At 40.2% G+C, this 72,089-nt stretch overlaps 1 pseudogene; it reads left to right on the forward strand.

Moving 5' to 3' along the window:
* The first annotated feature begins 49,440 nt into the window (after positions 1–49,440).
* Positions 49,441–54,996, forward strand: LOC101436504 (phosphorylase b kinase regulatory subunit beta-like; annotated as a pseudogene).
* The last annotated feature ends 17,093 nt before the right edge of the window (positions 54,997–72,089 follow it).

Genomic DNA, 72,089 nt, shown 5'->3' on the forward strand with positions numbered 1-72,089 from the left:
ACTCAGTCCTTAGTATGTCCATGTGTTCCTATTTTTCACTGGAAACTCCCCAGGTGTTTTCACACTGTAGTGTCCATGTGATTTTCACCACCTGTCTATAAAGGGAACACAATTGGATGATGTAGCTGTGAGCAGAATTTGTACAGTTTGTTTCTCTGTTGGAAATTAACATTTCTAACAGTGAAGAAAGTTTTTTTCTTATGTTTTCCTACTCACAGTACAGATATGAGCAGCTTCTTTATGCATCTGGATCTTCCCTGGAAACTGGAGTTTGGGGAAACCATGAAGGCCTCAACTTTCCCAAAACCACTTCGACATTCTGGATTCCCACTGCTCCCATTGCATGTGGTTCTTTTTTTTTTTTTTTATTGACTTTGTAATAATATTACATTAAAAATATATATGTGAGGTCCCATTCAACCCCACCCCCCCACCCCACCTCTCCCCCCCCCCCCCAGCAACACTCGTTCCCATCATCATGACACATCCATTGGATTTGGTAAGTACATCTTTGGGCACCTCTGCACCTCATAGTCAATGGTCCACATCATGGCCCATACTCTCCTCCATTCCATCCAGTGGGCCCTGTGAGGATTTACAATGTCCGGTGATTGCCTCTGAAGCACCATCCAGGGCAGCTCCATGTCCCAAAGCCTCCACCTCTCATCTCTTCCTGCCTTTCCCCATACCCATCAGCCACCATGTCCACTTTTCCCAATCCAATGCCACCTCTTCTATGTGGACATTGGATTGGTTGTGTCCATTGCACCTCTATGTCAAGAGAAGGCTCAGATTCCACATGGATGTTGGATGCAATCCTCCCACTTTCAGTTGTAATCACTCTAGGCTCCATGGTGTGGTGGTTGTCCTTCTTCAACTCCATCTTAGCTGAGTGTGGTAAATCCAATAAATCATATTGTAGGTGCTGGAGTCTGTTGAGGCTCAGGACCTGGCTATCACATTGTCAGTCCAGAGATTCAAATCCCCTAAATATATCTTAAACCCCAACGTTAACTGCACCTCCAGCACATTAGCATGAAAGTCTTATGAAGGAAGATCCCATCTGAGGCCAGATTCATCACACATAAACACCAGTTCCAAAAAGGGGCCATCTGACCTGGTAGTTAACCCCATCGGCCATGACCATAACTCCCATGGGTATCTTTAGCCCTCGAAGGAACCGATATCTGGGGGTTGTATCTGCTTTATCTGTCTCTCTGACTCTGCTCAGTTGTGCATGAGGGCAATCCTTCTGCCAGCCTCCAGACTCTTTTTTAGAAACTCGTAGCCATATAAACTCATTTCTCTTTTCCATTTCCCCCTTACTTTAGGTCAAACAGCATTTTAAAGTCATGTTATTTTATGTAGACAGGGATATTCTGCTGAACCACATTGAACCTTCCGTATATGGTAATTTTCCAGTTGCATCATCAGTTGGTAGTTGATAGTGGTCCCTCGGTGCCAGGGAGGCTCATCCCCGGGTGTCATGTCCCACGCTGGGGGGAAGGCATTGCATTTACATGCTGAGTTTGGCTTCGAGACTGGCCACATTTGAGTAACATGAAGGCTGACAGGAGGAAATTCCCAGGCACAATGTTGCTCTAGGCCTTGTTCTTATTTTAGGCTTATCAGCTCACAAGCATAGTCATTAGCATCAGGGGCTCACCGTTGAACCCTCACTCCCTCCCGGTCCCCGCCGCTGTACCTGGGAGACTGTTGCTGCTCCCCTAGGGACCACGACAGAGCACCACTGGCCAGGAACCCAGTACCCCCCCTGCTGTGGATTTTAATTGTTGCCACTATGAGTATATCCAAACATTACCATGCACCCTGGACATATGTTCTGTACAGCTCCCTGTCAGCCATATATCACCTGTCATTGGTATCCCATACCAGTATCCCTCCATTGCCATTGTTGAAACACTCTGTGATCCAGAACTCCCCAAAATTTGAAGCCCAATATAATGTCATGGTCCCTTACTAGGGAATGGCATATAGCGATGGATTTAAAGGTTAGATAAAGAACTTGGATAAAGTTAGATAAAGAACTTAGATAAAGAATGTTGACTTGAAAAAATTCCACATCCTATCTTTTTTTTTTCCCCCCCTAATTATTCAGCTTCTCTTCACAGGAGTCCTAGACCACAGCAATGCATATATATAATATACAGCACTCCCATACATCCCCCACAAAACCTTTTTCCTTCCACAGCAATACTCTTACACCCTATTCACATCATATTTACTTAACGTGATGTACAGAGTCTGAGACATTAGCTTTCTAACAAGGTGACATCTGTGCTTACATTATGGTGCATACTTTAGGATACACAGTTCTTTACATTCTTAGTTATCCTATGTTTTACATTATGGTTTACATTATCATTCTGTCATCTCCTATATGTTATGGTGTAATATTTCATGTTTTATATCCATCCTTGTGTACTCTCAAGAAACTCCTCTCTTACCCCCCATTTACCTTGGTTCCACACATTTAACGTCCATTTTCCCTTCCACCTTGGTGCCCACAGTGACAGCCAACCTCCGTTTCCTGAGGAGCCACTTCCAGGGATAGATGGAATAGTGTTCAGGGCCTAACTTGCTCAACTGCCCCAATGCCCTGGGAGCCACCCTTTCTCTCGAGGGATACAGTTCCCTCTATTTGGTGGCATCAGTCCTCCCCAGGATGTGGGTCCACCCCCACTCTCACTACTTGGGTTTCTACCCCATGGTGACACCCACTCTGGCAGAATGAGCATTTAGACATTCCCCAGGAGCCCGTCCTGCATCAGACCCTCCCCTCCGAGCATTCTAAACAGGTAACCCTCTTTATTATATTTTGATATGATTTTCTCGGCATTTTACTCTCCACCAACACCTAACCCTCTCCTGTGTTCGTATGCTACCCCTCCCTCCCCCCACTTTTGGGCAATGTTACCCATCCGTCCCTCCCCAGCCACCCTCAAACCCGCAAAGCCCCAACCAAAGGCAACCCCTTGCCCCCCTTTTATCTCTTCTTTGTGTTCATACTTACCACCATCTCGTCTTAAATTCCACCCCTGCAGACATCGGCTCATATCCTTCCTCCACCCTCCGATTTCCTGTAAGCCTATCTTTCAGTCTCTTGCTATCTAAGGCAGCTTGTTTATTTCATATCATTGAGGTCATGTAGTATTTGTCCTTCAATGTCTGGGTTGCTTCACTCAACATAAGATTCTCAAGATTCATCCATGTTATCACATGTGTTTGTAGTGTGTTTGTTCTTACAGCCGAGTAGTATTCCATTGTGTATATACCACATTTTATTGATCCACTCATCTGTTGATGGGCATTTGGGTTGATTCCAACTTTTGGCAATAGTGAACAATGCTGCTATGAACATTGGTGTACATATATCTGTTTGTGTCCTTGTTTTCAGTAATGCTGGGTATATACCCAGCAGTGGTATTGCTGGGTCATATGGCATATCTATGGCTAGTTTTTTGAGAAAACGCCATACTGTCCTCCAGAACGGTTGGATCCTTCTGCATTCCCACCAGCAGTGGATGAGTGTTCCCCTTCCTTCACATCCTCTCCAGCACTTGTATTCTTCTGTTTTTTTCATAGCTGCCAATCTTATGGGTGTAAGATGGTATCTCATTGTAGTTTTGATTTGCATTTCCCTGATAGCTAGAGATTTGGAACATTTTTTCATGTGCTTTTTTGCCATTTGTATTTCTTCTTCAGAGAAGTGTCTGTTTAAGTCTTTTTCCCATTTTTTAAATGGGTTGTTTATCTTTTTATTTTCAAGATATAGAAGTTCTTTATATATGCACGTTATAAGTTTCTTATCAGATATATGATTGCCAAATATTTTCTCCCACTGTGTGGGCTCCCTTTTTACTTTCTTGACAAACTCCTTTGAGGTGTAGAAGGCTTTAATTTTGAGGTAGTCCCATTTATCTATTAGTTCTTTTGCTGCTCGTGCTTTTGGTGAGATATTCATAAATCCATTTCCTATTTCAAGGTCCTGTAGATGTTTCCCTACACTGCTTTCTAAGGTTTTTATGGTCTTGGCTCTTATATTTAGGTCTTTGATCCATCTTGAGTTGATCTTTGTATAAGGTGTAAGATGGTAATCCTCTTTCATTCTTCTACATATGGCTATCCAGTTCTCCAGACACCATTTGTTGAATAGGCCACTCTCTCCCAGTTGAGAGGGTTTGGTGGCTTTATCGAATATTATGTGGCTGTATATGTGAGGTTCTATTTCAGAGCTTTCAATTCGATTCCATTGGTCTATGTGTCTCTCCTTATGCCAATACCATGCTGTTTTCACCACCGTAGCTTTGTAGTATGTTTTGAAGTCAGGTAGTGTGATTCCTCCAATTTCGTTTTTCTTTTTCAGTATGTCTTTGGCTATTCGGGGTTTCTTTCCTTTCCAAATAAATTTCATAGTTAGTTTTTCTAGTTCCTTAAAGAAGGCTGCATTGATTTTTATTGGGATTGCATTGAATGTGTAGATCAGTTTTGGTAGGATAGACATCTTAATAATATTCAGTCTTCCTATCCATGAACAAGGAATAGTCTTCCATTTATTTAGGTCTTCTTTGATTTCCTTGAACAATCTTGTATAGTTCTCGGTGTATAAGTTCTTTACCTCTTTAGTTAGATTTATTCCTAAGTATTTGATTTTTTTATTTACTATTGTGAATGATATTTGTTTCTTGATTTCCTCCTGATCTTGCTCATTATTAGTGTACAGAAATGCTACTGATTTTTGCGCATTGATCTTATAACCTGCGACTTTACTAAACACATTTATGAGTTCTAGAATCTTCGTTGTAGATCTCTCAGGGTTTTCTATGTATAGGATCATGTCATCTGCAAATAATGAAATTTTGACTTCTTCCTTTCCAATTTGAATGCCTTTTATTTCTGGTTCTTGCCTCAGTGCTTGAGCATGTACTTCTAAGACAATGTTAAATAGGAGCGGAGACAGTGGGCATCCTTGTCTTGTTCCTGAGTTTAGAGGGAAGGAGTCTAGGATTTCTCCATTGTAAACAATATTGGCTTTAGGTTTTTCATATATACTCTTTATCATGTTCAAAAAATTCCCTTGTATTCCAATCTTTTGGAGTGTTTTTATCAAGAAAGGGTGCTGTATTTTGTCAAATGCTTTTTCTGCATCAATAGATATAATCATGTGATTTTTTTCCTTCAATCTGTTTATATGGTGTATTACGTTGATTGATTTTCTTATGTTAAACCATCCTTGCATACCTGGGATGAATCCCACTTGGTCGTGGTGTATAATACGTTTAATGTGTTGTTGAATATGATTAGCAAGTATTTTGTTAAGTATTTTTGCGTCTAGATTCATTAGAGAAATTGGTCTGTAATTTTCCTTTCTTGTGATGTCTTTGTTTGGCTTTGGTACTAGGGTAATGTTGGCATCATAGAAGGAGTTGGGTAATGTTCTTTCTGTTTCGATTTTTTGGAATAGTTTCAGCAGGATTGGTGTCAGTTCTTTCCGGAATGTTTTGTAGAATTCACCTGTGAAGCCATCTGGCCCTGGGCTCTTCTTAGTTGGGAGATTTTTAATAACTGATTCTATCTCTCTGCTTGTGATTGGTTTGTTAAGATCATCAATTTCTTCTTTCATCAATATGGGCTGCTTATGTGTTTCTAGGAATTTGTCCATTTCCTCTAGATTGTCATTTTTGTTGGAATATAGTTTTTCAAAATATCCTCTTATGATAGTCTTTATTTCTGTGGGGTCAGTGGTGATATCGCCTTTCTCATTTCTTATTTTGTGTATTTGCATCTTCTCTCTTTTTTTCTTTGTTAGTGTTGCTAAAGGTTTGTCAATTTTGTTAATCTTCTCAAAAAACCAGCTCTTGGTCTTGTTTATCTGTTCAAGTGCTTTCTTATTTTCTATTTCATTTAGTTCTGCTCTTATCTTTGTTATTTCCTTCCTTCTTCTTCCTGTTGGGTCACTTTGTTGTCGTTTTTCTAATTCCTTCAAATGTGCAGTTAGTTCTTCAATTTTTGCTCTTTCTTCTTTTTTGATATATGAATTTATGGCTATAAACTTCCCTCTCAGTACTGCTTTTGCTGTATCCCATAAATTTTGGTATGTTGTGTTATCATTATCATTTGTTTCAAGGTAGTCATTGATTTCTTTTGAGATTTCCTCTTTGACCCACTGTTTTTCTAAGAGTGTGCTGTTTAATTTCCAAATCGTGGGGTGAAATCTGGGCTTCTGTCCCTTGCAAATCTCCAGCTTGACTCCACTGTGGTCAGAGATAATGTTTTGTATGATTTCAATCTTTCTGAATTCGTTCAGCCTTTCTTTGTGGCCTAGCATATGATCTATCTTGGAGAATGATCCATGTGCGCTTGAGAAAAATGTATATCCTGCTGTGTTTGGGTGTAGTGATCTATATATATCTATTAGATCCAGCTCCTCTAATATACTATTCAGATGTTTTGTTTCTTTGGTGATTCTCTTTTGAGATGTTCTGTCCAGAGTTGATAGTGGTGTATTAAAATCCCCCACTATAATTGTAGATGTATCTATTCTTTCACTTAGTTTTTCCAGCGTTTGCCTGACGTATTTAGAGGCACCCTTGTTAGGGGCATAGATATTTATGATTGTTCGATCTTCTTGACAGATTTTCCCTTTCACTAAAATGTAGTATCCTTCTTTGTCTCTCACAATTGTTTCACATTTAAAGTCTATTTTGTCTGATATTAATATAGCTACTCCTGCCTTTTTTTGGTTATTGTTAGCTTGTATGATTGTTTTCCAGTCATTCACTTTCAATCTCCATGCGTCTCTGGGTCTAAGATTTGTCTCTTGTAGACAGCATATGGATGGGTCATATTTCCTTATCCAATGTCCCAGTCTGAATCTTTTGATAGGTGAGTTTAATCCATTGACATTCAGTGTTATTACTATCAAGGAATTATTTGTGTTAGCCATATTTTGATTGGATTTGTGTTTGTCATATTTTGTTTGTATATTTTTTTTGTCTTTTTTGTTATTGTTGTTGGTCTTATACTCTCCTCCAACTCTGCCTTTCCTGTTTTTTCCTTTCTTCCTGTAGAACTCCCTTTAGAATTTCTTGAAGGGGAGGTTTCTTGTTGGTATACTCTTTCAGTTTCTGTTTGTCTGCGAATATTTTGAACTCTCCATCATGTTTGAATGCTAATTTAGCTGGATAGAGTATTCTTGGTTGGAAATTTCTTTCCTTTAGTACCTTGACTATATCATACCACTGCCTTCTTGCCTCCATGGTTTCAGAAGAGAAATCAGCACTTAATCTAATTGAGCTTCCCTTGTATGTGATGGTTTTCTTTTCTCTTGCTGCTTTTAGGATTTTCTCTTTGTCTTGAGCCTTGGATAATTTGACAAGTATATGTCTTGGGGTGGGCCTGTTGGGGTTTATGACTTGTGGAGTGCACTGTGCTTCTTGGATATGTACATCTGTCTCTTTCAGTAGATTTGGGAAGTTTTCAGCCATTATTTCCTGCAGCACTCCTTCTGACCCCTTTCCCTTCTCTTCACCTTTTGGAATGCCTATAATACGTATGTTTGAGCATTTTGCATTGTCATTCAGGTCCCTAAATCCTAATTGGATTTTTTCTATCTTCTTATTGACCCCTTCTACTATCTGTTTGATTTCTGAAGTACTGTCTTCCACATCACTAATTCTCTGCTCTGTCTCTTCTAGTCTGCTGATATTTGCTGCAAGTGTATTTTTGATTTCTTGAACTGTGGTGTTCATTCCCATCATATCTATTATGTTTTTTCGTATGTCTGCAATTTCCCCTCCAAGTGATGTCTTCATGTTGTTAACCTCTTTCATTACTTCGTCAAATTTGTCGGTGATAAATGTTCTGAGATCTTTCATTGCTTGTGCCAAGTTTTGCTCCCCTTCGTGATTATTGGTTTGTTGATTGGATTCAGCCATGTTTTCCTGATTACTGGTTTGATTTGTAGATTTTTGTTGCTTTCTGGTCTTCTCTTTATCTTGACGGATTTAATCAGTTCCTTAGCTTCTTTGTCTGCTCTTGGAGGTTAATTAGCTGTTATTTTTGCATAGGTGTTATATCTTCTCTTTGTCACTTTTTTCTTCTTATTCTAGTTTCTTGTGGTTGGTTAAGTTCACTTTAAAGGAAAGTATTAGTGTTGGGGGAAGGCAATTGTGTAAGCAAGGAAAAAGTGTAAAGTAATATTGGTGATATATGTTAACAAAGCAAGAATATGAGATCTGGGAGGATGGAGGTTAGATTTATGTAAATTGTGTAGAGTTATAGCAGTAGGTAGAGTACCTATTATGAGGTAGGTGATTGAATATAGGAGGATTATGGTATGAGCTAAAAAGCTATTGATTTCGTGAGAGAGGGAAAGAGAAAAAAAAGTGGTAATAGTTTCAAGCGTGGATAACAGACAGAAAACAAAACATAGGTATTAGAAATTAAGACTTAGACCCTTCGTGGATCAAAGAAAGGGAGGTGGGAGGTGGAATATGGGAGAGCCAGTAGATGGTGGCGGATATCAAGATGTAGGGGAAAGAGGATAGTGCAGGTAGGCTAAATCAGTTCACACAGAAATGAGGCAGTGTAGGATGGGAAAACCCAGCAAATATGAGGTGTTCCCTGTAGCACCTATTGTGTACTTGAATTAAAATAAAATAAGTGGAAAATGAGGGACAAGAGGGAAAGAGAAAACCGAAAAAAAAACACTAATTATAATAAAGAAAAAAAGAAAGACAAGAAGAAAGGAAGAAAGAAAAAGAGGATAGGTACACGGTGGGGAACAGACAGGGGGAAGAGAGATACAGGTATACACGTGTCACAATTACAACACTATCTAAAACAACAAGCAAAAAAACCCCTAAATAACTGTATAAAAAAAAAAAGGACTTTGGGGGGCACGCTAGGAGAAAAGACTAGGGGATAATGCAATTTTAGCAATCAGGGCGTCAAAAAGAGTAAAAAATAAGATAAAGTGAAAATAAAAACAAAACAATATGAACCAATAAAGATAAAACGCAAACGTTAAGGTCCAGAGCACTCAAGGACCCCAGGTAGACCCCAGGGCGTGATGGATTCGGGGGTGGAAAGTCTGAGACACTGAAGACTCAAGAGGTGTGAGTCTGGGGTGTGGACCGCCAGAGTCCAGGGGACCCAGACCTGGCAACCTCAAATCTGTTCCACAGAAAGCTTAGGAGCCCCGCAGTGCAACACAGCCCTCAGGGATCCCCGTAGCTGGGTGCCAGCCCCGTGGGGGAAGCCAGATCGGCGAATTCTATATTGAATGTCTGATCTCTGAAATTCACCTAACTCCTCAGGGTATCAGCCTTTGGACAGCTCCCTCCCTGTGCTCCCACGCAACGGCCACTTGAGGGCGCCTCTACACCACGGCCAGTTCAATGACCCAGATCCCAAGCCCCGCCGGGTGGGGTGGGCTTCAGCTGGAAACGCCGAAAACAGACTCTAAGATCCGAAATCCCAAACTTCGCAAAATATTCCCCAATCAGCTTCCAGACGTGTCTTCCTCCCTCACTGCACCCTACAACAGTCTCCCAATTGTGTCCCCTTATTGTCCAAAATCCAATTCCGTTGCAGATCGGCAGCTGGACCTGTGGGGATGGGGCTCCAGGCGGAAGCGCTACTCGCCCCCTGTCCGGAGACCAAAACGTCCCCCGCTTCACAGGGAAACACCGTCTGTCTCCGCAAATCAATCTGCAAAGGAGTCTTGTCCCAACAATCCCTCACCAGCCAGCCCAGTATCCGCGAATTTCTCAGCACCACAAAGCCTCTAGAATAAGGAAAAAAAAAAAACAACCAAAACCCTGGCTGCCGGCTCCGGAGCTGCAGGAGCGCCCGCTACCGCAGCTCCACCCACCCAAGGAGGGAACTTCCCGCGCCCAGCTGGGACCTCTGTTTATATATTATAAACGTATCCTCTCTGTTACCTTCCCACCGAATTGACGTCCAGACACCTTCCAACCAGCAAAAATCCCCGAAACAGCGCGGTCCCAAAGAGCCTTCAACGCTGCCCAGCCGCTCCCTGCAGAGACACTACCAGGCAAGCTCACGCAGCCACCATCTTGCCGAAATCCTCTGCATGTGGTTCTTAAACCATACATCTTTGTGGGCAGTGCGGCTCTTATGCCTAACTAATTAAATTTATACAACTGTCAGTGAAAAATATAGGGAAGAACACATTAAAATGAATGTATACAGCTGTGCACCATAGTGAGTGGAAATAGTTTGATGATGCTCTTTCATAATCTGTAACAAATACTCCACAACAATGTAAAGCATTGGAGGAGGAGTGGTGCATGGACCTCTATACATTATGCATGACATTTTGTAAGCTCATAACTTCTCTTATAAAAATAAAAATTAGGAGCAGCAGTAGCTCAGTTGGTTTAGTGCCTGCTTCCCATATATAAGGGCCTGGGTTCAATCCCCAGTATCTCATAAAAAATAAAAAAATAAAAATTAAATTAAAGATTAAAAAAAAAAGAATGCAGATTACCCTGGGACAAAAAGGAAGTATACAGTACACATACAGTTGTGTAACTGTTCGTTATTACACAGCATGTCTGAAACTCATATCCTCAGATTTTGCAATGTAAAGGTATATGGTGGAGTCAGAGTTGAACCTCAGAGAGGAGAGGACTAAAACTATCAAACTTTCTGAAAATTCTACAATGTTGCCTCACAGATCATATTAGGATAATCCCATGTCTACTACATTTTGATATTCATATCTCTACCTCCACTAACCCAATATAGAATGACTACAATACCTCCTTGGAAACCAGACACCTAACAAGCATCATGGGATTCCTGGAGCTCACCCAATGGCAAGGATATCAAGTCCCTTCGGTACAAGAATGGAAGAGACTGGACACTTATCACAGGAGCTTCCTCTCCTGTCTATTGCTATCTTACTTAATTCCAATCTAGGTGTCATTCTTCAGGTCTCATATCCTAGGCCTGGGTCCACCCTAGAAATACAGAGCTCCTCAAGGGACAGCACAAGTGCAGCTTTCAAGGTCCAGCTCCAGGGAATGAGTGAGGCAAGTAAGCCTGAACCTCTCCTGAGGAAGAAGTCAGCCTGTCAGCCAAGAAACTAGGGCTCAAACAAACCCTGCCCTGCATTTCTTCTCGTTTCTCTGAGGAGAGTTGCATACCTTCCTCACAGGTGCTAGCTCAGGAAGAACTTCCCAGGGCTCCTGACAGTAGAGGAGGCTCTGAGGCATCCACCAGCAGTTAGAAGTGGGCAGTTGTTTCAGGTTCATCAGATTAGCTGACCTCTCATATTCACTCGGTTTTTCATTTGGATCATTTACAGCCACAGTAAGCCCTGCCTATGATGGAAAAAACAAGATAAGACCTGGACAATGCAGCCTAGGATCAAGCCAGCCTGCATCTTTTTTCTGTTCCTTTACCCTGAGGTCATGGGACTGTACATTGTGGTGGTGAGCTGAGCCAGCTAATACTGAATAGCTGGGAGAGAAATGATATATGTATATACATATTGGGAAAGAAAGCAGGATCTTTACATTTCAAATCAGATAAAATTGTTCTACCATGAAATAATTTGGCCCAACATTGACTAAACAAACATGGAAATTCAAAAGTATTATTATTATTATGATGATGATGTTTTGCCAGGGCACATCAGGACGTAGAATTAGAAATTGGAATTAATCGCATGATGTCAAGAAAAAAAGCTGTTTCACACTTCCGGGCTAATCCAAAAGAACAAAATGATGAAAACTCCTAATATGTGCGTATAAATTAACATATAATATAAAAATATCATTGCAAATATATTTTCTCTGTTAGAAATGTGGAAACATAATGGCATTCTTAGAATAGATGTAGTGAAGGATCCCTAGAGATTGAATGTTTATAAGTAAGAAAGAGAAACATATTACTACAGGAACCTGCAGTTTCCACAAATCTTGAAATTGAGTCTCTGCTGGGGTGGGCCATGAGCACTCCCTGCTGTCAGCTTCTTCCTGCATGATGAGGTTTGTGTCTTGGCTCACCCTGACATCCCCTCACTGTGTCTCTTGCACAGTAATACACAGCTGTGTCCTCAGCAGTCACGGAGGTCAGCTGCACAGAGAACTGGTTCTTGGATGTGTCTCTTGAGGTGGAGAGTCGGCTCTTGAGGGATGGATTGTAGTAAGTGCTACCCTCATAGCAAATACTTGACAACCACTGCAGCCCCTTCCCTGGAGCCTGACGGATCCAATCCCAGCAGTAACCACTGGTTGTGATGGAGAATCCAGAGACAGAGCAGGTGAGGGACAGGGTCTGGGAGGGCTTCAGCAGTTCTTGGCCTGACTCCTTCAGCTGCACCTGCGACAGGACACCTGAGGACAAGGAGAAAAGTCAGCCATGTGCTCTGAGGCATCATCCCCATTACCTTCATGTCTGAATCCTGAGGCACTCACATCTGGGAGCTGCCACCAGGAAAAGGAAGAACCACAAGGATTTCATGTTCCTTTGTATGAGGCCCATGAGTTGTAGACAATATTTTCCAATTTCAGGGGGTCCTGAATTTAAGTCCATGTGTGCTGTGTCTTCATCAGTTGACCCATGTGGTGATTTGCATGTGGGAGGAACTTTTTATGTAAAGGTGAAAGGGGGTAGGGGAGTTCCTTGTCTCTGGGCTTCCTCTGTGAGGAGGATGCTGGTTGGTCCCTAGGAGAACACAGTCCACTCCCTGAGGCCCACTTCACTAAGTACAGGGATTTCTTTATCTAGGCCATGAATATTTCCTGAAGGAGCTGATAAGAGAGTGGATGCAGCCAAGGAACAAGGATGTCATAGGTAATATTGTCAGTGCGTCTCCACTCCGATGCATAAACATTTTTATCAAATACTTAACACAAATACACAGCCAATAATCTGCTTAATAAATATTATTATCCATGTATATCTTCTGCTATTTGATTTTTATTGCACATTCTAAAGTTCTGAAGCAGCCATGAAGCAGCAGCTAAATGTAACACACTGAATTCAGACAAATTGCATCCCATCCAATATATGCCATAATTCAGAATGAGTTTGACTCACTTAACGTGTGAATATTTCAACTTAGGAAAGGACTTTGATAAAGCAACTCAGTAATTATCATAGAATTAAAATTGCTCAAGTCAACCTCTCATGCAGTTTATTTTATCATTCCTAGCAGTAACCTAAACATGTTTATTCCCTGTATGTAACTGAGTTTGCAGGGACATCCTGTACCTTAGGACACTCTCCTTAGGTAAGACTTTAAGGAACATAAACCTTCCTTTGATTTACCATTAGAGACAGCCAGTGGAGGGTCATCAACACACCGATTTGTTAGTTCAGTCTTATTGACTGAATTCTGTCTCTCAAAATATATGTTCAAGTCCTAATGCTAGTGCTGTGAATGTGACCTTGTTTAGAAATAATTTCTTTAAAGATGTTATTAGTTAAGGGGAGATCAAATTGAATTACATTGGGCCTAATCCAACATGATTTTTGTCACTGATAGGAGGAAAGAATTGGGCACAGACAAGACTGAAAGAAGTCACCATGTGATGACTGAGTTAGGAACTGCTGTTCCAGGATTTTGGGCAAAATACCAGAAGCAAGGAGGAGGATGTGAATTATTCTCCCCTAAGGACTATAGATTCATAGACAGCAGTACTACAAGACAATGCATTTATATTGCTTTAAGGGGTCTTTTAATTAGTAATTCTTTTTTACACAAGTCTTAAAAATTCAGTCATGGATCTCAGAAATTCCAACTCCTCCTTTCTGACAGTAAATCTTTCTGTTTTTTTAAAAGATTTATTTATTTATTTATTTATTTATTTATTTATTTATTATTTTATTTTATTCTCTCCCCTTCACCCCCACCCCAGTTGTCTGTTCTCTGTGTCCATTTCCTGCATAATCTTCTTTTTTTTCACTGCTGTTGTTGTCAGCGGCATGGGAATCTGTCTCTCTTTGTTGCGTCATCTTGCTGCTTCAACTCTCTGTGTGTGCGGCGCCATTCTTGGGCAGGCTGCACTTTCTTTCGCACTGGGCAGCTCTCCTTATGGGGTGCACTCCTCACACGGGGGCACCCCTGTGTGGCACGGCTCTCCTCGTGCACATCAGTACTGCACATGGGCCAGCTCCACGAGGGTCGAGGAGGTCCCAGGTTTGAACCGGGGACCTCCCATGTGGTAGGCAAACGCCCTATTCTCTGGGCCAAGTCTGCTTCCCACAAGTGAACTTTTAATACAGTGAAAATATTTCTCACTACATCTGGGGAAATAACATGCAGCTTCTAGTCATGATAGCAGCAAAGTGAATGGTTTGCAGGAGGGATGTGGTCACAATGGCTACAGGTAACTAACTCCTTGCCCAGGTAGTCCTCTTGACTACCACCTGGAGCTGCCCTCCTGAGGCCTGTGACACATAAGCTGGGGTCATAGCTGAGATCATAGTAGTCAAAGGGACAGAGAGCCCAGCAGAGCTCCATCCCTTCTTCCCCTGTAGCCCTAAGAATTTTACCTTATACCTATGAACTTCCGTGTGAGAAGACACATAATAGGTATCAGAGCATAAACTTTGTGAATTTTAGGGTAGGAACCCAGAGCTATTTACTACTGTCAACAGTTATTGGTGTTGGCATCACCCCAGGAACCAGAATGTGGGAGTCTATGTTAGCCGCACCTCTCTTCTCACCTCTGTCCTGTACAATTCAACAAGGGACGCCTGCCCATATCCTGCCCTTGGCATGTCACACCTGTGTCACTGGAGCAGGTCAGGTCCCTCAGCCTCAGTGAACTCCCTGCATATTGACCAATTTTGTTCCTGTTGTTTCTAAAATCCCCTTTTCCTTAATCATTTCAGCAACACAGCTTTGAAAGCAGCATGCAGCAACATGACACTTCAGTATTATTCAAGTGAATTACATACCAAATAACCTCAATATCTGCATATAGTTAACTGAGGCAGGATGAGACAGATTAACAGGGCATAGCTAAACCTTCTGTTTAAGAGCGGGAATGTGGGCTGATCTGAGGTGAGAAAGCAGAAAATGTCCTCAGCAGGCTTCATGATCATGGATGGCTGAGCTACAGTTGTGGTCAGTGTGGCTGATTTAGCTGGAGTGAAGCTACAGCACATTGCCAGGCTCCTCTGGGTTCAATAGAGCCTGTGGGCATCAAAGCTTCTGACTTTGCTCTCAGCTCTTCAAGTCTCCAAACATCCTCAGGGACACAGAACAATGGTCAGAACCCTGTTTCCTGGGAGAGGAAAACATACAGGTGCTTAGAGGAATCTCCAGATGACAGTGGGCATCCTGAGCTGTGGGTCCTAAGTGCCCCTGGTGGCAACTTTGTCAGGGAGGTTTGTGTCTAAGGTGACCTTGCCTCTTTTTACTGTCTTAGTCAGTGATAAGACGCCATATCCTTCACTCTCAGACCTTCCATTTGCCGATACAGATAGTTCTAGGTCTTACCTCTTAAGACCATGAACTGGGCCTTCACAGAGTCTGCATAGTTCATCTAAATTCCATCGCTTCAGACCCCTTCTGAGAGTCTTCAGTACCAGTCTGGTCAGTTACTACTGAGGTTGGATTCAGGAGTTGCACAGGGAAGTCTCAGAGACCCTCTTGGCTGTACAAAGTACCTCCCAGACTCCAACATCTGCACCCCACACTGGACATGTCCAGGCACAAAGACATCCTGATCAGGAAAATGTCACACATAGCAAGTTTTTCATTCAAGTGCACTCAAATATTCAGTATTTGTTGTTATCCATAAAATTATTTAAAATATTGTAGGAAGAAAACTCAGGTCAGAAAAAAAAAAATCATTGCAAATGGTCTCTGTTTTTGTCCATGAATAAATTAGAGCACCTGAGCATACCAAGGCTGGGAACCCTCTAGTAGAGCTGTAGGGCCAAACCTGGGCTGCCCATATCTGGTGGGAAGTCCCAGTGTCTGGGCCTGGGCTCCCCACTCCTAGACTGGACTGCTCCCATGAGCCAGCAAAAGCCCATCATTTGACATTCTACATGAGGCTTCAGAACCTCCCTCTCAATAATAGTGTGATTTTGCTACATTCCAATATTTATTTAAAGAATATAGACTTCCAGGGTTCATGCAGATTAATTTGTAGGAGTCCCTGATATTTCAAATGTCATTATCTCTTTATATTGCTGCTTTTGCACAGATGAATTGATTTATTTGCAACAGCCTTCTTGAGATATAAATTACATGCAATAAAGGGCAAATATTTGTTGTTTCCAATTTGGTAATTAAATAACATATGTGTTTAACCATTAAACTTACATTTTTAATTCCTTTCTCTAAATCATTCCCTTTCCTACACTGTACCAAGACATCAATTGATACAAATTTTATTTAGTCTGCATCTTCCAAAATTTATAAAAAATGAATTGTACAATATATACTTTAGTTAAGTTTCTATCTCTCAGAATACATATTTTACCTTAAACACTTTTTAGTTGATACGAGGCATTCATTGATTTTATTGCTGAGTGGTGTTCCAGTGGTTACTTAGAACAAAAGGAATTTATCTATTCACGAGTACATGAGGACTCAGAAAGTTTCCAGGTTACAGCTTTCATAGAAAAACTACTGCTGAGTTTGATTATATAGAAATCTGAGAAAAGTTTGCTCTTATATTTATAGCAACAACAAAGTTAGAAAAAGTGAAAATTAATACTAATTAATTTTACAATCACTATTTTATTTGATGCATTAAATGATTATTTTAGCTATGTGTTGCTTACAAGAAAGCTACTTTAAATTTAAATGCATCAAATGGTAAAACGTAAAATTTGGGTAGGTAGGTAGATTGATGTGTGTGTGTGTGTGTGTGTGTGTATATAAATGCATATATACACCTTGAAAACATGGACAAAAAGAAAGTGTATGTCTCACTATCAATTTTGAGCAAAGTGTAGTAACCAAAATTAAGATTAAAGATTATTAGTAATAGAGAAATTACATAGTGAAAAAATGGTCAATTCTCTAAATAAGAGTTCGTGAAACTGATAATTGAAATAAACAAATCCACATTTTATTTGGAGACTTTGACACACCACCTTTTATAATTGTTCAATAATTAGGAGTTAATAAGGATAGAAATGGATAATATGAATAGTATTTTCAACCACCTTGATCCAATTACCATTTATAGAATAGTCCACGGAAAATCTACATAATATCCAAGCTATGCCTCACCAGGGTGATTAGGAGATATGATAGCTAAATACAGTGTGGTGTCTTTGGATCTTAGAGCAGTAAAAAAAAAGCATATTGGTGATATGACCTGGCAATCCCTCTTCTAGATATAATAGAACAGGAATCGGGGACTCAAACAGGTCTTTGATCACAAATGTCCACAGTGGCATTATTAAAAATTGACAAAATAAGGAAATAACCCATTGTCAAACAACAGGTGATTGGATAATCACAATGTGATATACATATCTATTAGAATATATTCTATGGAGTAGAGATACCCACCCAAACTGAGCTGGGTGAGTGAGAATGTAGACGAGAAGCTGATTCATAAGACAAAGTGATAATGTATACATGTTTCATTGCATAGAGAATGAGGAAAATTAATGGTCCATGCATGATACTTCTTCCGTGGCCATGACAGAGAAGTGAATTGTGGAGAGACTGATTACTAAAACCCCAGGATCCAAAGATAACTGGAGGACACATACCATTAAAATTTTATTTCAGATCCAGGAAAGACAGATAAAAAGAGAAGAATGAAGCATATCATCCTAATGTACACTAGTCTCTTGATATAATCACATTATTAGACATGAGAGAGTATAGGAAAAGCAAAAAAATTGGCACAGGACTGAGGTTTGTAATGAAATTACTTGACTCCCTGATCAGCAACAACTTTATGAAAGATATCGATAGTACAAGCCTAAAAGTATTGAAACACTGAAAATTGAATTGAGGCCTGATTCAACAATGACCATTATAAGATGAGAAACCAGGGAGTTAAATAGGAAGAAACCACAAGGGATCCTCAGGGAGATTTTGCTAGGCAGGAACAAGAAATCCCAGGGTCTAAGAGGCAACTCACTCCACTCTGCACCTGCCCCTGATATGGTCCCTGGGCACCCTCTGGTGGTCATGAATGCCCCCTGCAGCCCAGCACCCTCCCATGCCCTAAAGGGAGGTTTTTGTCTGGACTCAACCTGACTTCCCCTCACTGTGAGTCCCACAGAGTAATAGCCATGTCTTCTTTTAAGTTGGTCATTTTAAGAGAGAGTGTGCTTGTAGGGTTGTCTCTGGAGATTGTGAATCCCCCTTGGTGGAGAGTACCAAGAACTTACAGTTGGTTTATTCACTCCTACCACCCACATCAGTCACTGCCCTTGAGTCTGGCAAGAACAGTTCATTGCAAAATCAGTGTAGGTGAATCCAGATGTTTTGCAAAAGAGGCTCAGAGAACCTCCAGGCTTTCTCACATCTCTCCTTGACTCCACCAACTGAATGTCACACAGGACACCCTGCAAATAAAGAGGAACAAGAGTCAGAACATTCCCTGGTAGAGTAGTCACAGCTGAACCTGATACAAGAGGAAGGTTACCTTTGAGAGTGATGATGAGGGAAGCCCAGATCAGCATAGTTCCCATGGTGGTGGTTCCTGAGGAAGGACAGAGGCACAAGTGGGGTCCTCTTCAGCAGCTGAAGGGAAAGGAAAGGAGCTGATTTTCATAAGTATGCGCCTTTAGCATGTCTTTCTCTGTATGGGCTAATAGGGCTCCTCTCTTCCCTGCCTCTAGATCCCAGGGGCGGCAGATAGAAACGGATTCCTGCAACTTGATGCACAGAGCTATTCTGTCACCCTTTCCTTTTCTCAAAATTGGCATTGTCTGGATACTTTTATGCTGTGGACCCATCACCAATTAAAGCTGCTAAGGACCTGAAAAAGAAACTAGCTTAGATGACATGGACATCCTACTCTAGTCTAAGGATTAGTTTGAGCTATAAATCATTGTTCTCCCCACAAATACAAAATGGTGAGAAGGAAAATCAGTACTTCAGAAAATGTTTTCCAAAGTCCTAATGTCAGGATCTCTCCTTGTCCAATAAAGTCCAGGTCAGCCCAATTCAAGGTGCCTCTCTACATTGCTATGTGAGCATTGTGGGAAGTGAGTGAAGAATGTTCTCCTTGTCTGGAGAAAGGTTCTGGGTAATACCCATTGTCAAACTTACCACCTCCCCTATATACTGCTGTCCCTGGTCTCACTTACTTTATAAAGAATTTGTGCCAAGGATAGAGAGTTCCCTTGACACTATTTGAATAATGCACATGGATTGATGACCCTAGTTGGTGGGATGTTAGCTGAACCCTCTCTTGCAACTGCAATGAAAGGAAAATTCATTTTAAAGAAGAATTTGGTAAAATCTGGCAAATTTGTCCCAAGAGATATAAGTTGCAAACCTTATGACTCTTGTGGAATTAGAGGTAGAAATACAAAAGAATTTAGGAAACCAAATATATGTATCTACAAGAGATAATTATCACAACCAGATTTCCTTTTTCTTCATATAATTGTAAGTGGTTGTGTTTTTTTTTATCCTTGCCATCTTTTTTTTTTAATTTAATTTTTTTATTATTATTATTTTTAATTACATTAAAAAAAAAATATGACGTCCCATTCAACCCCACCGCCCCCGCCCCCCACTCCCCCCACAGCAACACTCTCTCCCATCATCGTGATACATTCATTGCACCTGGTAAGTTCATCTCTGAGCATCACTGCACCCCATAGTCAATGGTCCACATCATAGCCCAGACTCTCTCACGTTCCATCCAGTGGGCCCTGGGGGGATCTACAGTGTCCCGTAATTGTCCATGAAGCACTATCCAGGACAACTCCATGTCCCGAAAATGCCTCCACATCGCATCTCTTCCTCCCGTTCCCCACACCGAGCAGCCCCCATGGCTACCGTTCCCACACCCATTTCACATTTTCTCTGTGGACATTGGATTGGTTGTGTCCATTGCACACCTATGTCAAGTGAGGGCTTAGATTCCACATGGGTACTGGATGCACTCTTCCCGCTTCTAGTTGTAGACACTCTAGGCTCCATGTTGTGGTGGTTGACCTTCTTCAACTCCATGTTAGCTGAGTGGAGTAAGTCCAATAAGTCAAAGTGTAGGAGCTGAAGTCTGTTGAGGCTCTGGGCCTGGGTGTCATATTATCAGTCCAGAGATTCAAATCCCCTACATATATCTTAAACTCAGCACCAACTACAATTCCAATAAAGTAGCATGCAAGTCTTGTGAAAAGAGATCCCCTCTGAGTCCATTTCCATCACGCAGAAACACCAGCTCCAAAGAAGGGCCATCTGTCATGGCAGTGAACCCCTTCTGCCATGACCATAGAACCCGTGGGTCTCTTTATCCCTCAAAAGAACCAATACCTGGGGTTGTATCTACCTTATCTGTCTCTTAGACTCTGTTCAGTTGTACATAGGGGTATTCCTTCTGACAACCTCCAGACTCTTTTTTAGAGACTCACAGCCTTATAATCTCATTTCTCCTTTCCATTTCCCCCTTACATTAGGTCAAACCGCTTCCCGAAGTCATGTTATTATATGTAGACAGGTATATTCTGCTGTTCCACATTGAATCTTTAATTCAAGGTCATTTTCTAGTTGCTTCTTCAGCTGGTATGTGGTAGTGATCCCTCGTTGCCAGGGAGGCTTATCCCCGGTTGTCGTGTCCCACGCTGGGGGGAATGCATCACATCTACACGCTGAGTTTGGCTGTGAGAGTGGCCAAATTTGAGTAACATGAAGGCTGTCAGGAGGAAACCCCCAGGCACAATGCTACTCTAGGCCTTGTTCTTATTGCAGGTGCATAGGCTCAAAAGTGTAGCCATTAGTATCAAGAGCCCACTGTTGGGCCCTCCTTCCTTCCTGGTTCTTGCCATTGCACCTGGAGGATTGCCGCTGCTCTCCCAGGGCCCACAACAGTGACCCCCCAGCCAGGAGCCCAGTACCCCCCCCAGCTGTTGTTTTTAATTGTTTCCACTATGAGTATATATAGACATTACCATATACCCTGGGCAACCATATATATCCTGTCAATAAGATCCCATATCAGTATTCTTCCGCTGCCATTGTTGAACCACTCTGTGATCCAAAACTTCCCGTAAAGTGAATCCCAACATAATGTCAGCTTCAGAAGAGTCTTAGATCACCAAAATTCATATATACAATATACAGTATTTCCCCAGATCCACCATAAAACCTTTTCCCTTCCACAGCAATAATCTTTTAACTTATTCATATCATATTTCCTGAAACTGATGTACAGATTCCGAAACTATAGTTTTCAAACAAGGTAACATTTGTGCTTACTATGTGGTCCATACTTTAGGTTGTACAGTTTTCTAAATTTTTTAGTTATCCTATATTTTGTCTTATGGTTTTCATTATTAGTCTGTCGTCCCCTATATGTTTTTGGTGTAATATTAGCTGTTTTATATTCATCCTCGTGTACTCTCACATAACTCCTCTTTTGCCCCCTTATTTACCTTTGTTCTATCCATTGCACGTCCATTTTCCCCTCCCCTTAGGGCTCACAACGCCTGCCAATCTAATGCCCTGGGAGCCGTCCTTTCTCACGAGAGATACAGTTCTCTCTATTCGATGGCATTAGTCTTCCCCAGGATATGGGTCCACCCCACCCAATGGTAGAACCCACCTTGGCAAAATGAGCCTTCAGCTATTCCCTCCGGAGTCCGTCCCACATCAGACCATACCCCCTGAGCGTCCTAACCAGGTGACCCTCCTACTTATACTTTGATATGTTTTACTCAACATTTAGTTCTCAACGAACTTCTGGCACTCTCCCATGTTTGTATGTTGCCCCTCCCTCCCACCTATTTCTTGGCCCATATTACCCCTCTTCCCATCCCCAGCCCCCCTCAAACCCAGAAAACCCCACCCGAAGGTAACCCCTTGCCCCCATTTTGTCCCTTCTTTGTGCTCATACTTACCCCCAGCTCATCACAGATTCCACCCCTACAGACATTAACTCACATCCTTCCTCCACCCCCCGATTTCCAGTAAGCCACTTTTCCAGACTCTAGCTCTCTGAGGCAGTTAACTTATTTCATATCATTGAGGTCATATAGTATTTTTCCTTCAATGCCTGGGTTGCTTCACTTAACATAAGATTCTCAAGGTTCATCCACGTTATCACATGCGATTGTAGTGTATTGGTTCTTACAGCTGAGTAGTATTCCATTGTGTGTATATACCACATTTTATTGATCCACTTATCTGTTGATGGACTTTTGGATTGATTCCAACTTTTGGCGATGGTGAACAATGCTGCTATGAACATTGGTGTACATATATCGGTTTGTGTCCTTGTTTTCAGATCTGATGGGTATATACCCAGCAGTGGTATTGCTGGGTCATATGGCAAATCTATGGATAATTTTTTGAGAAACTGCCAAACTGTCCTCCAGAATGGTTGGATCCTTCTGCATTCCCACCATCAATGGATGAGTGTTCCCCTTTCTTCACATCCTCTCCAGCATTTGTATTCTACTGTTTTTTTCATGGCTGCCAATCTTATGGGAGTAAGATGGTATCTCATTGTAGTTTTGATTTGCATTTCCCTGATAGCTAGGGATTTGGAGCATTTTTTCATGTGCTTTTTAGCCATTTGTATTTCTTGTTTGGAGAAGTGTCTGTTTAAATCTTTTTCCCATTTTTTAAATGGGTTGTTTATCTTTTTGTTTTCGAGATATATGAGTTCTTTTTATATGCAAGTTATAAGTCTCTTATCAGATATATGGTTGCCAAATATTTTCTCCCATTGTGTGGGTTCCCTTTTTACTTTCTTGACAAACTCCTTTGAGGTGCAGAAGGCTTTAATTTTGAGGTAGTCCCATTTATCTATTTGTTCTTTTGCTGCTCGTGCTTTTGGTGTGATATTCATGAAGCCATTTCCTATTACAAGGTCCTGTAGATGTTTCCCTATACTGCTTTCCAAGGTCTTTATGGTCTTGGCTCTTATATTTAGGTCTTTGATCCATCTTGAGTTGATCTTTGTATAAGGTGTGAGATGGTAATCCTCTTTCATTCTTCTACATATGGCTATCCAGTTCTCCAGGCACCATTTGTTGAATAGGCCATTCTCTCCCAGTTGAGAGGGTTTGGTGGCTTTATCGAATATTATATGGCTATATACATGAGGTTCTATATCTGAACTTTCAATTCAATTCCATTGGTCTGTGTGTCTCTCCTTATGCCAGTACCATGCTGTTTTCACTACTGTAGCTTTGTAGTATGTTTTGAAGTCAGGAAGTGTGATTCCTCCTATTTCGTTTTTCTTTTTCAATATGTCTTTGGCTATTTGGGGCCTCTTTTTATTCCAAATAAATTTCATAGTTAGTTTTTCTAGTTCCTTAAAGAAGGCTGTGTTGATTTTTATTGGGATTGCATTGAATGTGTAGATCAGTTTTGGTAGGATAGACATCTTAATAATATTCAGTCTTCCTATCCATGAACAGGGAATATTCTTCCATTTATTTAGGTCTTCTTTGATTTCCTTGAACAATCTTGTATAGTTCTCGATGTATAAGTTTTTTACCTCTTTAGTTAAATTTATTCCTAAGTATTTGATTTTTTTATATACTATTGTGAATGGTATTTGTTTCTTGATTTCCTCCTGATCTTGCTCATTATTGGTGTACAGAAATGCTACTGATTTTTGCGCATTGATCTTATAACCTGCGACTTTGCTAAACTCATTTATGAGTTCTAGGAGCTTTGTTGTAGATCTCTCAGGGTTTTCTACATATAGGATCATGTCATCTGCAAATAATGAAATTTTGACTTCTTCCCTTCCGATTTGAGTGCCTTTTATATCTGGTTCTTGTCTCAGTGCTCGAGCCAGTACTTCCAAGACAATGTTAAATAGGAGCGGAGACAATGGGCTTCCTTGTCTTGTTCCTGATTTTAGAGGGAAGGATTTCAGGATTTCGCCATTGTAAACAATGTTGGCTTTAGGTTTTTCATATATACTCTTTATCATGTTCAAAAAGTTTCCTTGTATTCCGATCTTTTGGAGTGTTTTTATCAGGAAGGGGTGCTGTATTTTGTCAAATGCCTTTTCTGCATCTATAGATATAATCATGTGTTTTTTTTTCTCTCAATCTGTTTATATGGTGTATTACATTGATTGATTTTCTTATGTTGAACCATCCTTGCATACCTGGGATAAATCCCACTTGGTCATGGTGTATAATTCGTTTAATGTGTTGTTGAATACGATTAGCAAGTATTTTGTTAAGTATTTTTGCGTCTAGGTTCATTAGAGAAATTGGTCTGTAATTTTCCTTTCTTGTGGTGTCTTTGTTTGGCTTTGGTACTAGGGTAATGTTGGCATCATTGAAGGAATTAGGCAGTGTTCCTTCTGTTTCGATTTTTTGGAATAGTTTCAACAGGACTGGTGTTAGTTCTTTGCGGAATGTTTTGTAGAATTCACCTGTGAAGCCGTCTGGCCCTGGGCTCTTCTTAGTTGGGAGATTTTTAATGACTGATTCTATCTCTTTGCTTGTGATTGGTTTGTTAAGATCATCAATTTCTTCTTTCGTCAGTATGGGCTGCTTATGTATTTCTAGGAATTTGTCCATTTCCTCTAAATTGTCATTTTTGTTGGAATATAGTTTTTCAAAGTATCCTCTTATGATAGTCTTTGTTTCTGTGGGGTCAGTGGTGATATCATCTTTCTCATTTCTTATTTTGTGTATTTGCATCTTTTCTCTTTTTTTCTTTGTTAGTCTCGCTAAAGGTTTGTCAATTTTGTTGATCTTCTCAAAAAACCAGCTCTTGGTCTTGTTTATATTTTCAAGTGCTTTCTTATTTTCTATTTCATTTAGTTCTGCTCTTATCTTTGTTATTTCCTTCCTTCTTCTTCCTGTTGGGTTACTTTGTTGTTGTTTTTCTAATTCCTTCAAATGTGCAGTTAATTCTTCAATTTCTGCTCTTTCTTCTTTTTTGATATATGAATTTATGGCTATAAATTTCCCTCTCAGTACCGCTTTTGCTGCATCCCATAAATTTTGGTATGTTGTGTTATCATTATCATTTTTTTTCAAGGTAGTCATTGATTTCTTTTGAGATTTCCTCTTTGACCCACTGTTTTTCTAAGAGTGTGCTGTTTAATTTCCAAATTGTCGTGTGAAGTCTGGGTCTCTGTCCCTTGCAAATTTCCAGCTTGACTCCACTGTGGTCAGAGATATTGTTTTGTATGATTTCGATCTTTCTGAATTCATTAAGCCTTTCTTTGTGGCCTAGCATATGGTCAATCTTGGAGAATGTTCCATGTGCGCTTGAGAAAAATGTATATCCTGCTGTGTTTGGGTGTAATGATCTATATATGTCTATTAGATCCAGCTCTTCTAATATACTGTTCAAATGTTTTGTTTCTTTAGTGATTCTCTTTTGAGATGTTCTGTCCAGAGTTGATAGTGGTGTATTAAAATCCCCCACTATAATTGTAGATGCATCTATTCTTTCACATAGTTTTTCCAGCGTTTGCCTCACATATTTAGAGGCGCCCTTGTTAGGAGCATAAATATTTATGATTGTTCGATCTTCTTGACAGATTTCCCCTTTCACTAAAATATAGTATCCTTCTTTGTCTCTCACAATTGTTTCGCATTTAAAGTCTATTTTGTCTGATATTAATATAGCTACTCCTGCCTTTTTTTGGTTGTTGTTTGCTTGTATGATTGTTTTCCAGCCATTCACTTTCAACCTCCATGAGTCTCTGGGTCTAAGATGTGTCTCTTGTAGGCAGCATATAGATGGGTTGTATTTCCTTATCCAGTGTCCCAGTCTGAATCTTTTGATAGGTGAGTTTAATCCGTTGACATTCAGTGTTATTACGTTTAGAGAGTTATTTATGGTAGCCATATTTTGGTTGGATTTTTGTTTGTTATATTTTGTTTGTATTATTTTATTTTCCCCTTCTATTTTTGTCTTTCTTGTTGCTTTTACACTCTCCTCCATCTCTGACTGTCCTGTTTTTTCCTTTCTTCCTGCAGAATTCCCTTAAGAATTTCTTGAAGGGGAGGTTTCTTGTTGATATACTCTTTCAGTTTCTGTTTATCTGTGAATATTTTGAACTCTCCACCATGTTTGAATGCTAGTTTAGCTGGATAGAGTATTCTTGGTTGGAGATTTTTTTCCTTTAGTACCTTGACGATATCATACCACTGCCTTCTTGCCTCCATCGTTTCAGATGAGAAATCAGCACTTAATCTTATGGAGTTTCCCTTGTATGTGATGGTTTTCTTTTCTCTTGCTGCTTTTAGAATTTTTTCTTTGTCTTGAGCATTGGATAATTTGACAAGTATATGTCTTGGGGTGGGCCTGTTGGTGTTTATGACCAGTGGAGTGTGCTGTGCTTCTTGGATATGTACATCTGTCTCTTTCAGTAGATTTGGGAAGTTTTCAGCCATTATTTCCTGCAACACTCCTTCTGACCCCTTTCCCTTCTCTTCTCCTTCTGGAATGCCTATAATATGTATGTTTGAGCATTTTGCGTTATCATTCAGGTCCCTAAGTCCTATCTGGATTTTTTCTACCTTTTTATTGACCACTTCTACTATCTGTTTGATTTCCAATGCACTGTCTTCCACATCACTAATTCTCTGCTCTGCCTCTTCTAGTCTGCTGATATTTGCTGCAAGTGTATTTTTGATTTCTTGAATTGTGGTGTTCATTTCCATCATATCTGTTATTTTTTTGCGCATGTCTGCAATTTCCCCTCCAAGTGTTGTCTTCACGCTGTTAACCTCTTTCATTACTTCATCAAATTTGTCGGTGATAAATGTTCTGAGATCTTTCATTGCTTGTGCGAAGTCCTGCCCCCCTTCCTGATTTTCAGTTTGTTGATTGGATTCAGCCATGTTTTCCTGATTACTGGTTTGGTTTGTAGATTTTTGTTGCTGTCTTGTCAACATTTTTTCTTGACGGGTTTAATCAGTTCCTTAGCTTCTTTGTCTAGTCTTGGAGATTAATTAGCTGTTCTTTTTGCGTAAGTGTTATATCTTCTCTTTGTCACTTTGTTCTTCTTATTCCAATTTCTTATTGCTAGTTAAGCTCACTTTAAAGGAAAGTATTAGTGCTGGGGAAAGTCAATTGTGTAAGGAAGGAAAAAGTGTGAAGTAGTATTGGTGATATATGTTTACAAAGCAACAATATGAGTTCTGGGAGGATGGAGGTTAGATCATGTAAATTGTGTAGAGTTATAGTAGTAGGAAAGTACCTATTATGAGGTAGACGACTGAATATGGGAGGAATGTGGTACGTACTAAGAGGCTATTGTTTTCGTGAGAGAGGGAAAGAAAAAAGAAAGGTAATAGTTTCAGGGACGAATACCAGATGGAAAACTAAACAAAGGTATTAGAAATTAAGAGTTAGACACTTTGTGGATCAAAGAAAGGGAGATGGAATATAGGAGAGATAGCAGATGGTGGAGGATATCAAGTTGTAGGGGAAAGGGGATAGTGTAGATAGGCTAAATCTATTCACAGAGAAATGAGGCAGTGGAGGGTGAGGAAACCCAGCAAATGTGAGGTATTTCCTGTAGGACCTTCCCACCAAATCGATGTCCAGACACTTCCTGCCCTGAAAAAATCCTGAAAAAGCCTGGTCCCGGAGAACCTCCAGCGGTGCCCAGCTGCCTCTTCCCAGGAGAGACGGCAAGGCAAGCTCACTCAGCCACCATCTTGCCGGAAGTCCGGTTGTGTTTTAAAATCACTAATAAAAATAAAGATAGTCTAATAAAATCTATTTTCAATGAATGAATTTCACAGTTAATGGCCAGGCATGACTTCAGACACAGATTCTATTTGACAGTTTCATTGAGGTGAAAGCAAGTAAATACATTAATAAAGATAAGGAAAATAAATCCCTCGATATTCATAGATGACATGACTGCTTATACAGAACAGAATTAAAAGTATCTCTAACCATTAAAATCATCGCTATATTCCATTTTACTATTAATGGAATCTGGCAATATATTGGGCTTCATTTTTGAAGAAGTTTTCAATCACAGAGAGGTTCAACAATGGCAAGGAAGGAATACTGGTGTGGGATGTTATTGACAGGGGAAACATGGCTTGCAGGGAGTTCTCCAGGGCATATATCCAGGGTACATAAAAATGTTTGGATATATTCATCATGGTTACAATTAAAAACAACAACTGAGGGAATGCTGAGTTCTGAGCCAGGGGAGCTCTATCACAGTCCCTAAAAGAGCAGCAACAATCCACTAAGTGCAATGGCAAAGACCAAAAAAGAAGGAAGGTCCAACAATGAGCCCTTGATACTAATGACTATGCTTATAAGCCTGTGCACCTGAAATAAGAACAAGGCCTAGAGCTGCAGTGTGCCTAGGAGTTACCTCCTGAGAGCCTCTGTGTTGCTCAAATGTGGCCAGTCTCGAAGCCAAACTCACCATGTAAATGTGTTGCCTTTCCCCCCAGCGTGGGACATGACTCCCAGGGATGAGTCTCCCTGACACTGAGGGATTACTACCAAGTAGCAGCTGATGATGTAACTAGAAAATGACATTGAATAAAAGGGTCAACTCGTACCAGCAGAATATCTCAATCTCCATATAATACCAGGAGTTAAAAATGCTTTTTGACCTGAATCAAAGGGAGAAATGGAAAGGACAAATGAGTTTATATGGCTATGAGTCTCCAGAAAGAGCCGTTAGTTTATCAGAGGTGTTGCCCTTATCCACACCTGAGCAGAGTCCCAGAGACAGATAAAGTAGATACAACCCCAGGTATTGGTTCTTCTGAGGGCTACAGAGACCCACAGGGTCTATGGTCATGGCAGATGGAGTTCAGTGCCATGTCAGTTTGCCCTACTTTGGAGTTTGTGTTTCTGTGTGATGGAGCTGGACTCAGAAATGATCTTTGTTCACAAGCCTCTCCTGTTACTTTTACCGGATTTGTAGTTGATGCTGGAGTTTAATGTATACCCAGGGGACCTGAATCTCTGGACTGACCATGTGATAGCCAGTCCTTGAGCCTCAACAGACTTCAGCTCCTACACTCTGGTTTATTGGACTTACTCCACTCAGCTAACGTGGAGGTGAAGAAGATCAATCACTGCACCTTAGAGCCAAGAATGCCTCCAACTATTTTTTGTGCATTTTAAAATTTTTACTTTATTATTAAGTTATTCATTCATTAAGTCAAACTTTCTTAAAGAAAGCCCAAGAAGGGCTGTGAGCTAGGAGTGGGACTGGAAGAGACTCTGCTGAACACTGCTGGGAAGTAAGGCAGGGTGTGTGCCTGGGAGTTTCTCTGCTTGCACCAGGCTTCACAGCCTCTCCCTGTGAGGTGCCCCTCACCATCAAATCCACCTCCTTTTGAGTGACCCTGGCTCCATCTCCCTGACCCTTGAGCCCCCAAAATGAAAATGCACTCCAGCGAAAGTCAGCCAGTCTAGAATCTCCCGTGCCAAGCTGGTCATAGGCCAGGGGAGGTAGGTGCCCTCTTCCAGAGTCTGTGCCTGTTCTTTCCAAAAGGAGCTGGTGTCTACCTTTCCTTCCCCACCGCCCTCCGTGTGCTCTCAAGGTCTGGACTTACCTTTAGCTTGGCTCCAGGAAGGGACTGCAGGGAACCCCTCTCAGACAGAGCCGTGGGTGGAGCCTGACCCCATCCCCACCCTGTTTTCAGGGGAGGCGCCCGCCCTCAGGCCCACCCTCGCCCCTCCACCTGCCCAGTCATCCACACCTTATGTCTCAGTGCCAGCCAGCAGACTGAGAGCCAGTCCTCTTCAGGCCTTGGAGTTGCCAGAGCGAGCAGCCAACCTCTGACCTCCCAGACCAGCTGCACCTGCACCCCCAACAGCCTGCTGTGTGCCCCCAGCCCCCAATCCATCCCAGATGCCACCCTCACTCCCAACTCCAGAAGATGGTGCCACCTACATCCTCATCCTTTGTCCCTCCAGCGCCGTCCTGCTGGAGCCACCCCCTACCTCCCCATGCCCATTTAATCCCTCCCTCCACCCAGGCTTGGAGGGGCCTTTCCAAGCCAAGGCCTCAGGGTTCCCAAAGGGGTGGGTGGTGGGTGGTTGGGGTCCATTCACCGTTAAATCGAGAGCACAAGCCTGGCCCTTATTGCTCTGCCCCCAGGAACACCAATTACCTCAGAGACTCCCCAAATCTCCCCTGCAGATGTGATGCTGGGAGCCGGGCAAGGAGAGCAGGAGGAGGAAACGAAGAAGCACGGAGGGGACAGGAGAAGGGCGAGGGGAGGCAGCAGCGGTGCCAGAGGCGAGGCGGGAGAGCTGGCTGCGCATCCCGGACTGTCGATTTGCAACCCGCAACGACCTGGACCTGCGGCTTCGTGATGGTGACAACGGAGGAGGAGGAGGGGGAGAAGAAGGGGAGGGAAACGGGAGCGGTGGAAGGCTGGGAAGAGGCAGCCACAACCAAGGCTTGCAGTGGTGAAAGAGGGGCAGGCCTAGCAGAGCGCACAGATTGTGTGCTGGGCGGAGTGCTCTTCAGAGGCACGCAAGTCCCGCCCCCTCCCGCCCTTTTATTCTATTTTTAAATTCTTTTATTATTTTTAATTAAGCAAACTTTTATTGAGACGTAAATGGTGGTAGAGAAATGCATTTTCACTGATTTAAGTCCAACACTGTGATAGATAATTTATGGCACCAAAGTTCCTCTCCTCTAGCACTCTAAGATCTAGATTACTATCTAATCTGTAGTAATTGTTTCCCTTAATCTGCCAAAAGACTAAACCTACTTTTACAGACCGGTATCCTAAGCACAGAAAGGTGGAGTAACTTGTCCTTGGTCACACCCTGTGCATGTAATGGAGCCAGTATTCAAAAGCCAGGCAGTCTGGCACCAGATTCTGACCTCGCTGAGCCAATGGATATGTTGTGTTTTTTTTCCGGTTCTATAGAAAAAGTAATAATAAGTATGCTCATTACTTCTATTGCAAGTCACCATCTCTATTTTGTCTCTCCATCTAACTTTTGAATATTTCTTTTAAATCTAAGCTCTTGTAGAGAAAGGATACATCTACCCTAAATGTTGTTAATATCTACTCATACCCTATAAATATATATTATTTTCATTATTATCTTTAAAAGCATTTTCAATTATATGTTTTAAAATATATTTTATTTCTGAATTACCTTTTTAAAATATTTATACGTATTTGTATAATTCTAACATAGGTTTCTTATAATAGTATTGAATTTTATTAGGCTTTATAATTTATATTTGAGTGATTATTTCAGTATTTCAATTTTCTTTCTATTTTGTTTCAAGTCAATATATTTTCATACATACTGGGTGTTTATGTTTTTATTTTCTTATATTTTAATATGAGTCATTATAATTTCAGAGTATCAAAAGACAATCAGATCATGCAAAAGATGATAATTACTATGCAGAGTCAGAACAACATTCTAGCAATTCCTCTTTTCTCTCCAGTTCTCTTGTGTCTATCATTAAAATTGAGGGTAAAATTTTAATACCAAGCCCAGGTTAAATTCCCATCTTGATATTGGTCTGACTCACACACACACACACATATCTCTTTAACATGTAAAAAACCAAGACTCTGGGTCTTTACTTCACACCCAAGGTCACTTCTCTCATTTCAGTCACAGGAAGGGAGAGAAATTGGCAAGAAAGAGTGAAACTAAGAGGCTGAGGCACAGAGCATCTTGCTGATTTCCTCTAGATCTAAAGTGAGTGCTAGCAGAATCATGTTTGGGTGTGCCCGTGTCACCCCCAATGGCCTTACTCCTGTCCCATATTTTTCCAGGGATGTGCTCCAAGAAGAGCAGATTGTTTTGAGATGATCTGTGAGCTGGGCACAACCAAAGCTAATGATCCAGTCCTCTGAAAAAGACTCTTAAGTGATGATGGTAAAAGTCTTCTGGCATGAGAGAGCAGTAGGTGTCAAGAATGAAGAAATCCTATTTCAAAACTACCTTGACAAACTTTGATGTTCTTTTATTCATTTTCAAAAATTTAAAGAGCAACTTTACATTCCAATCCAACTCTCCACACTTTTAATCTATTGATGAACATTCACAAATATCACACAGAGAAAATAATGTCATCATTTTTGAATCAAGAGATTGAATGAGCACAAACCACCCACAGGTGTGGAGGGGTAAAAAATGAGTCAGCATAGACCTCATACTTGAGATGCTTAAAATTGACTAGGGATGTTTGTAACTAAAAGGTTAATACACCCTGCTTGGGTGGAAGAGAGTGAAACAGACAAGGCCACTGAATGTTCTTTACTTTAAACCAGGATGTGACAGAAAGACAGTGGCAGGACAGCCCCCACTCACCATCAGCAAGTCAGATACCTGGAGTCATCCTTGTCCTCCTCCTCCTCCCCCCACATACATTGTCTCCAGAGCAAGAGAGAGAAATTGACATTGTTTCTAGGGAAGGTGGGATCCTTTCAAGACAGTCTCCCCATACTCAGAGAAAGGCAGAGTCATGTCAAGTACTTCTCTTGCCTCTAGAGCGCCTCCTTCCAGAAGCCACCTCTGATACCTGCTCCTCAGAGCTGAGTGGGCTGCTCCTGTTATATACTGCTATAGCAGCCTGGTGTTCCCAGGTCACGGCTCTCATAGACCTTTACTCTGATTATATGCACAAAGGTCTGTATTCTTCAGGGAACCAAAAGTTCCAGGCACCAAGGCAGGAATTCAATAATCACATTCAAGGATTTGATTAAATAAATAATCAGCTGATGCAGGAGAAAGGTAGAGAGAGAGGAGAAGGGGAGGAAGATGAGGATGAATGGACAAAAGATTGAACAACCCAAGGGCAGCTGCCTGCTGCAGCTCCAGAGTTACCATCCATGTTGTGTCTCCTGAGCAGAACCTCATACCAGTGGCAGGTTAGGGGAGGTGGCTGGTCAGTGGAAGAAGCTGGGCTATGGGCCTGGGCCTGAGGAAGCAGAAAGCACTTTTGTTAAGTCCATCACATCTCTATGCTTCTGGGGGAGGAGTCTCAGGGAAGAGGAGATCAGAAGAGATCAGAGCAAAAAAAGGCACATTCTTCTCCTCCCCCTTCATTCCATACAGAGCTGTGCCCAGTAAAGCCTAAATCCCCAAAGTCATGATGGGGTGTGGCCTTTAGCACTGAGGAGACAAATGAGTGTCCAGCAGACCCATCCTCCTTCCTCAGACACCTGCTCATGCCTGTCACTTCTGGATACCACTGATGCCCCAGGGGGGACTGGTATGCTCATCTCTCTCCTTCCTCCACCCTTGACATCAGCATGAGGCTGTGCCTGGCTGGCCTTGAAGCTTCTGGAAGCACTGCACTGCCTCCTATGCCAGGAGCTTCCTCAGCCTGGCTTAGCAGTGCCTTCCTCACAATCTCACCCTATGCCAGGCTGGCATCCACAGACAAACTGTGCAGTCACTCTGTTGTCAGAGGCAGAGAGGCTCTCTCATTGCCCTTGGAGTTTGTTCCAGCATCAAGAACTTCCCACTCAAACCAGATTTCTGGAATCTTTGCAGGCCCAATGCCCACTGGGCTTTATTGGCCCAGGGTACGCTCCTCACCATCCAGTTCTGGGCTAGGCACTCATCTTCAGAATCCATTGCCCGTGCCCACTGCTCTAGGCAGATGCTGCCAGGCACAGGAAACAAGAGAAGACCATATCCCTCCAGTCCCTTTACTTGGCCTCTGTATGGGGGACTCTTCCACCGAGCTCACTGGCCTAAGTTCTCCATGTACAAAGCCGAGGAACATACAAGGCCATGAACGGCCATACTACTGTGTACCACCAGTCCCAAATCCACCCCAGATCACACCCTCACCCCCACTACATGGCCTGGCATCTCCTCCATTCTCACCTTTGGTTTCCCCACTGTGTGGCCTTGCCTGAGCCATCCCCTAACTCCCCATCCCTCCACCTGGGCATAGAGAGGCTGGTTGAGTCCTGAATCTAAGCAAAGTTGCAACATATACTCTCCAGTTCATTGGAATCACCCAGGACAACTAACAAGGAGATGAGATGGACAATGTCCAGCCCATGGAACAGATAGTGCCCATATCTGCCCCATGAAACCTAAGACCCCTCTCAATTAGAAACAGAGTGGGCGTAATCATCTCAAAATCCCCTGGATTAGGGAATGAACAATAGACTAAAGTAGACTTATTATTCTATTATAAACTTATTACTCCAGAAATGGAAGAACTCTTACCTTTGATATAAAGTCAGTGGACACCAGAGTTTCTGAGGGGAGGGAGAGGGAAGAACATATGTATTATGGGAACATTTATGGGACTTAGGAGTTGTCCTGCATGACATTGCAGTGATGGATATAGGTCTTCGTGTATTTTGTTATAACCTACAACATTGTGCAGGATAAACTATGATGTAAACTATAGTCCATGGTTAGTAACAATGCTTTAATATGTGTTCCTCAATTGTAACAAATGTTCCACACTAATGGATATGTTGTTAGTATTGGAAAACGTGAGAGGGGAGTGGTGGGGCATGTGGGAATCCTCTAAAATTTTGCGACATTTATTTAAACTGAAGCTTATTTAAAAATAAAAATAAAATAGAAACCCCTACATTTGTGTAATGTTTATGTAATCTAAAGGTTCTTTTAAAGTAATAATAAAAATTTGAAAATTAAATCTATTTTTAAAAGAAAAAAATGAATGCTTAGCTACTCATTCTTTCCCTAAATTACATTTAATATTTACAATTCAGAAAGGAATTTTTTTATCACAGACTGTGGGTTTCATGAGGTGCTTGCCCTACTAGTTCAAATGAGCTGCAAAAGGTCACATTGGGAGCTAAGTCAAAGATCAAAAAAAGGGGATATAGATGCAGGGGCAGGGACCTCATTTCCCTCTAGAAGTGAAATAAATGCAGTCTCTGAATCTCTCTGGCATTGCACTGGGGACTGATGAAGTGGAATCCAGGCAAGTCCTTTGGGAAATAGACTCAGGGGAAAGGAAGCTGCAGATGCTGACAGGAGAGCTTTCTCCTCCCTGCACCTGCTCCTGGGGCTGAATCCTGTCCTTGTTGGTGCTGAGCACTCCCTGCAGTCCATCCCCTTCCTGCAGGGGAGGTTTTTGTCTGGGCTCACACTGCCTTCCCCTCACTGTGCCTCTTGCACAGTAATACTTGGCTGTGTCCTCAGTCCTCATGGAGCTCAGCTGCAGAGAGTACTCATTCTTGGAAGTGTCAGCAGTGATGGAGTTGCGGCCTTGGAAAGCTGGGTTGTATCTTGTGCTCCCAGTCCACAACCCCAGCCACTCCAGCCCCTTTCCAGGACTCTGGCAGATCCAGCTCCAGTAGTAACTGCTGATGGAGCCCCCAGAGACAGAGCAGGTGAGGGAGAGGGTCTGCGAGGGCTTCACCAGCCCTGGGCCTGACTCCTTCAGGGTGAGCTCAGACAGGACACCTGGGGAAAAGGAGAGTCATTGTGAGTCTGTCCTACCCCACAATCAAGACCCTCTGAACTCCTGAACCCCAAGACCCTCACCCAGAGAAGCTGCCAGCAGGCAGAGGAGGAGTCCCAGCATCTGCATGGCCATCTGGAGGATGAAGAGCCACCACACAGGCCCAGCCTGTGATGGGGATTTCTTTTGTGAAGTCTCAGGGTGATTTGCATCTCCGGTCTCTGTTAATACAAGAGGCTGAGCTGGTGACATTCACTGGGTTTCCAAGGTGCACCTGTGCTGAGAGGGGGGTGACCCAGCCTGGCCCTGCTTTACATGACTCCAGCCCTGCGCATGCCATCCTCGAGATCTGTGCCTCTAGTGAGGGCTTCTGTAGTCTGTGAACAGAGAGCTGCTGTCACCCCACAGGATGGTGTTTGAGGTCTATGACATGAAGTCTTCACAGCATAACACTCATGGTTTTTTCAACCAGGTCACTGGTCACCCTTTCCCCAGGGTCTCCAATCACAGAAGGGGATAATGTTAGAAATCATTTCTAAGCATTGATATAAGAAAATTACCTCCTCTGTGTTAATGCCTTAGAAGGAGGCCCACCATGGAATAATGTGTCATAACTGTAAAGATTCTGCATCTAAGCTTAGGATGGGAGTCAAGGATAGAGAGCAGAGCAAAACAGTTCTCAGATTTTAGAGGTCCAAGATTTCAGACCCTTCAATGGGAGGCAAGGCCTGTTCAATTAACAAGTGGGCACAGAGCAAAGGTATATGGCATGGGGAAAATGCTTAGCAGGGGCACTCCAATCAGACACTTCATGCTTCCCTGCTCTGCTCTCAGAGTCCCTGCTTTGTCTGCACAGAGTAAGGGCTCTTCACCATTCCCTGGATTCTTGACCCCAATACTCAGTGGTTGGAGGAGACCTGCTCATATGAGCAGGAGGCCTGGACTCCAATGCTCCTCAGACCCTCCCCACCTTGCCTTTCCAAGGAGGAACAATGATAGGTGGCTCAGATCAGATGCCAGTCTGTGAATTCATCCTCCAGGATCTGAGATGATGGCACCATTAACTTGCTCCTCAGACCCAAGAGTTGTCCTGTGCCCTTGATGTAAATGGAAAAAGTGGTCTTAAGGGTATGTGAGAATATTGAGAAAAGATGATTTGGAAGGTGGATCTCTATTTTGCAGAACCTAAATCTTTGAAAAACAATTGCTATTTGATCCTAAATCAAACAGTACCTGTCTCTACATGACAAAAAAGAATTATTGGCCTATTTAGTCTATCAGTGTAATGGAAATTGCTTTCTTAAAGGATTTGAGTGGCATTACCTTTGTGCTCAGGGACATGAACTTTTGTGAACTTAGAGGCAAGGTGCAATGAGAGAGGAGGGCTACCAGAATTTCCACAACCTGTACAGTGAGATATCCAGTCTGTTTTCAATATAGAAATTTCCTGGGGATAATGTTGCCTGGCATAAAGCGATAAAATATATTTTTGTTAAAACTGACCAATATGAGATGTATAAAAATAATATGGTTAAATGCAGGTTCCTTCCAGATCTTCCTAGTATACAAAATCTTGATGATATATACTGACTCTCTATTTCTTTTCTTTCTGATATTTTTCTAATTATGAATCACTAACATTATTACAAATTTTGAGGAAATATGCAAAACAAAATACAGATAAAAAACAATAAGCAAATAAATAATTGGATAGGAAATAAACTGGAAGTACAGGAACAAATGGAATAAAAATCTTATAATGAATTATTAAAGTAAATTAAATTTTAATTGTATTGAAGAAAAGAATAAGAAAGCAAAATAAAACTGACCTCCTCTCCAGAAATAGAAAAGAATGCTATAAAAGAAAAATGCAGAAAGGAAAGAGAATGCACTTATATATATTAAATAATATTGGAAATTTGTGTAAAAATTTACAAGATTCAGTTGAGATAATTTCAGAGAATATTGAGCAAAATGAGACTTTAAAGGAAAGAAACAATAATAATATTCCATCATATGGTTGTACCATATTTGTTTATCTATGCAGGTGTTGAAGAGCATCTTTGTTGCTTTCAATTTTTCATGATAATGAATGAAAAACATATGATCATTCATGTGTAAGTTTCTTGTGGTCCTTTATTTTCAAATCAGTTGAGTAAATACACAGGAGCACATTCTCTGGTCTCTCTAGTAAGGTTCCAAGTTGCTTTGTAAGAAACTGTCAAAGTGCTTTCCAACATGGCTGTGACACTTTGAGTCCACCAGCAGTGGTGGTGTCCTCACCTTACCAGCACATGGTAGAAATAATGGTTTCCATTATTTCTATGAGAAAATTGCATAATTATTTAAATTACTTTAAAATAATTTTTCAAATAATTTTAGCCTTTCTAACCCTTGAGCAATGGTATCTTGTTGTTTTATTTTGCAATTTCCAGATGACAGATGATGCTAAGCATCTTTTCATATTCCTTTTTTTAAAAAACAATACGAGAACTTTATACATAAAACTTTTGAATTCTCCACCATTAGAGTGAAATCTTCTTTACCTTGATCTTCTATATTTAAAATATTTCATCTTTTTAAAAATTTCCTTGGCTTTCTCAAAGGCATTCTGTGGGAAAGCTTTGCCCACATTGTTAGTATATTCTTCCTGTTTAGCCAGACCTTAGCAGGTAATTGTCGGGGAGGAACGTTAGGAATTAATCCTGGTGAATGGTGAGAGGGGACCCCATGAATTCCATTTTGGACAAGTGGAACTCTAATGTATATACTCCACAAAGGCCTGGGCTGTGTCTTTCTTGTTCACTGCCTTATTCTCAGGATGAAGCCACTGCCTGATAACACTGTGGCACAACACAAACATCTCTGTCAATGTAGTCAATTTATTTGAACTTCTGCAAGTTTTCCATTGATTTCCACTATTTCTATGAGAAATTTGCTGTCCTTTTCATAATATGTTCCTTCTCAAATCTGTTTCACAGAGCTTTAACTTACTTACAAGGTATCTTCTCCTGCTCAGGGCAACTAGAAGAGTCCTATAGGCATCATTGCTCAGACTGAATGCCGCTCTGAGAAGTCCTTTTCAGGCTGAGACCTCTGGCTGGAGAAATCTGGGTGGACAAAATGCTGTGATTTCTGGCACTTTTGCTGGAGCTTCTTGAGGTCAAATCTGATGGAATAGTTGCTGATGAGTCCAGCTCTACCCAGAAGATAAGACCTCTCCAAATTTCTTAATCTTCAGAGGAAAAGGGAGGGGGTGGTGGTACCAACTGCTTAACCCTTCCCCTCTAATTTCCCTTTCATTTAATTTTTCACCTATTCTTATTTTCTTTGATGAGGTGAGCATACAGAGCTTTTTCACAATTTTAGCAGGATTGTTTGTGTTGCTACGTTTTGTATAGAAGTCCTTTGTCAGGTATGAGTTATGCAAGAATTTTCTTTTAGTGTGTGCCTTGACTTTTCATTCCCTTTACATAGTCTTCAGTAAAGAAGAGAATTTACTTTCAGTAAAATACACGCTATCACTTTTTCATAAATGATTCCTATGGTGTTGTAAATAAAAAATATTTGCCTATGCCCTAGACCCCTGGATTTTCACCTATGTTATCTTGTACGAGTTTTATATATCTGTGCTTTTTATATAGGTCTTTGAATCATTTTGTATTAAGTTTTGTGAAAGATAAGTGCTAATTTAATAATTTACTTGAATTTGAATGTAGCATCATTTGTTGAAAAGATTCTCTTCCTTTCTTTAAGTTGTTTGGCTTCTTTTACAAATATATATTAATTTTAATTTTATCAGTCAAATGTATGTGCCACAATGATGAAAGAAGTTGTTGATGTGGGAGGAGTGAGGTGAGGGGGGTGGGGGGTATATGGGGACCTCATAATTTTTTAATGTAACATTAAAAAAATAAAGAATGAAGAACAAATACTGTGTTGATCATTTACGAAACAATCATTTAATTGGGCCCATTTTAAAGCTTTTGAGGACAGAAGAGTTCATACCCAATCCAAATGATGTCCTTTTTCTTTAATTTTTTTAATTGATTTTGTAAATATATTACATTAAAAAAAATATATGAGGACCCCTTCAACCCCACCACCCCCACCCCACCACTCCGCCCCCAGCAATACTCATTCCCATCATCATGACACATCCATTGCATTTGGTAAGTACGTTTCTGGGCACCTCTGCACCTCATGGTCAATGGTTCACATCATGGCCCATACTCTCCCCCATTCCATCCAGTGGGCCCTGTGAGGATTTACAATGTCCGGTGATTGCCCCTGAAGCACCATCCAGGGCAGCTCCAAGTCCCTAAGACACCTCCACATCTCGTCTCTTCCTGCCATTCTCCATACCCATCAGCCACCATGTCCACTTTTCCCACTCCAATGCCACTTTTTCTCTGTGGACATTGGATTGGTTGTGTCCATTGCACCTCTATCCAAATGATATCCTTTTAAGCATTCCTCAATTCCTGTAACAGAATATAGTTCCTCTGTATTTGTCAGCCAAAGGGGTGCTGATACAAAACACCAAACATGGGTTGGTTTTTATAAAGGGTTTTTATTTGGGTAGGAGCTTACAGATACCAGGACAGAAAGCATAAGTTATACTTCCCTCACCAAAGCCTCTTTTCACATGTTAGAGCAAGATGGCTGCCAATGTCTGTGAGGTTTCAGGCTTCCTGGGTTGGTCCCTTCCAGGGGCTTACTTCTCTTTCCCCTGTGAGCTTACTTCCTGGGGCTCCAGCTTAAGGATTCGGCCTCAAACTCCCACATCAAAACCCCAATGTCAAAAACTTTTAACTCTGTCCCTTGCCATGCCTTTTATCTGTGAGTCCCCACTCACCAAAGGGCAAGGACTCAATGTCCTACTGGCACAAGAGGTTTACATAATTATTAATTAAGTAAATCTATGGATCCAGTATAATCTAATATGCCCAGAGGAAAAGATCAATTTACAAACATAATCCAATATTTCTTTTTGGAATTCAACAATAATATCAAACTGCTACTCTGTCCTTCCTTGGAGTGCCCCTACCTTTGTATTTTCTCTATACTTCTCATACTGTATCAGTTTATAAACTCAAATAATATTATATTTATTGGTTATTTGTTTTTTTCCTTCCTAGTCATCTTAAGACAGGATCTCTGATAGTCTCAACTTTGTGCCTCACATCATCAAAGCCCAAAAGGCAGGTGCTTACATATTTCCTGAAGATACAAATGAGCTATGTCGAAAGAAAAATCTTCTCTGAAATTAAAGCTTCTAGTTGCAAAATATTGATGAGGAAGAAATTCTGTGTATTACTCCAAGTGAAACAGGAAGAAAAATATGCAAATCAGAGGCTAGTAAAAAAAATATTGTGAATGCATTTTAGTCATTCTTCTTTACTCATAAATATTAGTAAATTCTGATTTTTACCTCTTGGTGTAGATTTCATGTTTCTTTAGAAGTAAAATTAGAATTTTGTATTTTAAGTCTTTTTGTTTTGCCTTAGATTCTTAATAAAATTTAAAACAAAAAGATAAAATCATCAAAGCACTATAGCATTTTCTTTTAACATTCTTGATGGCCACTCTATTTTTTCATAATATGTAATATTATTGCATCCATTTTTACATGTGTGTGCATTTTTTTATCTTGTTGGTCAGTTTTAAACCAAAGAACATTTTGCATGTGTTTCCTCTGAAAGCAGTTTATCAGTTTGCTTTCAGAATAAGCTTATGTTTTTTTTCAATTTCTTTTTCAGTTCTTGACATTTGTCCTTGATAAAATAAGTGACAATATGACAAGTGAAAACCAGGAGACAAGATAAAGAGACAATCACAGATTACTTTGTAAAGGTAAATTATATGTTTACTCTAATGTTTTCATGAAAAAATATGTATTAAATTATCTGTAACTTTATTATAGGAGGCTTATGGCAAATGGCACTTTATGCATGATATTAATGCTCTACGGACAATAGAAACCCCACAGAATGATCCTTTTTGCTATAATTTGGTGGCTTCTTTGTGAGCAGATTACAATCAGAACTTCCACAAGAACATCCTGCATGAAAAAAAAAAAGATTCTTTTGAACTCACATAGTTCTTTCCCTCACAGGGTCTATTGAATACGTGCCTCTGTGATCAACAATAGAGGGAAGTGACTTATCCCAATAGAGATGGATATAAGTCAAATCTTTCACAACATTCACAACCTCTCCTGCCAAGGAGCATCAAGTGCCAGAACTCTCATTCCTTAGCTATGGACCTAACAGTGCATGAGTGGGGGAATTTAATCTCCACCTGACCAACCATATTGCTTGACGTTGAAACAGAAAAATGAAAATCACCAATAGGCATATAAACTGAATAAATTTTTCATGGTGACAAATAGGAAATCTCCCAGTACTCCCAGGGAAAAGAGGCCACCTGATATTGGAAGAGACAAAGTAGAATTAAATCTATATGAGCAACCATAATTTCCTATGTATTTCTCTGCCTTGAAAGTGAGGAGAGACAGAACTGCCTGGGTTGGTGTGAAGGCGTACATGGAAAATTCAGAAGGGTTTTCTTGTAGGAAATCCTTTGAGGATTTAAACATAGGTTTTAGTTTCACTGTAGGGAATCATCAAATATTGATAATAATTATATCAATGTGTGGATATGTCTATTAGTGAGTGATCTCCAGAGAAACAGAAAGAAAAAATATATGCCCGGTTATATAAAAGAAAGATATGTATTTTAAGCAAGTTGAATAAGTGATTGTGATTGCAAGTCTAAATTCCATATGGAAAGCTGAATACTGTAGGGTGGACAAGCTATATTAAGAATGATGTCAAACCCTTGGTTCCAAATTTCTTAGAGAAGTCAGCAGGCTTTAAAAAAAGCAACTGAATGTACTGGGTGAGAGTGTAAACTACAATGTAAAGTATTATCCATACGGTGCAGTAGTGCTCCAAAATGTGTTTTGCTGAGGGACGATTGTGATTAGCAAGGGAAGAAATTGTAATATTGATGTGGAGACAGTGTTCACGGTAGCTGCTGATGGTAGGGAGAGGGAAGAAGAGATATGATGTGGGTGCATTTTCGGGATTTGGAGTTGTCCTGGGTGGTGCTACAGGGACAGATGCTGGACATTGTGTGTCCTGCCATGGCCCTCTGGGTGGAATGGGGGAGAGTGTAGACTACAACGTAGACCACTGTCCATGTGGTGCAGCAGTGCTCCAAAATGTATTCACCAGGTGCAGTGAATGTGCTATCATGATGAAAGAGGTTTTTGATGTGGAAGGAGTGTGGTGTGGGGTATATGGGAACCTCTTATATTTTCTAATGTAACATTTTTTGTGATCTATATATCTTTAAAAAAATACAATTAAAAATAAATTTAAGGAAAGAGAGGAGAGGTTTTAGACTTGATGGAGAATGTCTTCTACTTCTGCATAACATTGTTTTTTTTTTATTTGTTGCATTTATTGGTTTATGGTTTGAAGGAATAATATACTTAAAGTAAACAGTTTGTAGAACATAATCATGCATACAATATATCACCACAGCAATATCTTGGAAAGGGTTTGAATAAACAATTCAGCACCAGAACCTATCCAAGTCAGCATCTAAAATTCACAATCACGGGCTATCCTTTGTCAAATTTGAATACAGATGCATCCACATAAAATATAACTTCCAAACAAGACAAGAGTAATGTCAAACTTACTCTTCACATAATACAACTCTTATGCATATAGCCAGTGATACACAAACCCTTGCCCCTGAAGAGGATTCAAAATCTTGGGTGATATGCCCCCTTAAACTTGATGATTTTAACTTAAAATACTGTGAAATAAAATTTATACAGCATTCACTATATGATAAGGAAAAGAAGGACATGAAAACAAAGATATAAGAACTCACACACAAAAAGCATATCCATAACATATTAAACAATATATACTAATATTTTTATTACCCATTGCTTTGACTTGACATATGGTTGCAATTTGTGCTTAGTACTAGCATATCTCACTGCCCATTCCCTTTGGCCTCAGCAATATCATTAGGTTATTGTGGTTATGTACCCAGTAAAGTGACCTAAAACCCCATACCTTAATGAAATGAAACGTTTAGTAGTCCTCTTTAATTGGTTTTTTTTTTTCATTAGTTTTCATCACAAAACATGATGATACTAAGAGACTCACTCTCTGAACACATGTATTCAATACATCCCCCCACTTATTTCTAATATAAAAAAGCAGCCCAAAGTCACCCTGGTATTCTGAATCAATTACTCAAGGCAGTACAGTAACTCCCTTTTTGATGTTAATTTGGCAGAATTATGAGCCAAAGTGTGCCGGGTAACAGTCTTAGTTTCCAGTTCAGTGGAATCATTGCTACATTTCTTGGGGGAAATAATTTTCTCTATGGAATTAAGAATTCTAGACCAGCAAAGCTTAAGGTCACAGAGACAAGAGACAAACAATTCACTAGTAGATTACTAGTGGCCAATTATTAGCACTGTATCTCCTATTTTCACACTTAGATTTATGGGCCTGTGAGTTCTGGCTCTGGGAGAAATAGCATAATATACTGGATGATGATTAGAGTATGTGTGTGTATGTGTGTCTTTGTCATCCCAAATGATTAAGATTAGAGTAACCTGTGCATTCTCAGAAAAGTTACCCTCAAGCTGACTTGTGATTCAGATCCTTGGGGATTTGGGCATATTTGCATTGTTGCTCCTGATATACATAGTACTTGTAAAAGACTTAAAGAACTGGGGGGTCAAATTTGTGAAGAAACCAGACAATGGTAAAGTAGAAGGCCTGGCATTTATTCAAGATCCTAATGGCTATTCGATTGAAATTTTGAGTCCTAACAAAATGGTAACTATTACTTAGTCTGTGAGAAGACATGTTTGTGGTTTCAATGACGAGATTATAGGGGGAAGAATATAAAAGCAATGTGATTCAAGATCTTCAAGTATAGACGCATTTAGAAGAGACTGATCCTTGTCCCAACTCAAATTATTCTTAAATCAATTTCCTTTTCCCCTACCACCTAACTATAAAGCAGTGCTTTATCTTATGCTCTTGCAAATAATTTTGTAACTTTACCTTTTAAAGTAATAATTAGAATTGTTCTCTTTAGAGTCTCCATTGGCCTTCATCTGTCTTCTAAATATGAAATCTCCTCAAGCCTTCTTTTGAATCATCATTTAAAAAAATATTAAATGTGATTTTGTTGTGGATATCTTCATGCTTTTTTGTCTATTTGAAATTGCACAATTTGTATGTGTGAGTGTCTGTGTGTGAGAGAGAGAAACAGAGAGACTGAGTGACTGCACATGCACATATGTGCATACAGTTATCAAAAGTACATTGGCCAGACATTGCAAAGACAGATACAGGCAATTATATAGCCTGCCATAAGCTACAGAATGGAGTGGGAGAGAGTGTAAACTACAATGTGTATTATGATCCATGTTCTGGGGATCTCCTCTGGGGTTTCATTCCTCAGAGATAGCTTTTCCCAATGGAAAGCAAGGAACACTGAACAAAAATGAAATCTCATGTGTACTCTAAACACTATAAAGTACTTATTTTACAAAAGAAAACGTACTCTGGGAAGCAATTCAGAATCATGCTGACATGTATGCTGATAAAATATAATTTCTTTTCATTTATAAATTACTTCCAAAGTTCAAGGACTGATTTATTTGTTTTATAACGGGGAGGAGGAGGAAGAGAATGTTATTTCCTGGATATCCAGACACTGAACGAAGCTATCACATATTGTATCTCATTTGATACTCACAACTATTGTATATGTGAATCTTCTTTATTTTCAATGTGACTTTTCTGTAAGCTAAAGCTTCTCTCAAAACACAATGGAAAAAAAATAAGACATTGGGGAAACATACAAAAGAAATTGGAAATATACATTAAAGATAATCTATTACCCCTGTGAAAGAATTTACTTTTGGTTTATTTGGGGAGAATGTTCTTTTTGCTTTGTTTTGTTTTTAATAGAACAATATAACAATTACTCTTAATTCAGAAAAACAAATGATTGCAGGCATAAAAAATCCTTACAGGTTTACTGCTCTTCAGAATGAACCATGCATTCATGGTATCCCCGAGTTGGCAGTTTATTTGGAAAAAAAACATCACCTGCCCCTCCCCCCCCTTATAACATTTTCCTCCTTGGCCCTCATTTCCTTAAGAGAAAAGTTTACGAAACTGGGGAGAAGAATATAATATCTTTGCAGACAGACACGCTTGTAGAGGAGCCATGAATGCTAATGACTCAAAAGCCCCTTGTTTTACTCCTCAATCAGTTAAAGAGTAAATGTCAGTATAAGAACACATTTTGTTTACATCAATATCAGAACATTGAATTATTACAGTGCAGTGGTTATGATTCTTTATAGATTATTCTTACAACACAAGGCAAACTAAAATCACCCAACTGCTCACACACCTGGATAATTAGTGTCAGCAGTTGCCGCCTAAAAACGCAAAACTGTTAAGGCTTTTCTATCAGTGAGTCTTTGACATCAAGAGCTTCCTCTCCTGACAGCAGAATGTTCTGCTTGGAGAGGACACTTGCCACCCTCACTTTGAGTCTTGGTCCTTCTCTTCATCTAAAAGGACAGAACGGATCCCCAGCCTTTTTAATTCTTCCACCAGGTCCCCGTTCTCGTGCATGTGTAGAAGAACGTCACAGTGCCCCACCAACTCGCCCTTGAGGTGCACCTGCGGGATGGTGGGCCAGTTGGAATTGTCTTTAATGCCTTGCAGGAGCTCGGGGTCGTCCAGCTCATTGCAGGTCGCGTAGTCACGGAAGGACGCTATGCAGCCCCCGATCTACACTAAGGCGTTGCTGAAGCCGCACTGGGGCTGCTGCGGCGTTGTCTAGAGGAAGACAACCACCAGATGCTCAGAGGAGCCACAGTCGCCGCACGCGCTGAAGCAAGTCGGCCCCCCCCCCCCCCCCCCCGTCAGCACGCCGGGGCACCTGAGGCGGTGGACGGCCGCCTGGCACCCCCAGCGGAGCAGGGGCCTTGTGGCCCACGGAGCCACTCAAGCACGCAAGCCCGCTGGAGCCCTAGGTTAGTCCCGGACCTGGGCTATTTTGGGGGAAGGTTTTGGTTGTAGAAAGGTTGCAAGGGTGGCAGGAGAGGATCACTGGGGCAGGGTGTTGGTGATGGGGCAAGTGTTGGGAGGAGTGCACCTAGGGCATGCCTCTATGGAATATGAATGTGTCCACGTGATCATGGAGTAGTATCTCAGCAGGTGGAGAACGACACACAAGCTGATGGAAAATTGAATTCCTGCCCTGGGGTGTCCTGCTACATTCTCTAATACAGTGGCAAGAATCTTTAGAGAATATATACATTGCCTAGTGATATTAGTCCAACAGCCCGGCCCTGGATATTAATGCTTGTACTTAGGTGCCTTGTTCTTGTAATACTGAAACTTAGCCTTGTAATATATATTGCCGAAGAGTTATCTGCTGAAAGATCCTTTGTCAGTCATATGTAAGCTCTCTTTGAGCCAGGCTCGGTATATAAACTTAATACTTTCTCCCCAGCATGGAATATTACACCCTGGGACTGGTCTCCCTGGCACGAAGGGATTATCGCCAAGTGCAAACTATTAATATCAATGCATTTGGAAAATAGACATTGAGGAAAAGGGAGAAATATTAAATACAAGTGAGTTATTGTAGCTAAGAGTTTTCAAAGTGAGTAAGGATGTCATTCCAGAGGTTATGGTTATGCACATCTCAGTAAAGTCTTACTGATTGCCACAGTAAACAGTATCTCGAACAGGGGTATTCCTGATGGCTCCAGAGGTATCTAGACACTATATGCAGGGCAGACTACCCCAGGAAATTGGCACCCAGTCAGTGGGCCCTACCTTGGATTATGTGATAACCTGTCTCCCCAATATACCAAAGTTACACTCATTTATAATTTTCCTACCTTGGTTCTTCAGTCCCTTTTATTTGAACCTGTAATTAACACGATAACCATTAAACATATATCTCAGAAATTTAAAACTTTGGGGTCTTGTTGAGCCCTGAATCTCACCAGAATTGCAATACCTACTGTCAAATTTTTAGAGCTCATTAAAAAGCTAATGAAATGATGATTAGGGACAATGCCCTTCCAAAAAAACAGAGCATCTCCAACTGCAAGAAGTCAGTTCCATCCATATGCACCAAGGGATTTATGCCCTCTCTCAGTTGGTAGCAGAGTGGGCATCACCATTCTCAATTCTCGAAATTGAGAAATGAACAAATATAAGGATGGAATGCAACTATTGACCAAAGTAGATTCATTACTATTCTAGTAATGGAAGAAGTTTTAACATTGTTATAAAACAGTGGTCACCAGAGGTCCTGTGGGTAGGGAGAGGTAAGAATAGGTGTAGCATGGGGTATCGGGGAATATTGGAATTTTTCTGCATGATATTGAAGAGAGAGATACAGACCATTATCTATTTTGTCAAACCTATAAAATTGTGCAGTTGAAAGTGTAAAACATGACTAAACTAACCAAGGGTAGTAGCAATGCTTCAACATTTGTTCTTCAATTGTATCAAATGCATCACACTAATGAAAGATGTTGTTAAAGGGGGAAAATTATGGTAGCGGAGGGAGATGGGGTATATAGGAATCTACTATATATTCAATGCAATATATACATAATCTAGATCTTCTTTAAAAATAAAGGAAAATTTTAACAAAAAGATATAGTTACTTGCAATATGTGTTAAAATTCAAACACTATACATTAAAATTCTATATTCAAGGAAAGAATACTTCAAATACGAAGGATAAATATTTTCCTTGAAAAAAAAGATTCTATTTTTAAATGGCATGTCCTAAAAGAAATATTTAATAGTTTGTTAGGGAAAGGTGAAATGTATAGGTCAGAAAATTTCATTTTCTTTATGAAAGACAGAGCATTATTGTTGGAATAATGAAGTTGAAATAAAATATTTTATTTTTCAAATTCTTATATGGCTTAACACTTAATTTTAACAGCAGTGACAATAATAATTCTCTGATTATAGCATACAGTTATATGAAATGAATGACAGTAATCTTGCAAGGGAGAGAAGGAAAGAATTGAAAATATTTTCTTATACATTACCTGCAGCAAACATAAAGTGGGATAGTATTATGTGAAGGTCACTCAAACCAATTAAAAATGTGTGTTGTAAACTCAAGGGCAGCAATTTAAAACAATTTAGTTTTTATTGTTGTAATTGACATGTTATTGATATGCTGCTATGTTTACTTATTGTGATTGATATGTTAGTAGGGAAAAAGTAATGGGAAAATATCCTTGGAATCTTATATAACTCTTACTGCTGCTTAGTTGAGACCTTTTCCAAACTAGTCTTCTAAAGGAAAGCATGTCAATCTACCTTGCAAGTTTGAGTAGCAAAGATATTCTTTTCTCCATAAAGTCAAACATATGATGATATCATAGAAGTTGCCAAAAGAGGAAAGCAGATGTGGTTCATGTGATAAGGGGTCCCTGGGTTAAATTCCTGGGGCATCCTGGAAAAAGAAGAAGAGAAAGTGTGCCTTGTGGTGACCCAGTGCCCATGTGATAAAGTAAGTGCCCATGTGTTGAGCTGAGTGCCCACGTGAGTTCCTGCATGGCGAGTCAATTGCCTGCATGATGAGTCAAGTGCCCACACGAGTGCCCACATGGTGAGCTGAGTTCCCACGTGAGTGCCCACATGTTGAGCCAGTGTCCACATGGTGAGCCAAGTCCCTATGCAAGTGCCAGCATGATAAGCCATGTGCCTCTTTGGTGAGCCAAGTATACACATGAGTGTCCCCATGGTGATCCATTACCTGCATAAGTGAGTCATGCGGCAAGATGATGATGCTACGGAAGAGAGATGTAGCAGAGAGTCAAAGTAAAGTGCAGCAGAAACTAGGAACTGAGGTAAAGCAATTGACATGGAAACTTTCTCCACATCAGAGGTTCCCAGGATTGAATCCTGGGAAATCCTAGAGGAGAAAGACAATAAGAGACTACAAAGAAAGAAATAGATACAGAAGATTACACAGCCAATGGACACAGGCAGCAAAAACAGTCAGGTGGGGAAGGGAGAGAGGGGTAGAGGGAAAAATAAAATAAAATCTAAAAAATAATTAAAAAAAAAAAAAGATTACCCTGGATGGCTGTATCATGAGGCAGGGGGAAGCCTCAGACCCTGACAGGAAGACCTTCCCTAGTTTCCCTCTGCTTGTGTTCAGTGTCCTGAACACCCCCTAGAGGCTAGACTCCTTCTGATAGTCCTCCAATGATGATGCTGTTTTCAAAGAGTACATATATGGGCACCCTAAGATCTGAGAAGGCTCACCAACAAGATCCCTTGACTCAGCCAATATTTGGTGATTTAAGTTTATGAAAATTGTAGTAGAGATGTAAAGTATAGTCCAGGTACTTTTAGAAAATGCTTCAAGGTTATTTATCTTAATTTTTGGCACAGGGTGCTGAATATTACTCTAAGGATTAGACTTAAGTTAAATTGAGTTCGAATAACATCTGTGTTGAGAAAAACTTGAAGTTGTTGGTTTTCTGCTACAAGTTCTACATCAATTACAAAATCATTTTTCATTGGGTCCTAATTGGAAAACCTCACGTTAATGGCTAACAGTATACTGGTTTTGTAGTGTGGCATATTCCTGGACCAGATAAATGACAGGACAATTTAAACATCTCAATTTTCTAGCATCTCTTCAAAATTTTAAATGCTTAATCTTGAAAAGCACTATGATGAGCCTTGTGTAAGTCTGGAAAAGAAATGAGGGAGATAAATATGTAGAAAGTTCATTGACATTTAACATTTTATATTTTCACTCATTAATGAGAATGAACTCAGATATACAGAAATTCAACACACTTTACCTAGAGAACCAATGTCTTTCAACACAGATGCTGCCCTGCTCCTCTACATCAGTTATCCTGCATTTGTCCTAGATGATAAAGCTCTGTTTACTCAGACATTTGATAATGAGATTAGAAAATTAAAAGAAAAATATGAATTTAAGTGGTTCTTGAGAGCTGGGTATAGCACATCATTGGAAGATCCCAACAGATGCTACTACAAACCAGCTGAAATTAATTTGTTAGCAATGTATGCAAATTTCTCATATTTTTTCTTTTCATGATGACTGATGGAGTTTCAGAGATAATCTTAGACAAATAGAGGTATATCAGCAATATCTGACTCCAGGACTTCATCAGACCACAGAAGAATATCATGTAGTACTAAAGTATTATTATGTGTCACCTGACTTTGTAAAATATGAAAATTGAAACCTAAAAAGTCAAATGTGGCTGGTGGCTGATGGGTATGGGGAAAGGCAGGAAGAGATGAGAGGTGGAGGCGTCTTTGGGACATGGAGCTGCCCTGGATGGTGCTTCAGAGGCAATCACCGGACATTGTAAATCCTCACAGGGCCCACTGGATGGAATGGAGGAGAGTATGGGCCATGATGTGGACCATTGACTATGAGGTGCAGAGGTGCCCAAAGATGTACTTACCAAATCCAATGGATGTGTCATGATGATGGGAAGGAGTGTTGCTGTGGGGGGGGAGAGGTGGGGTGGGGGGCTGGGGTTGAATGGGACCTCACATATATATTTTTAATGTAATATTATTACAAAGTCAATAAAAAAAATAAAAAAATTTAAAAATTTAAAAAAAAAAGAAATTAAATAGAGACACATTGAAACAATAAAATAAAAAAAAGTCAAATGTGATTTCCTAGTAAATGTGACAATGATGGAAAACACTTTCTCTGGCAACAAGCTCTTTATATCATTGCAAAACTCTTGGCCAATGAATTAATGGGTCCCAAAAATATTGATCTGGTCCACCAATGTGCCCCTCTACAAAACCAGTATAATGTTAGCCATTAACGTGAGGTTTTTCAATTAGGAACCAATGAAAAATGATTTTGTAATTCATGTAGGACTTGTAGCAGAAAGCCAACACCTTCAAGTTTTACTCAACAGAGTTGTTATTCAAACTCAATTTCCTTAACAGGTATACCATATTCAAATATGGTATGAACACATGAAAGCTTATTTCCGCCTATGTATCAATGAAATTTTGCAACTCTCCAGAAGGCCAGAAATGCCCATTCGCTGCCTCAGTATATACAAGATTTATTGACATCTAGGAAGTACTGTGATTTGTTATTTCATCACCATTGACCTAAATGATTTCTACGTGTCTCAAAATGTTTTACTGCTAATGGATGATATGAATAATTCCGTGAAGGTCATTAGAAATCTTGGAGAATGTATGCTCATCTACTTTTCCTTCTTCTCATTTAGGAAGATAATATAAGAGGTTGCTGGTTCAACCCCATATTAGAACTGCTGTCAGCCTTTAAAAAAGGAATGGTTGTAGTAGTCAAAGTTGATGTTCTTTATCTAGAGAAATAGTATCTGGATATGTAGATCCAGATATTACTTGACTTCATAAGAATCAGGGATATGGACAAACTTCCAGCATTTAAGAGTTTGAAGCATCTAGAACCACATACACATTCAAAAATCAAAAGACAAATCAGAACCCCAATGATCCTGAACTATAAGAGCAGCCAGATATCACTACTGCTGAATGTAAAAAGTAAACCCACCTACAAAAGTATTCAAAAACTGAACAACTGCAGGAGTCTGATAGCAAAACCATACTTCTGCATTAATTGCTCAAAAGAGAAGGCACCAATTTCCTCACAAAGGAATGTACCATTTCTGCTCACATTCAGACAGTATATAGAAGACCTGGCACCAAAAAGCTTTGGATTGTCATGTACCATGCAGCAATTCTTCTAAATAATATAGCGGGCAGCCTGGCTTCATCCCTTACAAATGCATTAGTGCAGGAAAAAAAGATACTTCTGGGTGTCTTTGGACATCAGGAAGTTATCTCTAATTCTTTATTTTCAAGAGGGATTAAGTACTATCTATTGTAAGTGCAATAATACCTATGATATTAGGGAAGTGGTCATCTAGCCAGAACTGGTCATCCATACTGGTATTCAATAGTATGCTGAATTAAATTCAATTTCGGTTGATCATCCAGGCAATGGAGTATAAGACCTGTGACAGAGAAAAGACAGCCATAGAGTTATATTAGCTGTCACTAGTGAAGTTAAACAGCTTCTGTTGGATATTCTCTAGCTTAACAGAATGGAAGACGTTGGCTGAACTGATGTAAGATCAATTGGCCTTTGAATAGAACTCCTGCTGGATTCTATGACTGAGTGTGGCAGATGCTGAAATGTGTGTCCAATACTTTCACTGTATCTGGAAAGCATTTATCACAGCAACCAACCCTCCCAAATATGACCACATATGAGATGAACTTCTCTCTCCTTGCTGAAGATATTTTGGAAACTATTGAACAGTCAAAGTACAGACAGATCTTCATGGAGTAACTAATGGTTGTAACCATTGCACTGGTTACAACCCTGAGATAGAATTTCAAGACATAATGTATCTAGACAACTTGGTGACAGAAGCATTTCATGAATTTGAAAAACTTGGCTGTGGGCTAAAGGAAGTGGAAAAACATGATGACATTACTTCATTTTATAACACACCCTAGCCTGCCCCCGGGAAATATAGGAACATGCAGCTATTTGATAAAAGCTTTGATGAAATTGCAGTTGGAAAGAAAAGTCAAGCCCAGAAACATTGGCCCACATCTGGTTAGCTATTTAGGAAGGTAGTAGAGCCTCTGTTGAGTCCCTGAATAGAAGTGTAAATTTTTGTTGAAGTATAATCAAGGCAACCATTATTGACTGGGCTGATCATGCTGGTGAAATGTTTGCCAAGCCCTTGACAGAGTTCAGGAACCTCTTTTACTTGTCATAGCCCATGTATTGATAAGAAATGATTTTTCTCAAGTAAAACAATTCTCAGGATTATACCAACAATAATAACCTTCACTGTAAGACAGAAATAATTGTATATTGAAAATATTGAAAATTCACCTCTCGCTTTCATGAATATGAATCTTTGTTCTTTGTACTAAATTCCCACCTCAATGCAGTTAAATTGAGTTGGCTTACTAAACAAAACCATCTAGCAGAGACTTAGGAATCCTTCTCCTCTTGTTCTTGCACTGGGCTTTGAATGCCCCCTGGTGATGCAGATGCCTCTGCAGCTCCCCTCCATGCCTTGCAGTGGAGTTTGTGTCTGGCCTCACCCAGATATTCCCTCTCTGCGTTTCTCACACAGAAGTACATGGTTGTCTCCTCTATTTTCATGTTGGTCATTTCAAGAGAGATTGTGTGCATAGGGTTGCCCCTAGATATTGTGAATCTTTCTTAAATTGATGGAGCATAATTTAAATAATTTTATTTGGTTGACTTAATAAAGCTTCTTCCCTTTTTCCCTAGAGACTGACAGACACAGTTCAGAAAACATGAATCAAAGGGCATTGCACGATATGCTCAGAGGAACCCCCAGGTTGCCTCCAATAAGTTCCCAAGTCCACAAGCTGTACTCTGCGTAGGACAACTGCAGGCACAGAGAAAATAGAGTGAACAACCCCATGTAGAAGAGTCACAACTGAGCCTAATGAAGGAGGGACATTACATTTAACAGTGATGAGGAGGGAAGTATCAAATAGTGCAGCCAACTTGGTGGTGGATACTGAAGAATGTAATAGATATGGGGCAGGCTCCTCAACAGATACTTCAGGGATAGGTGTGCCATATGGCATTAACATGGGAAAGTACATTTTTATTTCTCTCTTGCTGTGTACATATCTGATGTGACCCGAAGGACTCGTACCGTACGAGCCTCTGAATCCCATGGTGGGAAGGGGGGAAATTTTTCTTGATACTTGATGTGCAGCAATACACTGTCCACCATACTTCGTTTCCTAAAATGTGGACAGTGTCTCTGTATGATTATGGCACAGGGCCTCATACTCAATTAAATCCAATAGGAAAAGGGGAGGGACATCAGGCAATATCTGAGTAGTAGTTAGGGCTACCAACCACTGATATGTTCCTACAATTAGCGTTTTGTGAGTGTGAAAGTCAATTTAAATGTCACACATGATCAGGGATGGAGTAGGATATTTCAAATGTACTGAGGTCATGTTGTCACCTTGTCCCATATGTGTCATGGACGTGGTCAACACAAGGCATCTCTCTGCTCCACTCCCGGTGCTTTGTACAAAGTGGGAGTTGAATGTTCCCAGGTCTGTGTAAAGATCCTGGTTGATTCCTAGTGACAAAATTGTGATCAGTTCCTTATCCCACTCCCCCTTATTTCTCGTCATGCAGGTACAAGTGTTCCCAGGAACATAGTGACTCACTGACACTCTGGGAACTGTTCACCTGGAATGAGTCTGCATTAGGAGGGATCATTGCTGGGAACTTCCTGATAGCATGACTATTCTTTCTCAATGTGAATTTCTATTTCCCTCTATCACAGTAAAGAGAGAAAGAAGGTGAATAAAACCATAGTCTTAAGCCCAGGGTAACAGGGCTTCAGCCATTTGGGACTTGGGAAGTTTTTCTGCCTCAAATTCATTCAGTTTATTTAACTACACAATAGAGATAATTATCCTAACTGCCTCACAGAGGAATCATGAGAGATTCTTTAAAAAGGTATCTCTGAACAGACACTGTTCAAATATGGAAGATTGTTTTGGAAAGTGAATGAAAGAATGAATGAATGGGCTCTCTATCTGAAGAAGAGGCAAGGGAAGAGTTTAGATTGCAGAGATAACAGGAAACTCTTCTAAAAATTTATTTATTTATTTTTGTTTTTATTTATCTTTTAATGTTACATTAAAAATATATGAGGTCCCCATATACCCCTCACCCCCCTCACCCCACTCCTTCCCCCACAATAACAACCTCTTCAATCATCATGAGACATTCATTTCATTTGGTGAATACATCTCTGAGCACCATTGCAACCCATGGTCAATGGTCCACATCACAGCCCACACTCACCCACATACAACTCAGTGGGCCATGGGAGGACACACAATGTCTAGTAACTGTCCCTGCAGCACCATCCATGACAACTCCAAGTCCCAAACTCCTTTTTTTGATAGGTGATTGTGGCTGACCTCACTTTGGGCAAAGAGAAGGGAAAGGTATTTCCAGCAAACACTGGTCTCTCATTGAGCCCATTGCTGTGCACCAAGTCTTGGGAATTCATTTGTGGAAGGCATTGCCCTGTCCTCAGCAAATGATGGCAAATGTGAGGAAACAGACACAGATTTCTATTAAAGAGATTGCCTTTTGAGTTTTAAACAAAATATAAGATAAAAATTTTAAAATAAAATATACCTGCAATAGATTGAATCATGTATGTCAGGAAAGGCATCTGCTGAATCTTTATCCGCATTCCTGTGGGTGTGAGTTCATTTCTAAATAGGACCATTTGTAGGTGTATTATCCCTTATGGTCTAATATCATTTAAGAATAGGATCTTCTAAGATCTTACTTAGGTGTAGACAAAATGAATGGTGAAAAGTTTTGATTGATACAATGGGAGCCTAATTAAGAGATGAAATTCAGACATGACAAGAGAAATGGGAATATAGAAACTAGTGTAAACTATTAACTAAGTCATAATGACAGAGAAAATGCCATGAGACTGGGGAGCAGAATTGAAATTCAAGGGACCCAAGAATTGTGGCAAGTAAGAAAGAAAATACTACAGAATTCAGGAAGAAAGCACAGTCTTGTTCATGACTTGGTTCTGGACATCTGGTCTTTGAAACTGTGAGCTAATAAGTCCTTTTGTCAAGCAAAGTGGAACACAGCATTTGTCATAGTAGCCTGCAAACAATAGCAGCTTTTAGTACCAAAAAGAGGGTGTGCCGCTATTATGTATTATTATATTTTTATTTTATTTTTTATTTTTTATTGTCCTGATTGCTAACATTGCATTATCTCCTCGTCTTTTCTCCCATTGTATCCCCCAAAATCTTTTTTTTTTTCAGTTATTTAGGGCTTTTGTTGTTGTTGTTGCTGTTGTGGTTGTTCTAAATATTTTTTTCTTTTCCTTACTTGTTCCCCTCCCTTTACCCACCCCCTTTTTCTTTCTTGCTTTCTTGTCTCTTTTTTTTTCTCTCTTGTCCCTCATGTTCTTCTTATTTTATTTTATCTTAATTATACAATAGGTGCTGCAGGGATCACCTCACATTTGCTGGGTTTCCTCATCCTCCATTGCCTCATTTCTGTGTGAATTGATTGTGGCTACCTACACTATCCCCTTTCCCCTACATCTTGATATCCTCCATCGTCTACTGTCTCTCCTATATTCCATCACCCTTTCTTTGATCCTCAAATTGTCTAACTCTTAATTTCTATTACCTTTGTTTTGTTTTCTGTCTTTTATCCACTCTTGAAACTATTGTTTTTCTTTTCTCTTTCACTCTCTCATGAAAACACTAGCTTTTTAATTCATAACATATTCCTCCCATATTCAGTTGACTCCCGCATTATAGCTACTCTACCTACTGCTATAACTATACAACTTACATGAATCTAATATCCATCCTCCAAGATCTCATATTGTTGCTCTGTTATCATTTATTGCCAATACTACTTTACACATTTTCCTTGCTTACACAATTGCCTTTCCCTGGCCTTAATACTTCCCTTCAAAGTGAGCTCAGCCAGCAATAAGAAATTAGAATAAGAAGAACAAAGTGACAAAGAGAAGATATAACTCTTGTGCAAAAACAACAGCTAATTAATCCCCAAGACTAGACAAAGAAGCTAAGGAACTGATTAAACCCGTCAAGATAAAATGATGACCAGACAGCAACAAAAATTTACAAGCAAAACCAGTAATCACAAAAATATGGCTGAATCCAATGAACAAACTAAAAACCAGGAAGAGGAGCAGAACTTTGCACAAGTAATTAAAGATCTCAGAACATATATCACAGACAAATTTAATGAAGTAAAGGAAGAGGTTAACAATATGAAGACAACAGTTGGAGGGGAAATTCAGACATACGCAAAAAGGTAGCAGATATGATGGTAATGAACATCACAGTTCAAGAAATCAAAAATACACTCGCAGCAAATAACAGCAGATCAGAAGAGGCAGAGCAGAGAATTAGTGATGTGGAAGACAGTACAACAGAAATTAAGAAGATAGTAGAATTGATCGATAAAAAGATAGAAAAAATCCAGCTAGGACTTAGGGACCTGAATGACAATGCAAAACACACAAACATACATATTATAGGCATCTCAGAAGGAGAAGAGAAGGGAAAGGGGTCAGAAGGAGTGTTGCAGGAAATAATGGCTGAAAACTTCCCAAATCTACTAAAAGAGACAGATGTACTTATCCAAGAAGAATAGCACACCCCAAATATCATAAACCCCAACAGGCCCACCCCAAGTCATATACTTGTCAAATTATCCAACCCTCAAGACAAAGAGAAAATTCTAAAAGAAGTAAGAGAAAATAAAACTATCACATACAAGGGAAGCTCCATAAAATTAAGTGCTGATTTTTCATCTGAAAACATGGAGGCAAGAAGGCAGTGGTATGATATAGTCAAGGTACAAAGAGAAAGAAATTTCCAACCAAGAATACTCTACCCAGATAAACTACCATTCAAAAATGATGGAGAGTTCAAAATATTAACAGATAAACTGGAATTGAAAGTGTATGCCAACAAGAAACCTCCCCTTCAAGGAATTCTAAAGGCAGTTCTGCAGGAAGAAAGGAAAAAAATAGGACAGGCAGAGTTGGAGGAGAGTGTAAGAGCAAAAAAAAGACAAAAAGAGAAGGAAAAATCAAATGAACAAAATATGACAAACACAAGTCTATCAAAATATGGCTAACATAAATAATTCCTTGAAAGTAATAACACTGAAAGACAACGGATTAAACTCACCTATCAAAAGATTCAGACTGGGACATTGGATAAGGAAATATGACCCATCTATATGCTGTCTACAAGAGACACATCTTAGACCCAGAGACTCATGGAGGCTGAAAGTGAATGGTTGGAACACAATCTTACAAGCAAACAATAACCAAAAAAGGCAGGAGTAGCTATATTCATATCAGACAAAATAGACTTTAAATGCAAAACAATTGTGAGAGACAAAGAGGGATACTACATATTAGTGAAAGGAGCAATCTGTCAAGAAGAATGAACAATCATAAATATTTATGCTCCTAACCAGGGCGCCTCTAAATACATGAGGCAAATGCTGGAAAAACTAAGTGAAAGAATAGATGCATCTACAATTATACTGGGGGATTTTAATACACCACTATCAAATATGGTCAGAACATCTCAAAAGAGAATTACTAAAGAAACAAAATATTTGAACAGTATATTAGAGAAGCTGGATCTAATAGACATATACAGATCATTATAACCAAACACAGTAGGATATACATTTTTCTCAAGTGCACATGGATCATTCTCGAAGATAGACCATATCCTAGGCCACAAAGAAAGGCTTAATGAATTTAGAAAGTTCGAAATCATACAAAAATCTGCAAGGGCCAGAGGCCCAGATTTCACACCAAGATATGGAAATTAAACAGCACACTCTTAAGAAAACAGTAGGTCAAAGAGGAAATCTCAAAATAAATCAATGACTACCTTTAAAGAAATGATAATAAGAACACAACATACCAAAATTTATGGGATGCAGCAAAAGCAGTACTGAGAGGGAAATTTATAGCCATGAATTCATACATCACAAAAGAAGAAAGAGCAAAAAATGAAGAACTAACTGCACATTTGGAGGAATTAGGAAAAAAAAAAACAAAGTAATCCTACAGGAAGAAGGAAAGAAATAACAAAGATAAGAGCAGAACTAAATGAAATAGAAAATAAGAAAGCCCTTTAAAAGTTAAACAAGACAAAGAGCTGGTTTTTTGAGAAGATCAATAAAATTGACAAACCTTTAGTAAGACTAACAAAGGAAAAAAGAGAGAAGATACAAACACACAAAATAAGAAATGAGAAAGGAGACAACACCACTGACCCCACAGAAATAAAGACAATCATAAGACGATAATTTGAAAAACTATATTCCAACAAAAATGACAATTCAGAGGAAATGGACAAATGCCTAGAAACACATAAGCAGCCTATATTGACGAAAGAAGAAATTGATGATCTCAACAAACCAATCACAAGTAAAGAGATAGAATCAGTCATTACAAACTTCCCAACTAAGAAGAGAGCAGGGCAAGATAGCTTGACAGGTGAATTCTACAAAACATTCCGGAAAGAACTAACACCAATCCTGCCGAAACTCTTCCAAAAAATTGAAACAGAAGGAACATTGCCTAACTCCTTCTATGAGGCCAACATTACCCTAGTACCAAAGCCATACAAAGACACCACAAGAAAGGAAAATTACAGACCAATTTCTCTAGTGAACCTAGATGCAAAAATACTTAAAATACTTGCTAATCGTATTCAACAACATAGTAAACGAATTATACATCACCACCAAGTGGGATTCATTCCAGGTATGCAAGGATGGTCCAACATAAGAAAATCAATCAATGTAATACACCATATAAACAGATTGAAGGAAAAAAATCACATGATTATATCTATAGATGCAGAAAGAGCATTTGACAAAATACAGCACCCTTTCTTGATAAAGACACTCCAAAAGATCAAAATACAAGGAAATTTTTTGAACATGATAAAGAGTATATATGAAAAACCTACAGCCAACATCATTTACAAAGGAGAAATCCTAAAATCCTTCCCTCTAAGATCAGGAAAAAGACAACAATGCCCACTCTTTCCCCTTCTATTTAACATTGTTTACAAGAATTTGCTCAAGTACTGAGGCATGAACCAGATATAAAAGGCACTCAAATTGGAAAGGAAGAAGTCAAAATTTCATTATTTGCAGATGACATGATCCTATACATAGAAAACCCTGAGATGTCTACAACAAAGCTTCTAGAACTCATAAATGAGTTTAGTAGTCACAGGTTATAAGATCAATGCGCAAAAATCAGTAGCATTTCTGTACACCAATAATGAGCAAGATCAGGAGGAAATCAAGAAACAAATACCATTCACAATAGTAACTAAAATTCAAATATTTAGGAATAAATTTAACTAAAGATGTAAAAAACTTATACACTGAGAACTATACAAGACTGTTCAAGGAAATCAAAGAAGACCTAAATAAATGGAAGAATATTCCCTGTTCATGGATAGGAAGACTAAATATTATTAAGATGGCTATCCTACCAAAACTGATCTAAACATGCAATGCAATCCCAATAAAAATCAACACAGCCTTCTTTAAGGAACTAGAAAAACTAACTATGAAATTTATGTGGAAAGTAAAGAGGCCCCAAATGGCCAAAGACTTATTGAAAAAGAAAAACGAAATTGGAGGAATCACACTACCTGACTTCAAAACATACTACAAAGCTACAGTAGTGAAAACAGCATGGTATTGGCATAAGGAGAGACACACAGACCAATGGAATCAAATTGAAAGTTCTGATATAGAACCTCATATATATAGCCATATAATATTTGATAAAGACACCAAACCCTCTCAACTGGAAGAGAACGGCCTATTCAACAAATGGTATCTGGAGAACTGGATATCCATATGTAGAAGAATGAAAGACTCACACCTTACACAAAGATCAACTCAAAATGGATCAAAGACCTAAATATGAGAGACAAGACCATAAAGATCTTGGAAAGCAGGGTAGGGAAACATCTACAAGACTTTGTAATAGGAAATGGTTTCATGAACATCACACCAAAAACACGAGCAGCAAAAGAACAAATAGACAAATGGGACTTCCTCAAAAATAAAGCCTTCTGCACCTCAAAGGAGTTTTTCAAGAAATTAAAAAGGGAACCTATACAATGGGAGAAAATATTTGGCAACCATATATCCAATAAGAGACTTATAACTTGCATATATAAAGAACTCCTGTAACTTGAAAATAAAAAGGTAAACAACCCATTTAAAAAATGCGAAAAAGATTTAAACAGACACTTCTACAAAGAAGAAATACAAATGGCTAAAAAGCATATGAAAAAAATGCTGCAAATCTATAGCTATCAGGGAAATGCAAATCAAAACTAAAATGAGACACCATCTTAATTCCATAAGATTGGCAGCTATGAAAAAAACATAAGAATACAAATGCTGAAGAGGATGTGAAGAAATGGGAACACTCATCCACTGCTGGTGGCAATGCAGAAGGATCCAACCATTCTGGAGGACAGTTTGGCGGTTTCTCAAAAAACTAACCATAGATTTGTCATATGACCCAGCAATACCACTGCTGGGAATATACCCAGCAGAACTGAAAACAAGGACACAAACCAATATATGCACACCAATGTTCATAGCAGCATTGTTCACTATCGCCAAAAGTTGGAATCAACCCAAATGCCCATGAACAGATGAGTGGATCAATGAAATGTGGTATATACATACAATGGAATACTACTCAGCTTTAAGAACAAATACACTACAAACACACGTGCTAACATGAATGAATCTTGAGAACCTTATGTTGAGTGAAGCAACCTAGGCATTGAAGGACAAATACTACATGACCTCAACGATATGAAATAAGCAAGCTGCCTCAGAGAGCTAGAGACTGGAAGATAGGCTGACAGGAATGTGGGGGGTAGAGGAAGGATGTAAGCTGACATCTACATGGGTGAAATCTATTGATAAGCTGGCAGTAAGTATGTGCACAAGGAAGAGATAAAATGGGGGCATAGGGTTACCCTTGGGTGGGGCTTTGTGTGTTTGAGGGGGGTTAGGGATGGGCGGATGGGTAATATTGCCCAAAAAATTGGGGGGAGGGAGGGGCAACACATGAACATAGGAGATTGTCAGGTGTTGGTTGAAAGTAAAATGCTGAGAAAACCTTTTCAAAATATAATTAGGAAAGTTACCTGTTTAAGATATTAAAAGGGGATAATCTGATGCAGGACAGACTCCTAGGGAATATCTGAATGCTCATTTTGCCAGAGTGGGTTATACCATTAGGTAGAGATCCATATAATGAGAGTGAAGGTAGACCAACATCCTGGGGAGGACTAATGCCATCAAATAGAGGGAACTGTATCTCTCAAGAGAAAGGTTGGCTCCCGGGGCATTAGGGCAGTTGAGCAAGTCAAGCCCCCAACACTGTTGCAAGTATCTCTGAACATGGCTCCTCAAGAAATGACAATTGACTGTCACTGTGGGCCCCAAAGGGAAAGGGAAATAGATATTGAATAGATGGAACCAAAGTAAATGTGAGGGCAAAAGAAGTGTTTCACAAGAGTACACAAGGATGGATATAAAACATGTAATATTACACCAAAAACATATAGGCGACGTCAGAATAATAATGTAAACCATAATGTAAAAACTAGGATACCTAAAAAAATTAGAAAACTGCATAGCCTAAAGTATGAAACACACTGTAAACACAAATGTAATCTTGTTTGAAAGCTATTGTCTCAATATCTGTACATCAGTTTCAGTAAATATGATATGAATAAGTTAAAAGATTATCGCTGTGAAAGGTAAAAGGTTTTATAATGGATATGTGGGATACTGTATATTGTATAGATGAATTACTGTGATCTAAGGCTCTTGTGAAGAGAAGCTCAATAATTAGGAAAAAAGAAAAGAAAAAGATAGGATGTAGATTTTTTCCAAATCAGTATGTATTCTATATCTAACCTTTAAACTCATCGCTATATTCCATTTTACTATTAAGGTAACCTGACAGTATATTGGGCTTCACTTTCCAGGAAGTTTTGGATCAAGAGTGGTTCAACAACGGCAGCAGAGGAATACTGGTATGGGATGTTATTGACGGGCGATATATGGTTGACAGGGAGTTATACAGAGCATGTGTCAAGGGTGCATGGAAATGTTTGGATATACTCATAGTGGCAACAATTAAAAACAACAGCTGGGGGCATACTGGGTTCCTGGCCATGGGGGGCTCTGTCGTGGTCCCTAAGGGAGCAGTGGCAGTCCCCCAGGTGCAATGGTAAGGACCAGGAAGGAATGAGGGTCCACCACTGAGCCTCTGATAGTAATGACTTGTTAGCCTATACACCTGAAATAGGAGCAAGGCCTAGAGCAGCACTGTGCCTAAGAGTTCCCTCCTGACAGCCTCCGTGTTACTCAAATGTGGCCAGTCACGAAGCCAAACTCAGCATGTAAATGCAATGCCTTCCCCCCAGTGTGGGACATGACACCCCGGGGATGAGCCTCCCTGGCACCGAGGGATCACTACCAAGTACCAGCTGATGACATAACTAGAAAATGACCTTGAATTAATGGTTCAACGCGGACCAGCACAATTTCCTTGTCTACATATACTAACAGGAGTTAAAAATGCTGTTTGACCTAAAGTAAGGGGGAAATGGAAAGGACAAATGAGTTCATATGGCTATGAGTCTCTAAAAAAGAGTCTGGAGGTTGTCAGAAGGATTGCCCTTATGCACACCTGAGCAGAGTCTCAGAGACAGATAAAGTAGATTCAACCCCAGGTATTGGTCCTTTTGAGGGCTAAAGAGACCCACACGTTCTATGGTCATGGCAGATGGGGTTCACTGCCATGTCAGTTGGCCCTTCTTTGGAGTTGGTGTTTCTGCGTGATGGAGCTGAACTCAGATGGGATCTCTTTTCACAAGACTTTCATGCTACTTTGCTGGAATTGTAGTTGGTGCTGGGGTTTAAGATATATCTAGGGGATTTGAATCTCTGGACTGACAATATTATAGCCAGGCTCTGAGCCTCAACAGACTTCAGCTTCTACACTCTGATTTATTGGACTTACCCCACTCAGCTAACATGGAGTTGAAGAATGTCAACCACCACACCATGGAGCCAAGAGTGCCTACAACTGAAAGCAGGAGGATTGCAGGCAGTATCCATGTGGAATCTAAGCCCCCTCTTGACATAGATGTGGAATAGACACAACCAAGCCAAGGTCCACAGGAAGGAGGAATACAGTAAGGATTAGAGTGGACTTAATGATATCCTATTCATTAACTATTGTGCTTAATAATAGAGAAAATGTGGAATTGGTGTGGAAAAAGTGGCCATGGTAGCTGCTGGGTGCGGGGAATGGGAGAAAGAGATGAGATGTGGAGGCATTTTCGGGACTTGGAATTGTCCTGGGTGGTGCTGCAGGGACAATTACCGGACATTGTATGTCCTCCCATGGCCCACTGGATGGAACGTGGGAGAGTGTGGGCTATGGTATGGATCATAGGCCATGGGGTTCAGCGATGCCCAGAGATGTACTCACTAGATGCAATGGATGTGTCATGATGATGGGGGAGAGTATTAGTCTGGGGGGAGTGGTGGGGTGGGGGCGATGGGAGTAAATTAAAATTTTTTAATGTAATTTTTTTAAAAAATGAATAAATTTCGTAGAATTTGGGGAAAAAAATAAAGCCATTACATTTGTGGTGAAAAAAAAAACTTGATCATGTTATTAAAGTTTGGTGTACTTCTCAAAAAAATAAATAAAAAATTTTAAAAAGTCATTTCTGTAGAGGTTCAGAAAAAGGTGAAAGAAGAAGAGAAATTTGCTACAATTATATAGAATACATATTTCATTACAGATGAATGTTGATAAAAACGTGGATGCTGAAGGTAGTTCCAGTGAGGCCCTAGAATGAAATGAGAATATAGTATTGGAAACTGCCGGAAAGCAGATCCTTGGTATAAAGAGGAAGAGAGTTCAGTAGAAATGTGCACTAATGTCCAAAGGAAGGCGGAACCTGAAAATTCTCACTTTATCCAGGTAGTTGATTCTGTGACTTGGGCCAGAGCTGGCTCTCAACAGCCAATAGTGTGCTTCACTGAAACGATTTCAAAGAGAACAGGGCTACACTTTTGGCCTTACCTGAACCATTCTTTTCTATGAATAGTGGGCTGGGATTTAGGCATCAAATCACCCATTCTACAGGAATCTAAAATTGGAAATATATCATTTTTTTCTGATGACATGGCCCCCTTCAAATCACATGGTAAATCAACAATTTTTCTGATTTTTTAAAATTTAATTGCTTTTTTAAAAAAGATACAGGCATCAAAAAAATTAAATTAAAAAATATAAGAGGTTCCCATATAACCCACACCCCACCCCACCCCACTCCTCCCACATCCACAACCTCTTTCATTATTGTGGCACATTCATTGCATTTGATGAATACATTTTGGAGCACTGCTGCATCACATGGATTATAGTTTACATTGTAGTTTACATACTCCGCCATTACATTCAGTGAGTTATGGCAGGATATCTAATGTCCAGCATCCATCACTGCAATATCATTTAGGACAACTCCAGATCCCAAAAATGCCCCCACATCACATCTCTTATTCACTCTCCCTGCCCTCAGCAGCTACCGTGGCCACTTTATCCACATCAATAATACAATTTCTTCACTTGCTAGAGTCAAAATATTTCTATAGTAGAATACCATAAGTCCAATTTAATCCATGTTTTATTCCTCCATCCTGTGGACAATGTGATGGTGATTTCCACTCCACCTCTAAATTGAGTGGGGTCTTAGATCCCACATGGTTGATGAATGTGATTCTCCTGCTTGCATTTGTAGGCACTGTTTTTGATAATTTTTCAAGAGCTGAAGGAATGCCAGAATACATGGAAACAGACCCTTTTTCACCCGAAATCCCCTCATGGGAAACCATCAGGATGATTTCGGCAGCTTTTCCTTTAATACACATTCTACAAGATCATATCAGGCAAGGTACCATTTCATGGACAGACAGACCCTGATCCACCTACCCTTGCCAGGCACCTATGCAAGCCTATGCAATCACGTTAACTGTCCACTCCAATTGCTAACAGACCCCTCTCGCTACTCAACTCAGCCCCACTGCAAACATTCTGCAGAATGATGGCTCTTCTTTATGACTGCTTATCAAGAGCAAGAAAGGAAATAATTTGGTGGTGCTCTTTATATATGACAAGAAATTTTTACATTGCAACATTTTTTAAAGGCAAATTTTGTGAATATACCTACAAAACAAAACAAAAAATTGAGGGAGCACTAGTTAAATATGATGCTAAAGTGAACCTCTCCTGTCCTCGCTAATGGATGATAAGTAACATTTTCCCATTGCCCTCAACCAATCAAAACTGAACACATCACATCTGCATTGCCATAGAAGAAAGCAACTAATCTAGTATTTCCTAAATGATATGATCACACCTTGTCACCAATAAATGCAGCAGTTAGGCAAGAAAGGAATTCTCTCAGTGGGGCAACTCAATATCCAAATTTTCTACCGGAATTCCTATGATTAAACATTCTCATTTAAGAAATAGCATTTTCTAAAAAAACATTTTTCTTTTTACCTGAAGCATTGTGGAAGACATGAAAATTGCCTCTTCCTCACAGTTCTGTACATGAGGAAAATGGTATTATTTTCCTGTTAGAGAATGGAGGAGAAATAAATGAATGAGGATAGTCATAGGAAGTTTAGGGAAGGAAATCCAGATTTCTTAGACAGATGGTGACCTGGACAGTGGTCCCTTCATGCAGCTCTCATTCTGCTTACTGATTTCTGTGGTCATCATGTGGAACAATGAGGACTCAACACACAAAGAAAGGGAGACCTGGTCTTCTCCTCCAGAGCCTACAGCATGCTGGGATCCTATCAGCAGCTTTCCCCAAAGCCACAGGAAATGAAGGTGACTTAATGATAGTTGAAGGCAGCACAAGAGTTCAACCAGATTTGTAAACCCCAGTTTGACCTAACAACCATTATCCACATGGATAGAAATGGCCATTTGTATTTCCCACATGATGCCACCCACAGGGGCAAAAGAGAGGTCCCAGGCAAAAGTGTATGATTTAGTACCTGAGCCTTGAGATTTAGACCACAGGAAACATGTAATTCATTGATAGGGAATATAAGGAACAAAGGGAAATGTGAGAACAATAGAATGGGAAAATAAGATGGATCATCAGTCAAATAGACAATCAGATTAATGCTGAGACCAATGTGAACACATTTGCATAAGTAGGAGTGCAATTTGAAATCCAGTACAATCTGTACACTGGAAAAGTCTCTGTTGGTTCTCATGTGAAGCACAGATGTTTTCCTAATGAGGTATATTACTGAATTATCTGCCTTCAGTCTCACTGTGAAAGATTCAACATGTTGCCATGAATCACTCAGAGTTCTGAACCAGGTAAACATTGGCAGAGCCATTTCTGCTTTCAAAAGAGAGAGTTTGCTGATTTTATATGTGATTATGCTTCCTCCTATTGTATCAAAACTATTCTAAATTATTGCATCATTGATAGGCACAGGATGATAAATTTAGAGATGCTCCCTGGGGAAACAGCTGGAAAGGAAGCTCTAAATCCTGACAAAAAACCAGTCATTAGCCACCTTGTTGCACCTGCTCCAGCAGCTGCTCCTTGTGCTCATTGGATCCTGAGCATCCCCTTGTGGCCTCCCCAAAGAAGATTTTGTGTGGGTTAGCATTGCCTTCCCCTCACTGTGTCTCACACAGTAATAATGGACCATGTCCCCAAGTTGCAGGCTGTTCATTTGCAGATACAACTGGTTCTTCTTGTTGTTCCTGGAGATGGTGAATCGGCCCTTCACAGAGTCTGCATAGTATATGACACCACTATCACTAAAGAGTGAGACCCACTACAGCCCCTTCCCTGGAGCCTGGTGGATCCAATCCATGGAATACCTATTAAAGTTGAATCCTGAGGCTGAACTGGAGAGGCGCAGAGAACCTCCTGGTAGTCTCAAATCACCCCCAGACTCCACCAGTTGAACTTCACACAGGACACCTGAAAACAGATATTAGAAGTTGAGTCATGCATAGTCACACACACACACACACACACACACACACAAATGCACAGAAACACATATTCACAATGCACCAAAACCAATTTCTAGTTAATATTACATTGGAAAATTGAGAAAAGCAAAGTCCAGACCAGTGCACCCTTCATGGTGCCTCCTCTTCCTCAGACCTGGGAACAGAGCAGGGAGAGTTCAGACACCGGGGAGAGGGCTCCTCTCTCAGAGCTCCAAGGTCTAGACCTGGGCTCAATTTCAGGACCAGAGGGAGGGGCCCCATTTGCATGTCTTTTTCCTACAGGGCACATTAGTTCCATCTCTGCACCTGTGGCCCTCACTTGCCCTATAGTCTCTGTATCCAGAGTTCTCTGTGACAAGAGTCAGTGAGAATTGAAGTGCATGGAAAAGCATTTCAGTACAAGAAACAGTGCAGTGCTTTCTCCTTCCACCTCCTCCTGAAGAATTGTCGTTATCGCCCAGGTTTCTCTCCTTGTAACACCCACATGGCTCATATGACAGCAAGCCTATTCTCTTCCTCCATCTGCTGATTTCAGCAAGCTGAAAATAGAGTCTCTGAACAACTGTCAGTCTGAGCTTTTGACAGCTGGCCCATGAATGGGGAATCACAACCTCTTTCCTTGCTTCCACTGTGAAATAAAGCAGAGGCCAGGCTGGATGTCCAACCGGGTCTGACACTGTGAATTTCCACCTCACACCCAGGTCAGGTCCACTTCTTGGATGATCTTTCATTCAAGGGAATTGAATGGTTTATCAGGGAGGTGCTGCCTGGAGGTCTTGGAGTTGGGGCAGCAGCCAGCCTCCTCCCAATCATGCTGCACATCACACAGACAATGGATGCTCCCCTCTCCCTACAGTCTTCCTCCCTGCTCTCCCGCAGCTTCTGGTTCAGGGTCTCAGCCTGCCTGTGGACTCCCATCCTAGACAATATAAACTAATGTTGTACTCTGAGTAGGAATAACTGCACAACTATGAGAAATTTCCAGGGCGACCAGAGATCCCTGCTGAATATGCTGGTGAGGGCCTGATAGGGACATGAAGGAACTCGCCATGGTGAACTTTGCCTTCACTACAAGGCACCCCAAATCCTTCCTCAACACAGTACTTTAATGCAGCTTCTGGTCACCCTCCAGGTCCTTTGTCTCCATCCCCAGTGTCCTGCGGTGGGTGTGCCTGGCCATGGTGGAAGCTATCACTGATGTTCATGGAGGTGCCAGATTTGTGCCTCCTCCTGCTCATCATCAAGGGAACGGTGAGCCCAGGCAGCACCTGATAGTCATCCTGCAGGCACTTGTTCATAACATTGAGTGTGCATCCCTCATATGGTTTCTCATGGTGCCTTAGGCCACTTTGTCCAAAGTGAAATCACTTTAACTCCTCTCCAAATAAGGATGAGCAGAATAAGAACTTGAAGGTTGAACAATTTATATATGGTGAGGTGATTCTTGATACAGGAAATTTGTTCAAATGGGAGCTACAGTAGAGGGAACATATGTTTCAAGCACATTTATAATGTGACTTCCACAATATATGCCTTTGCATGTGTCTGTGAAATTTCCACAAAATTAGAACCTTAAAATGACAGCAATTTATTATTGCATTTTCAGTTCATGAGGAGTCCAGGAATTGCTTTGCTTGATCCTCTGCTCAGTTTTCATGAGGTTTCATGAAGTTATTATCCAGAATCCGTTCTCATTCAAGACTTGAAAAGGGATGCTCAGACTTTGGGCAGAATTCATGTTCTTCAGGCTGTAGGAGTAGTGGCAGATTGTTTCTTCCAAGCTAGTGAGGAAGGGAGATATACTGCTAGCAGGATGGTGTGTTATATAACATATCAATAACATTATCAAATAAGTGGCCTCCCTTCACTGTTGACATATTCTACTGGTTAGGAGTGAATCACATGTGCTGCCCATAACCACATGTGTGCCAGTGTGAGTATTTGTGTGTGTGTGTGTAGGGGGGATAAATGAGAGCATGAATATGTGAATGCAAGGATGACCAATGCATTTAGAGCCTCTCCACCTCTGTGTCCCTCTCCACATTTGCATAAATGAGGGTCAATCACCCAGATGTGCTCTACCTCATGACAAGCACGTTGCTTGTTGAGCATCTGGAACATGTCACCACACTCATCACTTGTGTCACTCAGCTTGAAATAACTGATATATTTTGTGATGTAAAGTTAATATGGAGTGAATTTTTAGAGACTACCAAGTAGATTTTAAAAAATACCTGACATATTATGTGAAACTGGATCAATACTTCGATGAAACAAGTAATAAAAGGAAAAAACCAAAGATCACTTTTTATAGCATACATAGGATAAGAAATGCATGCACGTATCATCAAAAGTCATGCAGGCAAAATGAGAATGAATTGGAATATTTAAAATGTTGAAAGTAATCGAAAACAAAATACCTACCAAATAAATCTCTATTTTCAAAAATGCCATTCAAAAGGAATGAGAAATAATGACTACTAGCAGATGAGAAAAATGTAGAACCCATAGCTATCAGTACTGCCCATAAGGAAATGCTAAAAAAATTCTTCAGGGAGAAAGGAAATTACATAAATGGGAATTTTCATTTCCACAAGGAAGGAAGAACATAGGATAATGAATTAAAAATGAGGGTAAATAAAATATTAACTTTTCTCACTTTAATTGACCTAAAATATAATTGAGCAATAATGCTGTGGTGTCCCATATCATAACATATGGATAATCAATGACCATGATGTTATACGGGATGGAAGGTAGGAGTTAAGAAAGCTTTCTTTTCAGTTACTGTATAACATAGTGTTATTTTGACTGAGTTATTTGAATCTGGATTCAGAATTGTTAAATGCATATCAAAAATTTTAAGAAAATCACTAAGATCATTTTAAAGGTTCAATTACTTTATATACTCAGGAGACAAATTAAATAAATGAACTGAGAGTTCTATGCAGTCCCTACCTCACACTTGAGACCTGCCTAAGGCCCTATTCCAGGCTGACTTTTTATTCTGCCTTGCATGACTGAATACTAAATACATCATTTGTCTGGTAAAGTCAAATAAGTGAGGGCATCTTAGTGTTTGGAAGAACACTGACTGCCCTCGGGAACCATTTCTTAGGCAAGGAGATGAAGCTGCAGACACTAGTAGGAGGCCTCTCCCAGCCTCCCTCTGCACCTGCCCCTGGGGGGGACTCTGAGTTCAGAGGGTCCAAAGCCCTACATGCAGCCTTCTTATACCCTCCCTCCAGGGCTGACCCAGCTCCCACTCACTTGATGTGCACAGAGCAAATAGGACAATGTCCTGGACTTTGAGCATGTTCAGGGAAAACGTCCCCTGGTTCAAACACATAGTTGAATCATAGAACTATCAGGGAGTTACAAAATATATCTCAAACTAATTCTTTTTTTTTTTTTTTTTTTTTTTTAAAGATTTATTTATTTATTTAATTCCCCCCCCCTCCCCTGGTTGTCTGTTCTTGGTGTCTATTTGCTGCTTCTTGTTTCTTTGTCCGCTTCTGTTGTCGTCAGCGGCACGGGAAGTGTGGGCGGCGCCATTCCTGGGCAGGCTGCTCTTTCTTTTCACGCTGGGCGGCTTTCCTCACGGGCGCACTCCTTGCGCGTGGGGC

This window comes from Dasypus novemcinctus, chromosome 19, assembly GCF_030445035.2.
Source record: "Dasypus novemcinctus isolate mDasNov1 chromosome 19, mDasNov1.1.hap2, whole genome shotgun sequence".
NCBI lineage: Eukaryota > Metazoa > Chordata > Mammalia > Cingulata > Dasypodidae > Dasypus > Dasypus novemcinctus.